Source organism: Miniopterus natalensis, chromosome X (assembly GCF_054644295.1).
Source record: "Miniopterus natalensis isolate mMinNat1 chromosome X, mMinNat1.hap1, whole genome shotgun sequence".
Taxonomy (NCBI): domain Eukaryota; kingdom Metazoa; phylum Chordata; class Mammalia; order Chiroptera; family Miniopteridae; genus Miniopterus; species Miniopterus natalensis.
Window position 1 is genome coordinate 55,090,911 of NC_142103.1, and position 72,089 is coordinate 55,162,999.

At 39.3% G+C, this 72,089-nt stretch overlaps 1 protein-coding gene and 1 pseudogene across 1 annotated transcript; one reads left to right on the plus strand and one right to left on the minus strand.

Moving 5' to 3' along the window:
• Positions 1-21,493: 21,493 nt before the first annotated feature.
• LOC107541862 (CCHC-type zinc finger nucleic acid binding protein-like) lies at positions 21,494-22,009 on the minus strand. Its single transcript, XM_087813649.1, has one exon. It carries the CDS (start codon positions 22,007-22,009, stop codon positions 21,494-21,496), a length of 516 nt encoding a protein of 171 aa, XP_087669775.1.
• Positions 22,010-22,518: 509 nt separating this feature from the next.
• Positions 22,519-23,129, plus strand: LOC107541864 (eukaryotic translation initiation factor 4E pseudogene; annotated as a pseudogene).
• The last annotated feature ends 48,960 nt before the right edge of the window (positions 23,130-72,089 follow it).

Genomic DNA, 72,089 nt, shown 5'->3' on the forward strand with positions numbered 1-72,089 from the left:
AAGGTGTTGGGAGCAAGGTGGAGGGGGTCAATTGGGGGAAAAAATGGGACACCTGTAATACTCTCAACAATAAAGATAAATTTAAAAAGTAAAAAAAAAAAAAAAAAAAAAGCAAATCGAGTTCATGGCTAGGAGCATGAGCGCTCTGCTGCTTCGCACAGTGCCACCATCTTCCCACTCTGTCTCCTTGTTGATTTTTCTCTGCAAGATCTATCCAATAAAGGCAGTGGGATGTTAAAGTCCCCTACTATGACTGTACTGCTGATGATCTCTCCTTTAAAGTTCTCAAGAAGTTTGTGGGAGTTTTTTCATATAACCATGGTTATATATACTTTTTTATATTTTTAAATTTTATTGTTGTTTAAAATATTACAGATGTCCCTTTTTCTCCCCAATGACCCGTTCCACCCCGTCACATCCGCCTCCACAGTTCCTTTTCCAACCATTGTCAGTGTACTTGAGTTGTGCATATATGCATATCAATTCTTTGCTTACTCTCTCCCCCTCCACCCACCCGCCCTCCTCCATCCCTCTGACATTTGTCAGTCTGATCTGTGCTTCCATGTCATTGAATCTATTCTGTTCATCAGTTTATTAAGTTATTTAGATTCCACTTATAAGCGAGATTCTGTGATGTTTGTCTTTCGCTGCCTGGCTTATTTCACTTAGCATAATATTCTCCATGTCCACCCATACTGTGCCAAAGGCTACAAAATTCTTCTTCTTTAAAGCTGCATAGTATTCCATGGTGTAAATGTACTACAGCTTTTTGATCCACTCATCTACTGATGGGCACTTGGGCTGTTTGCAGATATTAGCTATTGTAAACTGTATTGCTGTGAACATCGGGGTACATATGTTCTTTCTGATCAGTGTTTCAGGATTCTTAGGATACGTTCCTATGGAGTGGAATCACTGGGTGAAAAGGTAGCTCCATTTTTCATTTTTTGAGGAACCTCCATACTGTTTTCCATAGTGGTTGCACCAGTCTGCATTCCCGCCAGCAGTATACTAGGGTCCCCTTTCTTCACATACTCACCAGCACATGTCATTTGTTGATTTGTTGATGGTTGTTATTCTGACAGGTGTGAATTGATACCTCATTGTGGTTTTAATTTGCATCTCTCTGATGATTAGTGACATTGAGCATTTTCTCATTTGTCTCTTAGCCATCTGTATGTCCTCCTTGGAGAAGTATCTATTCAGGTCCTTTGCCCAATTCTTAATTGGGTTGTTTGTCTTCCTCTTGCTGAGTAATATGAGTTCCTTGTACACTTTGAAAATTAGCCCCTGATCAAATACATCCTTGGCAAATATGTTTTCCCAGACTATGGGGTTCCTTTGTATTTTGAGGCTGTTTTCTTTTGGTGTGCAGAAGCTTTTTTGATATAGTCCCATATGTTTATTTTTTCTTTTGTTTCTCTTGCCCTAGGAGATGTATCAGTGAAAATTCCACTACATGGGATGTCTGTGACTTTACTGCCTATGTTTTCTTCCAGGATTTTTATGGTTTCATGACTTACATTTAAGTCTTGTATCAACTTTGAGTTTATTTTTGCGTGTGGTGAAAGTTGGTGGTCTAGTTTCATTTTTTTGCATCTATCTGTCCAATTTTCCCAGCACCAATTTTGAAGAGACTCTTTACTCCATTGCATGCTCTTGCCTCCTTTGTCAAATATTAACTAACCATAACTGTGTGGATCTATTGTTGTAGTATCTGGTTCTGTTCCATTGATCTATATGCCTATTGTTGTGCCAATACCAGACTGTTTTGATTACAGTGGCTTTGTATTACAGTATGAAATCTGGTACTGTGATCCCTCCCACTCTGTTTTTTTCCTCAAGATGGCTGAAGCTATTCGGGGTCTTTTTTCATTCCATAGAAATTTTTGAAATGTTTGTTCAAGGTCTGTGAAATATGCTGTTGGTATTTTCATAGGAATTGCATGGAATTTATAAATTGTCTTGGGTAGTATGGGCATTTTAATGATATTAATTCTTCCAATCCGTGAGCACGGTATATTCTTCCATTTGTTTAAATCTTCCTCTATTTCTTTTTCAGTGTCACGTAGTTTTCCAAGTACAGGTCTTTTACATCCTTGGTTGAGTTTATTCCTAGGTATCTTATTTTTTTAGTTGCAAAAGTAAATGGTACTTTTTTTTTTCTTTAGTTTCTCTCTCTGGAAGTTCATTGTTGGTGTATAAAAATTACCATTGATTTCCGGATATTGATTTTGTATCCATCTACCTTGCCAAATTCGTTTATCAAATCTAGTAGTACTTTGATGGAGTCTTTAGGGTTTTCTATGTACAATATCATGTCATCTGCAAATAATGAGACTTTTATTTCCTCCTTTCCAATTTGGATACCTTTTATGTTTTCTTCCTGTTTGATGGCTATGGCGAGGACTTCTAGTACTATGTTGAATAACAGTGGTGAAAGTGGACATCCCTGTCTTGTTCCTGTTTTTAATGGAAATGTTTTTAGTTTTTTCCCATTGAGTATGATGGTGGCTGTAGGTTTGTCATATATGGCCATTTTTATGTTGAGGTGTGATTCCCTCTATTCACACTCTGCTGAGAGTTTTTATCAGAAATGGGTGCTGGATTTTGTCAAATGCTTTTTCTGCACCTATTGATATAATCATATGATTTTTGTCCTTCATTTTTTTTATGTGATGTATCACATTTGACTTAGGGATGATGTACCAACCTTGCATCTCCGAAATAAATCCCACTTGGTCATGTTGAATGATCTTTTTAATGTATTGCTGGATCTAGTTTGCTAGTATTCTAGTGAGGATGTTAGCATCTGTGTTCATCAGGGATATTGGCCTGTAATTTTCTTTCTTTGTAGTATCTTTACCTGGTTTGGGGATTAGGATGATACTGGCCTCATAAAAAGAGTTTGGGAGTTTTTCCTCCTGTTGAATTTTCTGGAGTAGTTTGAATAGAATAGGTGTTAATTCTCCTTTGAATGTTCGGTAAAACTCTCCTGTAAATCCATCTGGTCCAGGACTTTTGTTTGCTGGGAGTTTTTGATTACTGCTTCAATTTCATTAGTTGTTATCAGCCCATTCAAGTTTTCTGCCTTTTCTTGATTCAGCTTTGGAAGGTTGTATGCTTCTAAAAATTTGTCCTTTTTCTCCATGTTTTCCAATTTGTTGGCATATAGTTGCTCATAATATTTTCTTACAATCCTTTGTATTTCTGTTGGGTCAGTTGTTATATCGCCTCTTTCATTTCTGATTTCATTAATTTTGGTCCTCTCTCTTTGTTTCTTAGTGAGTCTGGCTAAAGATGCATCAGTCTTATTTACCTTTTTAAAGAACCAGCTCTTGGTTTCATTGATTTTTGTATTGTTTTTTAAGTCTTTATGTCATTAATTTCTGCTCATCTTTATTATTTCCTTCCTTCTACTTCCTAGGGGTTTTCTTGCTGTTCTCATTCTAGTTCTTTTAGCTCTTTTGTTAGATGGTTCATTAGAGCTTTTTCTTTTTTCTTTAGATAGGCCTGTAATGCTATGAATTTTTCTCTCAGGACTGCTTTCGCCATGTGCCACAGCTTTGGAGTTTTTGTCTCTTCTTTTTTATTACTTTCCATGAAGTGTTTGATTTCTTCCTTGATCTTATTGGTAACCCATTCATTGTTTAATAATACACTATTTAGCCTCCATTGTTTGAATATCTTTGAGTATTTTTATAGTGGTTGATTTCTAGTTTCATGCCATTGTGATCTGAGAAGATGCTTGATAAGATTTCAATCTTCTTATATTTGTAGACACTTGCCATGTACCCTAACATGTGGTCTATTTTTGAGAATATTCCATGTGCATTTGAGAAGAATGTGTATTCTGCTGCTTTGGGGTGAAATGTTCTGTAAATGTCAATTAAATCCATTACGTTAGTGAGTCGTTTAAGGTCTGTGTTTCCCTGTTGATTTTTTGTCTTGATGATCTATCCAATGCTGACAGTGGGGTGTTAAAGTCCCCCACTATGATTGTGTTGCTGTCAATCTTCCCCTTAAAGTCCAAGAAATTTTTTATATATTTAGGTGCTCCGATATTGGGTGCACAAATGTTTATAAGGGTTATTTCCTCCTGTTGGATAGATCCCTTTAGTATTATGTAGTGAGCATCTTTGTCTCTTGTTATGGTCTTTATTTTGAAGTCTGTTTTGTCAGAAATAAGAATTGTTACACCAGCTTTCTTTTCCTTTTCATTTGCATGGAATATTACTCCATCCCTTCACTTTTAGCCTCTGTGAGTCTTTTGCTCTCAGGTGAGTCTCTTTAATACCGCATGTTTTTGGCTACTTTTTTCTTATCCATTCAGCTACCCTAGGTGTTTTAATTGGACCATTTATTTCATTTACATTTAAGGTTACTATTGATATAAACTTATTTAATGCCATTTTTTCACGCTGATGTACCTTTCTCTCACTATTCTTTTTTATTTTTGAAGCAGTCCTTTTAGTATTTCTTGCAATGCTGGTTTGGTGGTACTGAACTCCTTTAGCTTTTTTTTTGCCTGGGAATCTCTTTATTCCATTTTCAATTTTAAATGATAGCCTTGCTGAATAAAGCAATCTTGGCTGCATGTTCTTGCTTTTCATTTCTTGCAGAACTTCATACCACTCCCTTCTGGCCTGAAGAGTTCCTCTTGAGAAATCAGCTGTCAGCCTTATAGGAGTTCCCTTGTAGGTCACTGCTTGTCTCTCTTGCAGCCCTTAATATTTTCTCTTTGTCCTTGACATTTGCCATTTTCATTATGATGTATCTTGGAGTGGGTCTCTTTGGGCCCCCCATGTGTGGAACCCTCTGTGCTTCCTGAACTTGTGTGGCTTTCTCTTTCACGAGCCTAGGGAAGTTTTCTAACATTATTTCCTCCACCAAGTTTTCTATCCCTTGCTCTTTTTCCTCCCACTCTGGCACTCCTATAATGCAAATGTTGTTTCGCTTCATGTTGTCCCAAACCTCCCTTTGACTGTCCTCATGCTTTTTAAGTGTTTTTTCTTTTTGCTGCTCTGATTGAGTGATCTTTTCTACCTTGTCTTCTAAGTCACTTATTCTATGTTCTGCTTCATTGAGCCAGCTATTAATTCCTTCCAGTGCATTCTTGATATCAGATACATTATTCTTTATCTCTGTCTGAGTTTTGTTTATGGTATGTATCTCTTTTTTTATGTTTTCCCTAAGATCCTCAATCTTATCATCTAGTGTCTTCTTAGGTTCCTTGAACATCTTCATAATCAATACTTTGAACTCTGTTTCTGATAACTTGCTTAACAACTTCACATCAAAGTCTTTTTCTAGTGATTTTTCCCTTTCTTTAATTTGGGGTTTGTTTCTTTGTCTCCCCATTTTGGTGGGTCTTAGTGTCTGTATCTGTATATTAGATATATTTGCTGTCTCCAGTCTTGTGGGATGGGATTTTGTCTTGTGGGTCCAGTGTAGCCCAGAGGTGTGTTTTCCTTATACTTCTGAGCTCTTTGCTCCAGGTGTGTCCCCCTTGTGGGTGTCCCTTTTGTGGTTTCTTTATGTTCTCCTGTTGTGGTTGGGTCTAGATTGTCATTGATCAGTCCTTGGGAGGACCCTCCTCTCAGGTTGGCTAACAGTGTTTCAGCCCCAACTTTATCGTGTAAGCTGTTGTACAGGTGTTGGCAAAGCAGGGCAATACACAACTAAACTTCCAGGAAACAAGAGGTATCTGACAAAATATCTTGACAGTCACAATGAAAATAACCCACGTGAAAATAGAACTGGGAGACTGAAGGGAGAACACACACACACACACACAAAAAAAAAAAAAAAGCTTAAAAAAAAGAAAGAGAAAGAAAAGTAACGCTTGGAGAGAGAGATGTATATTGTTGTTAATACTGGTGAAAATTTAGAAAATAATAATAAACTAAAATGTAAAAACTAGAGAAGCTGCTGGGAGATAAAAGAAGCAGAGAAAAGATTCTGAAAGAAGGGCCAGCAAAAAATTAAGGGACAGAAGAGGAATAGTATAATAGTTGAATATGAGAAAACAAAAATACAATAAAGAGAATAAGAGAAACTAACACTCGAACAAATGTATAGGAAGACAGTAGGGAGGATAATGAAAGAATGAAAGAAAAGTAGAGAAAGAAAGAAAAAAAGGATAAAAAAGTTATGCCAATGGATTGAGAGGAGAGAGAGAGATATAGCCCAGGCAGGGAAGTAGTCCGGTAAGAGATTTGGGGGAAACTATAAAGGAAAGCAGTAAAGTTGGTTATAATGATAAAGTCCCAGTCATTAAGCAGGGATATCAAGAAAGTCTTGATGTTAGAAGCAAGGATAAAACAAAACAAAGCAAATAAGCAAAACAAAACTAAAAACAAGTGAAGCAAAAGAAAATTCTTTTATAAAAAAATAGGAAAAAAAATTTAGTTAAAAAAATGTTTTAAAAACATTTTTTTTTAATTATTATAAAATTTAAAAAGAAAAAACAAATTTTCTCTCCTTTCTCTTCATCCTAAGGGAAAAATAGAAAAAATAAACAAACCCTCAAAAAAAACCAAACCAATAAAACCAAAACAAAAACAAAAACAAACAAACAAAACAAAAAAAACAGAAGAAAAAAAGGTGGTCAATCAGGTTAGTTTCTTCTGGGCAGCTTATGTTGTCTGAGGGTCACTGTTTTGTGTGCTGATTTCAGTTTTCCTGGGAGGTACTTGTGTATCACCCAATGTGAGGAGCTGTCTAGGTTTGGCTCTGGTGTCTTTAGGTAGATGGTTGATCTGAGACTCTCCGTCGACCACCTCCTCTTGTCAACTATTTTTCAACCTCGTAGTTGCCTGGCCCTACCCCAGAGTCTTCTCTAGAGTCTTTAGGGTGCGGAGTGGCTAGTTTAGCCCAGGCTGTCACTCCCCTTAGAGGTGTCATTGTCAGGCGCTCACTCTGCAGGAGTTAGTTTTTGTTCCACAGCCAGTTCCTCAGTCCCTACGCTGTCCTCTGATTCTAGTTCCCCGTGCTCTGTCCTGCTGCAGTTTCAGATAGATTTCAGCCTGTTGCCTTTTCTGTATGGGCCATTTCAGCAACCTGGGCTCACTGGGTTTGATTAAAAACACATTCTGGCCTGGCCGGGTGTGGCTCAGCAGTTGAGCGTCAACCTAGGATCCAGGCGATAGGGGGTTCAATTCCCAGTCAGGACGCATGTCCAGGTTGCAGGTTCGATCCCCAGTCGGGGGTGTGCAGGAGGCAGCCGATCAATGACTCTCATCATTGATGTTTCTATCTCTCTCTCCCTCTCCTTTCCTCTCTCTGAAATCAATAAAGATATTTTTTTTTTTAAAAAGATTAAAAACATTCCAGTGAGCCCTTTGCCTGCCCTGCCCCCAGCAGGGGTTTTAGCTTTTCCTCCAGTTCCCAAACAACAGTCCCTGAGAGTCTTATTCTTGTAAAGTCCTCCTGTGAGCTGCTCTCCCTTGCCCCTCGGGACTGTGCCCTGTGGGGGTGTCTGGGGCTTCAGTGAGTTGGGCCCTCCCCTTTCTTATTAGGGTCGGTGCTCCTGGCTGCAAGAGAGGCCGGTGGGCTCCGCTCCTCCCTGCTCAGCTTTTGTTGGCTGGTTGCACCAGGCCCTGCCCTTCAGACTGTCTTCTGTGCAGACCCCAATCCCAGCCTCTGCTGGTCTGTCTGCACAGTGCATGCTGGGAAGTTGGGAGCCAGTTCTGCAATCAAACTTGCAAAGGCACAAATTGACACACAAGCAGAGAGCCTCCCTGCACGTTCCAGCTGCCCGGGCACCAAGGCACCCAGCGGGAGGGGACCCAAAGTCAGCTCCATGCAACTCCCCACACCACAGGTCTTAGCAAAGCTGGGGCGGCTTCCTGCACCACCAAGGTGCCCCTCCAGAGTGTTGGCTGATCCTAGCCTCTCTGCACCATTGCTCAGGGCAGGAGGACACTCTCAGGGCTGGTCACAGATCCCAGCCTCTCGGCACCAGAGCTCAGAGCCGGAGGGCTCCTCCCCTCCCCCACGCCATGCAGATTCAGTGCTTTCTGGGGCTCAACACAATGCCCCACAGGGAAGCACAGGGTCCCCTTGTGCGGCTGCTCAGCGCAGTCCTCTGGTCCCCTACCACTTGGGTGCCACAGACCTTAGGACAGCCTTTCCTATGGTCAGCACCCGAGCATTAGACGCCAGTCGCAGCTGCCACTAGAAGCTTTGTTTTGCTAGGAAGGCGCCGTCTGCCATTAGAGGCTTGTTTTCCTAGGAAGGCGCCGTTCCCTCTGGGACTCACCACTTCCCAGGGTCCCTCTGCCCTGTGCGCGGGGCGCTCCTTCCCTTTTCATCACTCTGGGTGTGGGATCCCCGCTTTTGGATGCTGTCTGTACTCCCGAGGGAAGAGAGCTTTCCAGCCTCTTAGCCTTCATGCTTGAAGCCCAGCACAGGCTGCAGGGGGGACTCCCCCTTTCTATGCCCCCCCCTTACCGGACTCCATGATGTTTCTTCAGTGTTCCCCACTCACACTCTGTCCACTCAGGTATGTTTCAATGTTTTTTTCAAGCTGGTTATGTAGTATTTTAGGAGTAAATCGAGTCGGTGGCTGAGAGCAGAGGAGCTCTGCTGCTTCTCACAGGGCCTCCATCTTCCCTCCCCATTTTTTAATTGGATTGTTTGTCTTCATTCTGGTGAGATGTTTCTGTACTTTATATATTTTTGAAATTAAACCCTGATCGTTGGCAAATATGTTCTCCCATACAGTGGGTTCCCTTTTAATTTTGATGTTGGTTTCTCTTGCTGTGCAGACATTTTAGTTTGATGAAGTCCCATTTGTTTATTTTTTTCTTTGTTTTCCTCTCCCAAGGACATATATCTGCAAAAATATTGCTATGAGAGATGTCTGAGATTTTACTGCCTATGTTTTCTTTTAGGATTTTTATGGTTTTGCGACTTACACTTAAATCTTTTATTCATTTTTATTTTATTCTTATGCATGGTGCAAGTTGGTGGTCTAGTTTCATTTTTTGCATGTGCCTGTCCAATTTTCCCAGCACCATTTTTTGAAGACACTGTCTTTATTTCATCATATGCTCTTGCCCCCTTGGTGATATATTTATTGGGCATAATGGCTTGGGTCGATTTCTGGGTTTTCTGTTTTGTTCCTTTGAACTATGTATCTGTTCTTGTGCAATACCAGGCTCTTTTGATTACACTGACTTTGTAGTATAACTTTCTATTCAGTATTGTGGTCCCTCTGACTTTGTTCTTCTTTCTTAAGATTGCTGTGGCTAATTCAGACGTCTCTTTTGGTTCCATATAAGTTTTTGGAGTATTTTTTCTATATCTGTGAAATATGTCATTGGTATTTTAATAATGATTGCATTGAATACGTAGATTGCATTCAGTAGTATGGATATTTAAATGATGTTAACTTTTCCAATCCATGAACATGGTATATACTTACACTTGTTTATATCTTCCTCTATCTCTTTGTTCAATGTCATGTTATTTCCAAGCACAGGTCTTTTACTGCCTTGGTTAAGATTATTCTTAAGTATTTCAAAGATAGAGCACATGTTAAGGTAGAAACCAAGTCTCTGCAAGTTCAAGAAGACTAAAATCATATCAAGCTTCTTCTCAGATCACAATGGCATAAAACTAGAGATCAACTATAATGAAAACATTCAAGGAGAAAGGAAGATGGCAACACTCTGAAAAGAAGCATTGTGTCCTTGCTTTGAACCACAGACTTGACTTACAGCTAAAATACTGTGTAGCCAGCTTGAAAAAACAAGGGAAATATACATGATTGGACATATGTTGAGTAAGGATCACTGAAGAAACATCATAGAATCTGGTAAGAGAAGGGGAGCATAGAAAGAAGGAGTCCCCTCTGAAGACAGTGCTCAGCTGCAAGGCCCTTGGGTTAGAGGCTGCAAAGCTCCCTCCCCTTGGGGGTGTGGACTGACTTCCAAAAGCTGGGATCTCAAACCCAGTGTGAAGGAGAAGGGAAGGAGAGCCCATGCATGGTGGACAGAGGGAGCCAGGGGTACAGTGTGCCTGCAAGGAGGAGACCATGCCTTCCCAGTGAAACAACATGCCTAACAGCAGCAGCCGGGGCTAGAGACTTTCACCCTGGGTACAAACCTCAAGAAAGGCTGTCCCGCATATTGTAGATTCCAAATAGAAAGGAGCCAGAGGGCTGCATTCAGCAGTGACCTAAATGTAACCTCTGCTTTCCTGTAAGGCATTGTGTAGAAGCCCAGAAAGCATTTGAACTGTATGACATAGGGATGGGGAAGAAAGCCTTCTCACAGCCAAAGAGGGACTCAAGCCACCAACAGGGCAGATTGGGATTCCAGCCACCAGAGCTGCCAGTGGGACTCCCACAGCCAGAGAGAGGGAGTAGAGTGGCCAGCACAGTGTATCGAGGATTTTTGACCTGCTCTGAAGAGAGGCCAAATAGCATGCATGGAGGTACCCTGGCTTTACTGAGATCAGTTATGTAAGAGACCTATGTGGCAATGACTTTGTGACCCCCTCCTGCTTGGATCGGAGGCATGGGGGCAAAGGGACCTCGCAAGGTGGGTTCTCTGCCTATTGTTGCTTTGTACATTTTTAATTGCTGAATGGGTGACCAATTTCCTGGCTTACACTGGGGAGACAGACCAGAAAAGCTGGGATTTGTGCCTGCATTGTGGGGAGTTTGAATTGAGCTCCTTATGAGATTAGCCAAACAGATCTGGGAAAGGAGGGGCAGAACATGCCTACCTCTCCCGCAGGCTAGGAGCACTACCTCCAACAGGAAAGGGGCTAATTCAGCTCACTGAAGCCCCAGTATCCCCCAGAAAGCACATTCCTGAGGAGGAAGGGAGAACAGGACAACAAAAGAAGAGTAAGACTCCCAGAGAGTATTGTTTTGGAACTGTAGGAAAAGCTTAAAACCTTTTCTGGGTGCTGGGCAGGCAACATGCTCACCAGAGTCTCTTTTGAACAAACCCATTGAGCCCAAACTGCTGAAGCTGCACATAGAGAGAAGGTAACAGACTGAATAGAGAAAGGTAACAATCTGAACGTGCAGCAGGCCATTTTGGGGGAAATAGAATCAGAGGATTTGGTAGAAAAAGAGAAGTTGGCTAACTTTCCCACAGTGAGTGCCTGATAATGAAATCTCTAAGTAAGAGGAGCAACAACAGAAACTACACTAACTGGCCTGCACCCTAGACTCTCTTCAGAAGACTCTGGAGAAAAACCACACAACCACAAGGGGAGGTAAAATAGCTCACAGGAGGAGGTTGTCCACAGAGAGCTTCAGACCTACCAGCTACATAAGGACACCAGAGCCAAACCTAGGTAGCTCCTGACATTGGTTGACATACAAATACCTCTAAGGAGACCTTAAATCAGCATTCAAAACAGTGAGCCTCAGACAACATAAGCTGCCCAGAAAAAACTCACCTGGTTGTCTTTAAATTTTTTTATTTTTAATTTTAATTTTAATTTTTACAAAAAGAGGAAAAAGAATTTTTAATTGATTTTAATTTTGTAATTAATTTTTTTAGGATTTATTTTTGTCTTATTTTGTTTGTTTTTTGTTTTGTTTTGGTTTTTGTTCTATTAGCAAGATTTTCTTGATATTTACTGCTTTATTATTGGGATATTATCATTATAATAAATAAGTTTTTAAATTTTCTCTATTGTTCCACCATATCTCTTATTGGCCTCATTCCCTGCCCTTGCTTTACCTCTCTCCTCCTTCCATTGGCATAACTTTTTTTTTCTTTTTCTCCCCTTTTTAAATTCTGTCTCCCTGTCTTTTTCTTCATTTTTGTTTGTCTTTTTATTTTTAATTTTTCAACTATTTTTCTATTCCTACTCTCTACTCTTATTTTTTTGCTCACCTTAATTTCCTTTCAGAATCTCTTCTCTGCCCCTTTATTTCCTAGTAGCTTCTCTATTTTAGAAATTTATATTTTATTTTATTTTTACTAATAGCAATAGTATCCTTTTCTCTCTTTCTTTTTTACTTTATTATTTGTGTTCTTGCTTTGCTTTCCCAAATCTACTTTCTATTGGGGGTTTTCATTGTGACTGTCAAGATATTTTGTAAGTTTCTGTTTGTTTCCTGACAGTTTGGTTGTGTGTTGATTTGACCGGTCAGCACCTGTACAACAGCTCACAGGAAGTGGTTGTGGTTGAGCCTCACAGTTAGCCAGCCTGAGAGGAGGGTTTTACCATGAACCAATCAACAACAATCTAGACTCAATCACAACCAGAGAGCCCCAAAAACTCACAAAAGGGACACCAACAAAAGGGAAAAAACTAGAGCATATAGCTCAGAAGTATAAGGAAAAAACACCTCTGTGCTCCACTGACATGCAGTGCAAAATCCCATCCCACAAGACTGGGAGACAGCAAATATATTTAATATACAGGTACAAGCACTAAGTCACTAAAATGGAGAGACAAAAAACAACCCCCAAACTAAAGAAAAGGAAAAATCACCAGAAAAAGACCTTGATGTCATGTAGTTAAGCAAATTATCAGAAATAGAGTTCAGAGTAATCGTTATAAAGATGCTCAAGGAAATTAATGAGAACCAAAAGACACTTAATGGGAGGGTCAAGGAGCTTAGTTAAAGCTTTATCAGCATAAAAAAAGATATAGATATGATAAATAAGAACCAGACAGATATGAAGAATACCATACATGATACCAAGAATACATTGGAAGGAATTAAAAACAGACTCTAAGAAGCAGAGGATATAATAAGTGAATTAGAAGATAAGGCAGAAAAAAAATCACTCAATCAGAGCAGCAAAAAGAAAAAAAACAAAACACTTAAGAAGCATAAGGACAGTTTAAGGGAACTTTGGGACTACATGAAGCAAAACAACTATTGCATCATAGGGGTACCAGAGGGGGAGGAAAGAGAGCAAGGAATAGAGAACCTGAGAGAAGAAAAATTGACAGAAAAATTTCCTAAGCATGTGAGGGAGAAACTCACACAAATTCAGGAAGCACAGAGGGTTCAAAACAAGAGGAACCCAAAGAGACCCACTCCAAAACACATCATAATTAAAATGGAAAATGTTAAGGACAAAGAGAGAATATTAAGGGCTGCGAGAGACAAGCAGTGACATACAAGGGAGTCCTCATAAAGCTGACAGCTGATTTCTCAACAGAAACACTTCAGGCCAGAAGGGATTGCATGAAGTTCTCAAAGTAATGCAAAGCAAGAATCTGCAACCAAGACTGCTTTATCTAGCAAGGCTATCATTTAAAACTGAAGGTGAAATAAAAAGCTTCCCAGGCAAAAGAAGGCTAAAAGAGTTCAGTACCACCAAACCAGCATTGCAAGAAATGCTAAAAGGACTGTTTAAAAAAAAAAAAACTTGAAAGAAAGGTACATCAACATAAAGTGAAAAAATGGCATTAAATAAATATACATTAATAATAACCATAAATGTGAATGGACTAAATACTCCAATCAAAAGACATAAGGTAGCTAAAAGATTAAGAAAAGAAGACCCATAAATATGCTGTCTACAAGAGACCCACCTGAGAGCAAAAGATTCACACAGGCTAAAAGTGAAGGGATGGAAAAAAATATGCCATGTAAATGGAAATGAAAAAAACATGGGGTAGCAATACTTATTTCTGTCAAATTAGACTTCAAAATAAAGACCATAACAAGAGACAGAAAGGGTCACTACATAATACTATAGGTATCAATTGAACCGGAGGAAATAACCCTTATAAATATATATGTACCCAATATATAAAAATTTTCTTGGTGGAATTTAAGGGGGAGATCAACAGCAACACAATCATACTGAGGGACTTTAAAACCACACTGTAGTCATTGGACTGATCATCAAAAACAAAAAAAAAATCAATAGGGAAACAGAGACCTTAAATGACACACAAGTTGTAATAGATTTCATTGACATTTTCAGAACGTTTCATCCCAAAGCACCAGGATATACATTCTTCTCAAGTGCACATGCAATATTGTCAAAGTAGACCACATGTTATGACACAAAACAAGTCTCTAAAGTTGAAGAAGATTGAGATCATATTAAGCATCTTCTCAGATCACAATGACATGAAACTAGAAATCAACCGCTATAAGAAAACCTCAAAAATATTCAAACACATGGAGGCTAAATAGCATGTTATTAAATAATGAATGGATTACCAATGAGATCAAGGAAGAAATCAAAAACTTCCTGTAAAAAAAAATGAAAATGAACAGACAACTACCAAATATCTGTGGGACACAGTGAAAGCAGTCCTGAGAGGAAATTTCATAGCATTACAAGCATGCCTCAAGAAACAAGCAAAAGCTCTAATAAACCATCTGACACTACAACTAAAAGAATTAGAAAGGAAACAGCAAGAAAAGCCCCAAGGAAAAAGAAGGAAAGAAATAATAAAGATCAGAGCAGAAATTAATGACATAGAGAGTAGAAAATCAATACAAAAAATCAATGAAACCCAGAGCTGGTTCTTTGAAAAGGTAAATAAGATTGATGAATCTTTAGCCAGACTCACCAAGAAACAAATAGAGAGCAGCCAAATAAATAAATTCAGAAAAGAAAGAGGCAATATAAAAACCAACCCAACAGAATTACAAAGCATTTTAATTCTGCCAACAAACTGGACAACCTGGGTGAAATGGACAAATTCCTAGAAATATACAATCTTCCAAAGCTGAATCAGGAAGAATCAGAAAACATGAATAAGCCAATAACAACCAGAGAAACTGAAGCAGTAATCAAAAATACTTCCAGCAAACAAAAGTCCTGAAACAGTTGGATTTACAGGTGAGTTTTACTAAACATTCAAAGAATTAACACCTATCCTTCTCAAACTATTCCAGAAAATTCAACAGCAGGGAAAATTCCCAAACTCTTTTTATGTGCCCAGCATCATCCTAATCCCAAAACCAGATAAAGACACTGCAAAGAAAGAAACTTAAAGACCAATATCCCTGATGAACATAGATGCTAAAATCTTCAACAAAATACTAGCAAACCGGATCTAGCTATACATTAAAAAGATTATACACCAAGATGAAATGGGATTCATTCCCAGGATGCTATGCTGGTATATTTCCAGTCATTAAATGTGATAATCATATAAACAAAGTGAAGGACAAAAATCATATGATCATATCAATAGGTGCAGAAAAAGCATTTGACAAAATCCAGCTCCCATTTTTGATATAAACTCTCAGCAAAGTAGAAATAGAGGGAACTTCCATACTTCAACATAATAAAGGCCATATATGACAAACCTACAGCCAATATCATACTCAACAGTCAAAAACTAAAACAATTGCCCTTAAAAACAGGAACAAGACAGGGTTGGCTGCTTTCATCACTCTTATTCAACATAGCACTGGAAGCTCTTGCCACAGCCATCACATGGGAATAAAACATAAAATGTATCCAAATTTAAAAAGAGGAAGTAAAACTGTCATTATTCACAGATGGCATGACATTGTGCATAGAAAACTCTAAAGACCCCACCAAAGTACTACTAGATTTGATAAATGAATTCAGTAAGGTGCTCGATACAAAATTAACATCCAAAAATTGACCACATTTTTTACACCAACAATGAACTCTCAGAAAAAGAAACTAATAAAGTAATACCATTGCAACTAAAAAAATAAGATACCTAGGAATAAACTTAACCATGGATGTAAAAGACCTGTGCTCAGAAAACTCCATGACACTGCAGAAAGAAATAGAGGAAGATATAAACAAGTAGAAGAATATACCACGTACATGGATTTGAAGAATTAATATCATTAAATTGTCCATACTACCCAAAGCAATGTATAGATTCTATGCAATTCCTATTAAAATACCAACAGCATATATCACAAAGCTGGAAGAATATTCCAAAAATTTATATGGAACCGAAAAAGATCCCAAAGAGCAGCAGCAATCTTGAGAAAGAAGAACAGAGTGGGAAGGATCACTTTACCAGATATCAAACTGTACTAATAAACCACTGTAACCAAAACAGCCTGGTATTTGTACAATAGACATAGATCAATGGCACAGAACAGGGACCCCAGAAATAGACCCATGCCATTATGTTCAGTTAATATTTTACAAAGGAGGAAAGAGCATACAATGGAGTAAAGACAGCCTCTTCAGTAAATGGTGCTGGAAAAACTGGACAGGTACATGCAAAAAAATGAAACAAGGTCACCAACTTACTCCACACAGAAGAATAAATTCAAAATGGAAAAAAGACTTAAATATAAATCACAAAACCATAAAAGTCCTGGAAGAAAACATAGGCAGTAAAGTCACAGACATCTCACATAGTGGAATTTTCACCAGTACATCTCCTAGGGCAAAAAATAAATAATAAATAAATAAATAAATAAATAAATAAATAAATAAATAAATAAATAAATGGGATTACATCAAACTAAAAAGCTTCTGCACAGCAAAAAGAAAACAGCCTCAAAATGCAAAGGAACCTCATGGTCTGTGAGGACATATTTGCCAAGGATGCATCTGATAAGGGGCTAATTTCCAAAGTATACAAAGAACTCATACAACTCAATAAGAGGAAGACAAGCAATCCAATTAAAAAATGGGCAAAGGACCTGGATAGACACTTCCCCAAAAAAGACAGATGGCCAAGAGACAGATGAAAAAATGCTCAAAGTCGTTAATCATCAGAGAGATGCAAATTAAAACCACAAAGAGGTATCACTTCACACCTGTCAGAATGGCTAGCATCAACAAATCAACAAAGGACACATGCTGGCGAGGATGTGGAGAAAGGGTAACCCTGGTACACTGCTGGTGGGAATGCCGACTGGTGCTGCCACTTTGGAAAACAGTATGGTTTCCTTAAAAAATTAAAAATGGAACTGCCTTTTGATTCAATGATCTCACTTCTAGGAATACATCCTAAGAATCCTGAAACACCAATCAGAAGGAATATATACACCCCTATGTTCATAGCAGCACAATTTACAATAGCTAAGATCTGGAAACAGCCCAAGTGCCCATCAGTGGATGAGTGGATAAAAAAAGCTATGGGACATTTACACCATGGAATGCTATGCAGCTGTAAAGAAGAAGGATCTCTTACCCTTTGGGAGAGCATGGATACACCTGGAGAATATTATGCTAAGGGAAATAAGCCAGGCAGAGAAAGACAAATATCACATGATCTTGCTTATATGTGGAATCTAAAGAACTTAATAAACTGATAAGCAAAATAGATTCAGTGACATAGAAGCATGGAACAGACTGACAAATCTCTGAGGAAAAGCAGAGGTGGGTGGGTGGAGAAAACTTAACGTAAGAATTTATATGCAGCCTGGCTGGGAGTGGCTCAGCAGTTGAGCATTGACCTAGGATCCAGGAGATTGTGGTTCGATTCCCAGTCGGGGCACATGCCCGGGTTGCCAGCTCTATCCCCGGTGGGGGGCATGCAGGAGGCAGCGGATCAATGATTACCCTCATCATTGATGTTTCTCTCTCTCTCTCCCTTCCTCTCTGAAATCAATAAAGATATTTAAAAGAATTATATGCATAACCCATGGACACAGACAATAGTGTGGTGGAGGCATGGGATGGGGAGTGGGTGCAGAGTAGAAGAGGTCAATGGGGAGACAAAGGGTACATCTATAATATTTTCAACAATAAAGATAAATTTTTTAAAAAAAGATTATTGTTGCCTGGCTGGAAGTGGCTCAGCGGACGAGCATAGACCTAGGATCCAGGAGATTGCTGTTCAATTCCTGGGCAGGGCACATGCCCAGTCAGGGGCATGCAGGAGGCAGCAGATCAATGATGACTCTCATCATTGATGTTTTTCTGTCTCTCCCTCTCCCTTCCTCTTCCCCTTCTGAAATCAATAAAGATATATTTTTTAAAAATTTAAAAATAAATAAATAAAAAGATTATTGGTATACAATTAAATTTTACAGACCTTAAAAATAAAATAATAAAATAAAACACAATTGATATCTTGTTTTCAGCAAGGTGCAAGCCAAATAGAAGGCATTTTTTCGAAAGAGAAAAGATAATTCTGTCCTCTCCGGGACCTCAGAAAAAAAAGTCTGTGAGTTAATATTGTTCATCTGGAATGGAGCAGGGAGGAATGAAGCAGTGTATAGAATGGAGAAATTACATACTTCTGGTTGAAGTCTTCCGTGTGATCTCATTATTCTGGTTGAAGTAGATTATCAGAATGTGGGGCATTCACTTTCTTTTTTTTCCTTTTTTTTTTAATTTTATTTTTGTTTAAAATATTGCAGATGTCCCTTTTTCTCCCCAATGACCCATTCCACCCTGTCCCATCCTCACTTTCAAATATAAACTTGTACGTGAAACACTAACTCAACTGTGTTTGGGGGGTTATCTTGTGTGTGGTTTTTTGTTGTTGTTGTTGTTGTTGTTGTTTTCTTTTTCTTTTTCTTTAATGACCCATGCTAACATTTTTTACATTGAGGGCAACAAAATGGAATTTTCTCCATGTTCCTCTATGATCATTGGTGAATTTACCACATAGATAAAAATGCCCATATTACTCTGTTTACACAATAAAAAAAACATATTATGAAAAAAAATAATAATAATGTTGACTTAGTTTGGTTTAAAGATGAATCTTTAAAGGATAATCAGGAATGTTACTGAGCTGAATATACAGTAACTTCCATGGTGGGCATAACTAAAGGTCCTTAGTTACCTGAACAAAATCTGCCCAACAAGCCTAATTGTTCTAACTCAGGCATGTCAATTGGCCAAAGATCAAACAACCAATAGTTACACTGACAGTAACTATGCCTTTGGTGTAGCTCACAACTTTAGAATGTTGTGGAAGCAGCAAGACTTAATTTTCTAAGGCAGCTCAAAAAGAATGGAAAATAAATTGCAGAATTATTAGATGTCATAAGAAAATTAAAACAATTGGCAATTATCAAAATTCCAGGACATTCTAAAGCTGTCACCATGGAAGCAAAAAGAACTTATTTAGTTAATGCTGCAGTTCGACCTGTTTTACCATTCCCAAGGAAAATGAACAGAGGTTCCTTATATCCAAGACTTTATGGCATCCCGAGGTGACTCTAAGCTATGTGCTGTATATAAACTAGAAAAATATGCCCCAAACGGAAAGAAACATCCCAAAAATGGGCAAATGGATTTGTTAGTCCATCATCAACAATTGAGCAGCAACCGATATGTTGAAGAAACTCTTACCCACTTATAAGCAAGTCAATTGAACTTATTTCAGCTATTCCTTCCTAAATTAGTAAAATTGATAAGAATTATTGAATATCTAGATATTCTGAAACAACATGAAATACTGAAGCATTGATTGCTAGACAAGTTTTGGGTTTGCCTGCTTTTGTTTTTGTTGCAGAGAGGCTGTGGAGTGGATCTGAAGCTGTTAATAAATGTCTAGTGCTTTGTTAGAGGTGTGTTTCTTGAAAGTAAGTGTGTTTGCCAATAGAGGAACTTAGGTTCTAAAGGTTATAAATGTGTTCATAAAAATCAATTTAGGTGGCCCTGGTTGGTGTTGCTCATTTGGTTGGAGTGTCATCCCATATACTAGAAGGTGGCAGTTTCGATTCCAGGTCAGGGCATATACCCAAGTTGCAAGCCAACTTGCATCCCTGTTGGGGACACATGCACGATGAAACCCATCAATGCCTCTCTCTCCCTTTCTTTCTCTCACTCACTCTCTCTTCCTCTCTCTAAAAATCAATTTTTTTAAAAAAGTGGAAAAAATCATATTAAAAAAATCAATCTAAGGAATTCTGGTTGCTTACCTTTTTTGTTATCATTGAAAATTGAGGTTTCTAAAAGTTAGAAATTCTAATTAAGTTGGAAAGAAATTATATAATTTTTATAATAGAAAATATAAAGTACAGAGATGCATTTTTAAGGGACCACTCTGCAGAGACCACAAATCCCCATATTGTGATTGAGTTCATTGTTGGCCGTTAACTATCCTATACCCACCTATGTAAAAGAAATGTGTCTATCATTTTACTTTTTATCCAATTCCAGAGGTTTCCCCACTTTGCTTTGTCCTACTTCCCTAATCTATCCCCAATGGATTTCATCTACTCTTTTGATTGCAATGTATTAAACAAAGTGCAAAACTGCCATTCTCTGAAGCATAATGTCAACCTGTTGAGATTTTGCTTCTCGGCAATTGTTGACAGTTTGGCTCAAATAAACTCACAAAAATTCTCTATAGGTTTAAATGTTTCTTACTTTGACAACTGTTATGGAGGTTCATAAAATAATGTGACTTCAGTTATATTTCTTGTACCATTTAAGTTTATGGGCACAAGATTTTACCCTCTACAATATTCTTTCTACTATAAATTCTATTTCATTCTGGTTTGATGTGTAGTATTGTTATCATTGTTATTTTCTAAATTATTTTTCATTACAATTTCAATTCTCTCTTGACACAATAGTTATCTCCTCCTATCCCAGGTTTTATTTACAGTTTAAAAGTGCCCTTTATATTTTATAGAAATTCAGTTGTTTTTCAGATATGATTTTAAAAAATAGATTTCAGCATATGAAACTGAACATTTTTGTATCTGTGAAAATACATTTTTTCAGAAACTAAATATAAATATAAATTTTTATCTATGAAAATGTGTATTTTTGAAATTATTGAAGGCCCAATTCATGTTCAATCTTAATGTTTATACTTATGTTCTTAGATTTTTAAAGTATGTAAGTCCAAATTTTGCCATCAATGTATGTCCACAATTTGCTGCTTAGGTTTTTTATTAGGTTGGTTTTTTTCTCATTGCTCTCTCTCTTTAAGCTCTTTAAACACTCTAGGTAGAATCAGATAAAAGTTCCTTTTAATGTTATTTAAAAGGTAACGAAGGGAAAAAAAAGGTAACGAAGTCAGATAATTCAAAGCAATTAATACATAATAAATTAAAGTTACTTTGTCAAGGTCATAGTCATTTCTAGAATCAGCTTTATTTATGTGATGAATCTCTGAGGAAATGTTGTCTCCTCAGGGTGCCTTGTGTATCTAAAACAATCATGTGTGCTCCCCCCCAACACACATAAGCTCTATCCTTTTACCTGATGTTCTTTTTCTCTGAAGCAATTTCTCTTCATCTGAGACACTACATATTTTGCTTCATAGATTCTAGGCCTGTGTTCTCAAACTTGCTCTAATTTATTTACTGATGTATCCCAAACTCCTCCAATAGTAGCTAGCACACAGTAGGTCTTAATTAAGCTTAAATAAAAATACATCAAAAGGACCTAGAAATTGCCTTAAGCTGAGAATGTTTCAATAAGTGGATTCACTAGTGGTGCAGAAACACATTAATTATAAGATGTGTACAAACCCTTTCCTCCTTTAACTTGGTGATTAAAATTAACTGGCCTGGGAGTAGCCTCCATTCATCAACCTTTGGTCAGTGAAGAGGTTTTCAGAGAAAATAATATAATTATCAATCAGCAAAAGGGGGGGGCATGAAGGAAAAAATTTAAGCTGTAGCTTCAGTGGGGCAGTCCCGGGCTAAATGCCCGGACTTTCCACAGCGGTAGCAGTTGACTTCCATTGTCTTGCTGCAGTTGATGGCCACATGGCCGGTCTCCCCACACCGGTAGCACTTGACTTGGGTGCAGTCTTTCTGAATATGACCATATTCACCACAAGAGTAGCACTTCTGCTCATCCTGACGGTCACAATCCCGAGCCAGATGGCCTGGTCTGCCACAAGCATAACAGCACTGCTCTCTTGCGCGCTTAGGCTCCACACAATCCTTGGCGATGTGGCCACTTCTCCCACAATTGTAACAGATGGCTTCGAGAAGGTCACAGTTCTTAGCGTGATGACCAGATTCACCACAGCGGTAACAGATGTCAGGTAGGGTGGCAGAACTACACTGACAACCTCTGCCAGGGCCTCTAGATCTTCGCCCTGGAGCTTGTCCTCCTCTAGGGCATCCCCGGGCCCAGTGGCCAGAGCATCCACACTTGAAACATTCCTTACTGCTCATGGCTGCAGTGAGATCTTCCAGTGAGCCGGTGCACCACTGCCCCAGAGGTTCCGAGGCAGCTCTCCTTAGTGTGACTTAGAAAGCAGTGGCTGTTTTTGTCAGGAGCCTCAACGACATCACACATGGCTTGAGCACAGCCCCATTATTGTGTCACAGGCGTTCCAACTGCCATCCCTCCTTTCTTCCTGTCCTTGAAGCCGAAAGCACGGGGGGGGGGGGGGGGGGGGGGGGCCTGTTTTCCGTTTGTTTGTTTTTTAATAAAAGCTTGGATCATTAAGTTTGAGTTTGATTCCTTCACTGTTCAGAAAATGTGCTCTGTAGGACTTCTTATAATTAAGACTTAGACCTTCTTTGTGGACTAGTAGATGATCAGTTTTTATGTATGTGCTATGGACACAGGAAAAATGTGTGCGATGTATCTAAATCCAGTAAATGAAAGAAACAAATTATAACAAATTAGAGTAAACCATGTTTTGTTTTAAAAAGTAAAATACAGACATGGATCTAAAATGGCGACTGTGGAACTGGAAACCACCCTTACTCCTAATCTCCAGCCTACAGTAGAAGAGAAAACAGAATCTAACCAGGAGGTTGCTAGCCCAGAACACTGTATTAAACATCCTTTAAAGAACATATGGGCACTCTCGTTTTTTAAAAATGATAAAATTTGGCAAGCAAACCTTCGGCTAATCTCTGAGTTTGATACTATTGAAGACTTTGGGGCTCTGTGCAACCACATCTAGTTGTCTAGTAAATTAACGCGGGGCTGTGACTACTCACTCTTTAAGGATGGTATTAACCCTATGTGGGAAGATGAGAAAAAGAAGGAGGGCGATGGCTAATTACATTGAACAAACAGCGGAGACGAAGTGACCTCAATCGCTTTTGGCTAGATACAGTAAGCTGCTGTGCCTTGTTGTAGGATCTTTTGGTAACTACAGAAATAATGTACCTGGAGCTGTTGTTAAGGTTAGAGCTAAGAGTGGCTTTACATATACATATAGGAAGGCTATACAAGGAAAGGTTAGGATTTCCTCCAAAGATGGTGATTGGTTATCAGTCCCATGCACATACAGGTACTAAGAGCAGCTCCACCACTAAAAATAGGTTTGTTGTTTAAGAAGACACCTTTGCAATATTCTCATAGGATACTCCGTCAAGCAATGGAGATTGGGGAACTGAACCAAAGCTTCTTCAAAAGCAGAGTGGACTGCATTTAAATTTGATTTCCATCTAAATGTTGCAAAGATATAAGAGAAGTCTCATTCGCCTTTGTCTTGTACTTCTGTGTTCATTTTTTTATTTCTTTCTTTTTTTTCTGCTAGAGTGTCCACTTACCCAATCAAAGAATTACACTACTCATCATCCCCAGAATCCATAAATGTTTCTGGCACACTCTGTAATAGCTAGAGGAATTACTATTGCATACATATTTTAGCAATCCACAATGTTAAAAAAGAACTTGCATTTCTGTACCTTACAGGAAAAGAATTCTGTTTATGTCCCATTGTATGCAGAAGCATATTTTGCTTGTTTAAAAGAGTATGATGCATAGTTTTCTAGCAATTTTCTTTTTCTGTTTGTTTGTTTGCTTTTTATATTTATTGTTCAAAATATTACAGATGTCCCCTTTTTACCACCATTGATCCCCTCCAACCCGCATCCACCCCACCTCAAGGCCTTCCCCATACCAATGTCTGTGTCCATGGCTTATGCTTATGAACATATAAATTCTTTGATTAATCTCTCCCTGCCCACTCCTCCATCTCCGCCTTCCCTGTGAGATCCCTCAGTCTGTTCCATGCTTCTGTCTCGGGATCCATTTTCTTCATCAGTTTATTTTGTTTATTACATTCCACATATAAGTGAGATCCTGTGGTACTTGTCTTTCTCTGACTGGCTTATTTCACTTAGCATAATACTCTCTAGTTCCATCCATGCTGTCCCAAAGGGTGAGAGATACTTCTTTTTTACAACTACATAATCCATGATGTAAATGTACCACAGCTTTTTTATGCACTCATCTCCTGATGGGCACTTGGGCTGTATCCAGATCTTAGCTATTGTAAATTGCACTGCTATGAACATACGGGTGCATAAGCTCTTTCTGATTGATGTTTTGGATTTCTTAGGATATATTCATAGAAGTGGGATCACTGGGTCAAATGGAAATTCAATTATTAATTTTTTGAGGAAAATTTGTACTGCTTTCCATAGTGGCTGCACCAGTCTGCATTCCCACCAGCAGAGTAGTAGGGTTCCCTTTTCTTCACATCCTCCCCAGCACTTGTTTGTTGATTTGTTGAGGGTAGCCACACTGGCAGGTGTGAGGTGATATCTCACTGTTGTTTAATTTACATCTCTCTGATGATTAGTGACATTGAGAATTTTTTATATCTGTATGTCCTCTTTGGAGAAGTGTCTATTCAGGTCCTTTGCTCATTTTTTAATTGGATTGTTTGTCTTCCTTTTGTTAAGTTGTATGAGTTCCTTATACATTTTGGATATTAACCCTTTATCAGATGTGTTCATGGCAAATATGTTCTCCCATACAGTGGGCTCCCTTTTTCCATTGTTGATGGTTTCTTTTGCTGTGCAGAAGCTTCTTATTTTGATGTAGTCCCATTTGTTTATTCTTTCCTTTGTTTCTCTTGCCTTACGAGATGTATCAGCAAACATATTGCCACAAGAGATGTCTGAGATTTTGCTGCCTACATTTCATTCTAGGATTTTTATGGTTTCATGTGTTACATTTAAAGCTTTTATCCATCTTGAGTTTATTTTTGTATATGGTGTAAGTTGGTGGTCCAGTTTCATTTTTTCGCATGTACCTGTCCAATTTTCCCAGCACCATTTACTGAAGAGACTGTCTTTATTCCATTGTATGCTCTTGACTCTTTGTCAAATATTAATTGACGATAATGGTGTGGGTCTATTTCTGGGGTCTCTGTTCTGTTCCATTGGTATGTATGCCTGTTGTTGTATCAATACTAGGCTGTCTTGATTACAATGGCTTTGTAGTATAGTTTTATATCCAGTAAAGTAATCCCTACAACTCTGTTCTTCTTTCTCAAGATTGCTGCAACTATTTGGGGTCATTTTGGCTTCATATAAATTTTTGGAATATTTGTTCTAGTTCTGAAATATGCTGTTGATATTTCAATAAGAATTTCATTGAATTTATAGATTGCTTTGGGTAGTGTGGGCATTTTAATGATGTTAATTCTTCCAATATATGAACATGGTATATTCATCCATTCGTTCATATCTTCCTCTATTTCTTTTTTCAGTGTTCTGCAGTTTTCTGAGTACTGGTCTTTTACATCTTTGGTTAAGTTTATTCCTACCTATCTTATTTTTTTTAGTTCCAGTGGTAAATGGGATTGTTCTTTTAGTTTCTCTTTCTCAGAGTTCATTATTGGTGTATAAAACTGCCATTGATTTCTGGATGTTAATTTTGTATCCTGCTATCGTACTGAATTCATTAAATCTAGTAGTTTTTTTATGAAGTCTTTAGAATTCTTTATGTACAATATCATGTCATTTGCGAATAATGACAGTTTTGTTTCTTCCTTTCCAATTTGGAAGCCTTTTATGTTTTCTTCTTGTCTGATAGCTATGGCTAGAACTTCCAGTACTATGTTGAATAAAAGTGGTGAAACTGGATATCCCTGTCTTGTTCCTGTTCTTAGGTGAAATTGTTTTAGTTTTTGCCCATTAAGTATGATATTGGCTGAAGGCTTGTCACATATGGCCTTTATTCTGTTGTGGTATGATCCCTCTATTTCCACTTTACTGAGACTTTTTATCAAAAATGGGTGTCGGATTTTGTTGAATGTTTTTTCTGCATCTATTGATATGATCATGTGATTTTTGTCTTTCAATTTGTTTATGTGATATATCACATATATTGATTTGCAAAAATTGTACCAGCCTTGCATCCCTGCAATAAATCCCACTTTGTCATCCTGTATGATCATTTTAATATATTGTTGGATCCAATTTGCTAATATTTTGTTGAGGATTTTAACATCTATGTTCATCAGTTATATTGGTCTGTAAGTCTCTCTTTGTAGTGTCTTTGTCTGGTTTTGGAATTAGGCTAATGTTAGCCTTGTAAAAAGAGCTTGGAAGTGCTCCTTCCTCTTGTATTTTTTAAAATAGTTTGAGGAGGGTAGCTGTTAATTCATCTTTGAATGTTTGGTAAAACTCCCGTGTGAAGCCATCTGGGCCAGGGCTTCTGTGTGCTGGGAGCCATTTGATTACTTCTTCAGCTTCATCAGCAGTTGTCAGTCTATTCAGATTTTCTGACTTCCTGACGGAGTTTTGGAAGGTTGTACTCTTCTAGGAATTTGTCTATTTCATCCAGGTTGTCCAGCTTGGTGGTGTATAGTTAGTTGTGCATAGTATTTTCTTACAATCTTTTGTATTTATGTTGGGTCAGTTATTATTCACCACTTTTGTTTCTGATTTTGTTTATTTGGGTCCTCTCTCTCTGTTTCTTGATGAGTCTAAAGGTTCATCAATATTGTTTATCTTTTCAAAGAACCAGCTCTTGGTTTCATTGATCTTTTGTATTAATTTTTAGTCTCTATGTCACTCATTTCTGCTCTGATCTTTATTATTTCCTTCCTTCTACTTACTCTGGGCTTTTCTTGTTGTTTTCTTTCTAAGTCTTTAAGCCGTAGAGTTAGAGTCTATTACAAGTTTTTCTTTTTTTGAGGTAGGCTTGTAGTGCTATGAACCTCCCTCTCAGGACTGCTTTCATTGTGTCCCATGTATTTGGAGTTGTTGTGTGTTCATTTTCATTTGTTTCTGGGAAGATTTTTATTTACTTCTTGATGTCTTTGGTAACCCATTCATTGTCTAAAAACATGCTATTTGGGAGAAAAACAAAATGGCGGAGGAGGTAACAGCTGCACCAGCTGCCTCCCGCAACCACATCAAAATTACAACTAAAATACAGAACCACCATCACTCAGAGCCTCTTGAAATCTGGCTGAATAGAAGCCCTACAACCAGGGAACTGAAGAAGCACCGAAACCAGTAGGAGGGGTGCAGACATGGGCAGATTGGGGGTGCATTCCAGAGACACGGCCAACGGCCTACACCCGGTGTCGCAGTTTAAACCTGGGAGGACATCTCTGCAGGGCAGGTTTCCCAGAAGAGTGAGGGGTCCCAGCACCACATCAGGCTCCCGACACAGGTTCCAGGGCCAGGAAAAGTCCCCACAACTTCGGGCTGTGAAAACAAGTGGGGACTGTCTCTGAGGGTCACAGAGGCTGCAGGAGCCCCAGCAGCTCCTCTTAAGGGTCTGCACACGGACTCACTCAGACTCGCTCCCTCTGAGCCCAAGCACCGGGAAGCAGCTTGAAAGGAACCTGGGACACTTGGGGAGGAACTAACCTGCCTGAAATCGGGGCAAGAGGTGGAGGGGCAGCTTTCTCCCAGACAGAAGAGCTGGCAGAGGCCATTGCTCCTTCGGTGAGCCCTCTCTGCACACAGCCAACAGGCAGGCACCATATTTGAATCTCCAGCACCTGACTCACACCTTTGGCCCTCCCCAGTGATTCCAGAGGCCCTGACCCTCCCTACCTGCAAGCTTATCCAGGCCATTTCCAGTGGCTTTTCTGTGCAAGTGGCCTCTCTAGCCTTACATTTAGGACTTTCCAAAATCTCTCAAATAAGCAGCAGCATGCCCCGTACAGCTTGATAAGTGGCCCCAGGCCTGGGACTAGCGGCAGCCTGCATTGGTTCATAGCTTTGCCTCTCCTGGACACCTCCAAGCCCAACACAAGTACCAGCCAACTGCAGTTTGCTGTGTAGCTCATGCTGGGTGGCCCTGGGCAAGGCACTGGCACAGGCTGACTTTGCACCTCCCGGGAGGGTACCTGGTGATCAGACTCGACCATGCTGGATTACAACCCTACCACATCCATGAGTGACACTCAAGGGGCACACTTGGTGAACACCAAAGCTCCACTGAAGTAAATCCTGCTCCATAGGGGTATGTCCAGCACAGCAGCTGTTTGGCTGTAGTTACAGCTGGTCCTCACAGCTGATTGGCCTGGGGGTCAATTCCTCCAAGTGACCCCAACAGCAACCAAGGCTAAGCTACAACAGGACAGTGCACACAGCCCACACAGGGGAGCACCTAGAAGGCCCAGCTCAGGTGACTGGGGAGGCTGAGCCACTAGACCCTACAGGACACCTACCACACAAAGCTACTCTACAAATTCCAGGAGATATAGCAGCTCTAGCTAATACATAGAAACAAACACCTGGAAGCAGCCAAAATGTGGAGGCAAAGAAATATGTCACAAAGGAAAGAACAGAAGAAACCTCTAGAAGAGGAACTAAATGAAATAGATCCAAGCAAGTTAACAGATACAGAGTTCAGAATTTTGTTTATAAGGATGATTAAGCATATTATTAGGGAAATAACTGAGAAAATTGATAACATAATAAAGTACCAATTTGAAATGAAGGCTACACGAACTGATATGAAGAATAATTTGCAGGGAATCAACAGTAGAGGACACTGAGAATCAAGTCAGCAATTTGGGACATGAGGAAACAAAAGACACCCAACCAGAAGAGCAAAAAGAAAAAAGAATCCAGAAATAAGAAGATAGTATAAGGAGCCTCTGGGACAGCTTCAAGAGGCCCAACATTCATATTATTGCGATGCCAGAAGGGAAAGAAAGACCAAGAAATTAAAAACCTATTTGAAAAATAATTTCAGAAAACTTCCCTTACCTGGGGAAAGAAATAGACTTATGAGTCCAGGAAGCACAGAGAGTCCCAAACAAGAGGAACCCAAAGAGGCCCACAGCAAGACACATCATAATTAAAATGCCAGAAGTTCAAGACAAAGAGAGAATCTTAAAAGCAGCAAGAGAAAAGCAGTTAGTTACCTACAAGGGGGCCCCCATATGACTCTCAGCTGATTTCTCAACAGAAACTTTGCAGGCCAGAAGGGAGTGGCAAGAAATATTCAAAGTGATGAAAAACATGGAACTACAACCAAGATTGCTCTACCCAGCAAAGCTATTATTTAGAATTGAAGGTCAGGTAAAGAGCTTCACAGATAAGAAAAAGTTAAAGGAGTTCATCACCACCAGACCAGCACTGCAGGAAAAGTTGAGGGGTTTTCTTTAAGAAGAAGCTAATGAATAAAAGAATCTGATGAACTAAATAGATCCAGAGACATTGATGCATGCAACAGACTATCATATTTCAGAAGGAAGAGGGAAGGGGGGTGGAGGGTGGGAAGAGATTAACCAAAGAAGTTATATGCATATATGCATAAGCCATGAACACAGTTAATAACGGGGTGAAGGCCTGGGGAGGGGGTAGGAGTGAAGTGGAGGGGGTCAGTTGGGGGGGGGGGGAATGGGACACCTGTAGTACTCTCAACAATCAAGAAAAATAAAAAATTTAAAAATAAATTAAAAAAATAAAATAAAAACATGCTGTTTTGCCTCTGTGTGTTTGAATTTTTTTAGTGTTTTTATTGTAGTAGATTTCTAATTTCATCCCCCTCTGATCTGAGAAGATGCTTGATATGATTTCAATCTTCTTGAACTTGTAGAGACTTGTTTTGTGTCCTAACATGTAGCCTATCTTTGAGAATGTACTGTGTGCCCTTTATAGTAACGTATATTCTGCAGCTTTGCAATGGAATGTTCTGTAAATGTTAGTTCAGTCCATCTGATCTAGTGTGTTATTTAGGGTCACTATTTCCTTGTTGATTTTCTGTCTGGAAGACCTATCCAGTGAAGTCAGTGGGGTGTTAAAGTTCCCTACTATGGCTGCATTGCTGTCTATCTCCCCCTTAATTTCCTCCAGAAATTATTTTAAAATTTAGGTGCTCCTTTATTGGATGCATATATGTATATCAGTTAAATCCTCTTGTTGGATCAACCTCTTTAGTACTATGTAGTGACCATTCTTGTCTTTTGTTATGGTCTTCATTTTGAAGTCTTTTTGTCAGATGTGAGTATTGCTACTCCAGCTTATTTTTCATCCCCATTTTCATGGAAAAATTTTTTCCATTCCTTCACTCTCATCCTGTGGGAGTCTTTTGTTCTGAGGTGGGTCTCTTGTAGACAGCTTATATTTGGGTCATGTTTTCTTATCCACTCAGTCACCCTATGTCTTTTTATTGGAGCATTTATTCCATTTACATTTAAGGTTATTATTGATAGATACTTATCCATTGACATTTTAACTTTTTATGCCTATGTTTCTTTCTCTCTCTATTTCTACTTCTAATTACAGCAGTCCCTTCATTATTTCCTCCAGTGCTGGTTTGGTGGTGATAAACTCTTTTAGCCATTATTATTATTATTATTATTTTGGTCTGGGAAGCCCTTTATTTCATCATCTATTTTGAACGATAGCTGTGCTGGATAGAATAGTATTGGTTTCAGATCTTTGTTTTGCATTACCTTGAATACATTATACCATTCCCATCTGGCCTGTAGAGTTTCTGATGAGAAGTAAGCTGACAGCTGGACATGGGCCTCTTTGAGTTCTTGCTTGGGACTCTCTGTGCCTCCTGAACTTGTATGACTTTTTCCTTGACCAGGTTAGGGAAGTTTTCTGCCATTATTTAGTGAAATAAATTCTTCATCCCTTACTTATTCTCTTCCTCTTCTGGCACTCCTATGATGTGAATATTGTTATATTTCATGTTGTCCCACAGCTCCCTTAGACTCTCCTCCTGTTTTTTGTTTTTTCATTTTGGGTCTCTGATTCAGTGATTTTTTTCTACCCTGTCTTATATTTCACTGATCTGATCCTCAAGTGGTGCTTCCCTGATACAGTGCCCACAGCCAGCCTACCTGCCTTCTTGATGGATTCACACTTCCCTGACCTGGCCTTGACCTAGTCGCTGACTTAACTGCCACCTTGAGCGGGTTGTGCTACTGGCCAGCCTGCCTGCCTCTGTCACAGGGTCACACAGCTTGCATGTGGCTTCCCTGCCAGTGGCGCCCATGGCTGACTTGACTGCTAACTTGAGGGAGGTCGCACTGCTGGCCTGCTTGCATGCTTGCCTCCTTGATAGGGTTGCATGGCTGGCATACTTGCTTCCCTGCCAGCAGTGCTTCTCTGACGGGGTGCCTACAGCCAGCCAGCCTGCCTCCCTCTTTAACAGGGACACACAGCTATCTACCTGCCTCCTTGATAGGGGTTCACAACTTATCTGGCTGCCTGCCTGCTTGCCTACCTACATCAAGGCCAGCAGCGCCTTCCTGATGCCCTATGCAGGACATATTTTCCTGCCTGGCCTGCTCCCTTAACGGGGTGCACCTGGACTGCCTGCTTGCCCTCCTCCTTGAGAAGACCCACCAGGCCAGCCAGCCTGCCTACCTTCCTGACTCCTTGTAGCAGAACAATTGCCTGCTTGTCTGCCTGGCGTACAGCCTTGATATAGTGCACCTGACTCTACCATCATAACCCAACACCTCCCAAACACATAGGCTTGCCATCAGGATCTGGCTGGTGGACCTGGTGCCCTGGGACTACCAGAAATCAGGCCTTGTTCATGCCTTGTAGCCTTGGCCTGGTATCCCCCAACAACTGGCACAATAAAATGGAGAGACAAAGAAACAATGCCCAAATGAAGGAAAAGGAGAAATTGCCAGAAAAAAAAAAAAAAAGATGAAGTGGAGGCAAGCAATTTATCAGATATACAGTTCAAAATAATGGTTATAAAGATGCTCAAGCAACTTAATGCCCAGGCACATTAGGGCAGTACACATTTTGAGGGCCCTCTGTCCGACTTGCAGATCTTGGGCTGCTGTACTTGGCTCTGGACACTCTTATCCTATCAGAGTAGCAGAACACAGTAGTTGGAATATACTGAGAATCTACTGTTATGTTGTCAGAAGCCCTTGATTTTCTACTCTTGAGAATATTAGGGTAAAGATTTGGCTGTGCTTTCAAATGCATGTTACACTTTGCTTTAAACCTAAGATTTAGGCAAATGGTAATTGGTGGTATGAAGGTGATCTAGGTTCACACCCTTTCCTATAAATTATTTTCTCTATAGAACTTTGAGCTTTAGGCTAGGGGATGATTTTTTTTAAAAAAATATATATGTTTTTATTGATTTCAGAAAGGAAGGGAAAGGGCAAGAGAGATAGAAACATCAGTGATGAGCCATAGCCAGTTTTGACCAGTGGTTAGAGTACTAGTCTGTGGACTGAAAGTTCTCAGGTTTGATTCTGATCAAGGGTGCATACTCATTTGCAGGCTTGACCCTCTGCGTGTTTGGGGTATGTGCCAGAAACAACCAATCGATGTGTCTCTCTCACATGGATGTTTCTCTCTCTTTCTTTCCCTCCTCCACTCTCTCTGAAAAGCAATGGAAAAATATCCTCTGGTAAGGATTAAAAAAAAATCAGTGATGAGAGAGAGTCATTGATCATCTGCTTCTAGCAGGATCCTGGGGACATTGTCTCCTGCAGGATCCCCTGAATGTTCCTTGACCAGGAACTACGACCTCCTGGTTCATAGGTTTGCTCTCAACCACTGAGCCATGTGGGCAAGGTGGATGACTTTTTTTTTAAGGCAGCTGTATAATGTCATATCTCTCAGAAGGCTGTCAATGAGGATCCATTTTTAATCCTTAAAAGCTTAACTTAGATATGTAATAAAAAGGGCACAGAATTCAAAATTGAGGAGGCTGGTCTTTTCCAATGATCTAAAATGTGATCTCATGCTAGTCCTCTTCCTTTTCTAGGTTTCCCTATCTATAATAATAATTATACTTAAATGTCTATAGCACTTATACTATGCCCGGTACTGGTCTATGTGCTTTTACATATTCTTTAAATCATGTAGTACTCTTGACAGCCTTATGAAATTGCAGCACCATTATTCATCTTTTACAAAGGACAAATTTAAGGGACACAGGTTAAGTAAAGGCTTTACATAAAGGAAAGAATTGTTGATTTGGAGCCTAGTGGGGTAGCCACACTTACCCCACTAGGGTCTTTTGTTCTACAGAAAGTTTAAAATGGCCAACTGTGATAGGCTGGGCACACCCTTCTTGTTTTGTGTGATTTGAGAGCTGGTTTAATGTTTTAAGACAACCAGTCACTTGCTGCAGTAGAGATTTTTGTTTCCCATTATTAGTATTTTGGTATGTTAATACAAATGCCTAATAATAAAGAAAGGGTTATTGCTTTTTTCTTATACAAAAAGACTGAAAATACCTGCATTTTTTAAAATTATTTGGTTAGCATAGATACTGAAGTGAAATTACTACATCAAAAGGTATGAATATTTTTAACACTCAGCATGTATTGCAACATTTCTTCCATAAAAGATTGTACCAATTTTTACTCACACAAGCACTGAGTAGTGTTTGTTTTTAAAAATTATTTTGTGGCCCAGCCAGAAGTGGCTCAGCGGTTGAGCGTTGACCTAGGATCCAGGCGATTGGAGTTCGATTCCTGGTCAGGGCACATGCCCAGTTGCAGGCTCAATCAATGACTCTCTCATCATTGATGTTTCTGTCTCTCTCTCCTGCTCCTTTCCTCTCTTTGAAATCAATAAAGATATATTTTAAAAAATAAATAAATAAAATAAAAATTACTTTGTGTATAGAAATGGTGTTATTTTAATTTTGCATTCCTTTACTTATTAGGGAGTTTGGATTCTGTCTTCCTCCATAGATTTCTTGGCAGTTTTATTTTCTTTCATGTGATGATTGCTCATGTCTTAGTTTGATTTGTCTCTAGAAGTTTTAGTTTAGCATTTATTATTATTACCTATTTGAATGTGTTCTGTAAATAAAAGCTATTATTCAGATTTATGTAATGTTATAAATATATACTACAGGTTGTTTACCTTTTACTTTTTGTTTTCAAAATTTTGGTTAGTAGATATTCAAAATCGTGTGGTCAAATCTCTCTGTCTTTTGTGATTTTTCTCCCAATGTTTATGTTTGAATAGTTCTCTCAGTTTAGAAATATGGTAAATATTCTTTACAGCTCTGTCTGAGGATAACTATCAAATATGGGGGGAAATCCATAATTTCACTACCTACAGATAACCAGTGTTAACAAATGTATTCACTTCTTTTTATTCCCTCTTCATTTTCTACAGTTGCTCATATATTTGTACTATTTATATTATGTTTTGTGTTTAACATTATAACATGCATTTCTCCATATTAAACATTCTTTGTAATTGTCATTTAATGGTTTTATGATATTTTGTTATGTGGAAGTATTTTAAAGGTTTCAGTATTTTAAATTATATAATGAATGTCTTTTCATTTAGTTTTTATTGTTTATCTATTTTGAGTTATTTCTTTATAGAATATAGTTTGAGAAATACAATTATTCATCATAAAGTTTGAACAGTATAAAGACTTGCCATAATGGTGTTCTTAAAAATTATGCCAATTTTTATACCAAGTTATTTAGGTACTTAAATTTTTTTTGCTAACTTTATATCTTGAAGAACAGTATCTCCGTTTTATAATATATTTTTCTTAATGTTGGTGAGGTTAGACTCTCAAATGTTAATTATTAGCTCATTTCTTTTTGTGAACTATTCAGTTTGAGTCTGAATGTTATCTGTTTGTAAGAGCTCTATATTATGTGCTCTGTATAAGGATCCATTATCCCTTCTTCTCATTTGTTCCAAATGACAATATTTGTTGCACATACACTCCTCGTATATGTTTGTTGCCATTGAGTCTGAAGAAAGGTTTGGGATTCCAAAGATAACTGCTGAGTGAGATACATGTCAGATTCTTCATAGCCAATTTGAGATAACATTTTTTTGGAGGGACTAAATTTTAAATTTTATTTAACTTTTTTATTATTAATTTATTTTTAAATTTTTGACAGTATTACAGATGTCCCCCATTTTCCCTCCCTTTGCCACCCTTCACCCAGACCGCACCTCACCCCAGGCCTTCACCACACTATTGTCTGTGACCATGGGCTATGCATATATGCATATATGTTCTTTGGTTAATTTAAGATAACATTTGTTTGTTCTTTAAATAGATAACCATTTCTTTTTATCTAAAAGGAAAGTATTCTTTCTTTCTTTTCTAATCTTCACCAAAGATTTTTTTCCGTTGTTTTTTCAGAAAGAGTGGGAGAGAGAGAAACATCAATGTGAGAGAGACGTATTGATTGGTTGCCTCCTTCACAAGTCCCAGCTGGGTCCAGGGACAGAGCCTGAAACCAAGGTACATGCCCTTGGCTGGAATTGAACCCAGGACCTTTCAGTCTGTGGACCGAAGCTCTAACCACTGAGCAAAACTGGCTAGGGCAGAAAGTATTTTTGAATTCTGTACAGCAGTGGTGCTCCCTGACTATGGGTGTGGGGAAAAAACATGGCAACATTTTGTCCCTAATAAGAAACCAAATTAGAAAAGACTCAAAACAGTAGTACCTTCTCCCCCATCCATTCAGGAACTGATCTTATTTTGAATATTTATGGGTGATCTGAGGAAGGATATGGATATAGTGTATTGTCCACATTTGCAGATAACACTAAAGTCTTTGTTGATATAAAATGCTAATAGTAACAAACTGCAACACCCGAGAAATCATCTTGAGTGTGGGCTGACAAAAGGCAGAATGGAACAGTGTAGGCAAGAGCAGCGTAATGACTTTAGGGGGAAATAGTGTGTTAAGCATATAAAATAGTGGCCTCAGAGACATTGAGTCCCAAGACAGGGATCTTGGAGTAAATGGTAATAATTTATTGATGTCATCAGTTTGCTAGTGCAGAGATGAAAGAGCCATTAAAAACCTAAGCCTTATTGAAAACAATATGGGTCACAGAAAAACTCCTTTCTATCTGTATAAAACCATCTGAATCAAATGGCTAATTGACACTAGATCTCTACTCAAGGAGCCTCTTACTATCAGTCATCAAATTTTGAAACAGAGTGTGTTACTTCTGTCTCATTTTTCTTATTTATAATATGTAGGTGATTTAGATTAGATATTCTGAAGGCTTTTTAGGGGTGTGGTATGGTAGGTTATCTTATTCTGGTTTCCTGAAACTAGGTCTGTTATTCGTGGTTCAGAAGATCTGTTTAATTATATTTATTAATTAAAACTTTCTAAATTATTATTCCCTCATGCACTATATACTATCTCTTTTATACTTAATAACATTTAATTTTTTAATTTTTTCAGTGAAAATATTAGATTTAGATTATTAGATTTAGAAGCGAGCTTTTTGCTATCCAGTTACATTGGGTTAATCTAGTTAGTTAACAGTAAGCTCCCATTTTTCAACATTTTGCTAGTTACAGATGTTAAATCAAACTTATGTGTGTGGTGGGGAGGTTGGAAAATGTATATTAAGCAAAACAAAATGAAGCAACAACAAAACTTGTGTTGTAGAGGAGGCACTGAAGCTCTGTGCCTATCTTATGCATAAGAGTTCCATTTACATCATGCCAGTGTTTAGTTTCTGAGTCATCTATGATCAGCAATTAGGAAGAGCCTGGATTTTTGAAATAGACTAAAAGCATATAATCTTTGATTTCTACCATTTGTTCCTCCCTTCTGTCTTGATATTACAACCAGCAGTAACCTGGAGCAACACCCTCTGGAAAGAAATTTTACACCAGCCATTATAATACAACCAGTTATAGCACTTACCAGATTGTATTGTAATAGTTTGTATTTCCCTCTCCCCCTTCCTATGTCATCAGTTAGACTGTGAGCTTCTTTAGGGCATTCATCTCTGGAATGCAGCCTAGCACATTAGTAAGTCTCAGTGAATGTTTATTGGATGAATAAATGAATGACTCATCAGCAAACATTTATTTAGTGTCTGCTAAGGTGATCTCCACAGACTCTGGACTGTCAACTCTTTCTTCAAAATACATGTGGTCAGAGGAGAGAAACAAGGTGGTGGCATAGGTAACAGCTGTACCCGCCACCTCCCACAACCACATCAAAATCACAACTAAAATACAGAACCACCATCACTCAGAACCTCCTGAAATCTAGCTGAACAGAAGCCCTACAACCAGGGAACTGAAAAAACACATCAAGATCTGTAGGAGGGGCAGAGATGAGGTGGGATCAGGGATGAATAGCGGTTTAAACCCTGGAGGGATATCTTGGTGGTGGAGTTTTCCTAAAGGAGCGAGGTTCCCAGTCCCACATCAGGCCCCCAGCCCAGGGCTCCAGGGCCCAGAAGAGAAGTTCCCACTGTCAGGAACTAGCCTGAGAAATGAAGAAACCTGAGTTTGAGCAGTAGGAATAAAAGAGACAAACAAAATTATGGGATCAGGAGGACTGCCTTCTAATGAGGAGAAGCCCCAAATGGCTTCAATGCCTTTATTATATAGTAAGTGACAAACAATTGGTAATGAGGTGAGAGTGATAGTAGATCCTTCAAGGCTGCATAAACACTCTTTCAGAGTAAATATCCTGCCTCCTGCATGAGCCCAGTCCTTGGGCTCATGAGATAATTTCTTTATCTCAGCTCCTCATGGGAACTTGTGGGAAGGGTCGAGTCCTTACTTCAGACCCTCAGGCAACGTGGACCATGTCCAGACACACCGCCGACTCCCAACACCCTATAACTTCAGGCTGTGAAAACCAGCGGGGACTGTGGCTGAGGGTATCCCAGGTAGCTCCTCTCAAAAGGCCGGCACACCGACTCACTCAGATGCATTCCCTCTGAGCTCCACCTCTGGGCAGCAGCTTGAAAGGAACCTGGGATGTTTGGGGAGGAACTAACTTGCCTGAAATCAGGGTGAGAGCTGGATGAGGGCAGTTTTCTCCCAGGCAGAAGAGCTGGCAGAGGCATTGCTCCTTTGGTGAGCCCTCCCCCCAACCCAGAGCCCTCAGGCAACCGCCGTATTTGAATCTCCAGCTTCTGACTCACACCTTTGGCCGTGTCCTAGTGATTCCCAAAGACCTCACCCCTCGCTACTTGCAAGCTCATCCAAGCCATTTCCGGTGCTTTTTTTGTGCAAGTGGCCTCTCAAGCCTTATGCTTAGGACTTTCCTAAAATCTCTCAAACAAGCAGCATCATGCCCAATAAGGCTTGATAAGTAGCCCCAGGCCTGGCACTAGTGGAAACCTGCATTGGTTCATAGCTTGGCTCTCCCAGACAAAGACAAGCCCAGCACAAGTAGCAGCCAACTACAGTTTGCTGTGTAGCTCATGCTGGATGGCCCTGGGCAAAGCACTGGCACAGGCTGACTTTACAAGTCCCAAAAGGTCCCAGAGACAGTGAATCTGGTGGTCAGACTCGACCACACTGGATTACAATCCTATCACATCCAATCACATCCACGAGTAATACACTCAAGGGGTGCACTTGGTGAACACCAAAGCTCCACTGAAGTAAATTCTGATTCATAAGGGTGTCTCCAGCACAGCAGCTGTTTGGCTGTAGTTGAAGCTGGTCCTCACAGCTGATTGGCCTGGGGGTGAATTCCTCCAAGAGACGCCAACAGCAACAAAGGCTCAACTACAACATGACAATGCACACGGCCCACACAGGGGAGCACCTAGAAGGCCAAGCTCAGGTGACTGGGGAGGCTGAGCCACTGGACCCTACAAGACAGTTACTACACAAAGCCACTCTACAAATTCCAGGAGACATAGCAGCTCTACCTAATACATAGAAACAAACACCTGGAAGCAGCTAAAATGTGGAGGCAAAGAAACATGTCACGAAGGAAAGAACAGAAGAAATCTTCAGAAGAGAAACTAAATGAAATAGATCCAAGCAAGCTAACAGATAGAGAGTTCAGAATTTTGTTTATAAGGATGTTTAAGCAGACTATTAGGGAAATAACTGAGAAAATCAATAACATAATAAAGTACCAATTTGAAATGAAGGCTACACAAACTGAAATGAAGAATGTTTTACAGGGAATTAACAGTAGAGTAGAGGACACTGAGAATCAAATCAGCAATTTGGAACATGAGAAAACAAAAGACACTAAACCAGAAGAGCAAAAAGAAGAAAGAATCCAGAAATAGGAAGATAGTATAAGGAGCCTCGGGCACAACTTCAAGAGGCTCAACATTTGTATCATTGGGGTGCCAGGAGGGGAAGAAAAAGAGCAAGAAATTGAAAACTTATTTGAAAAATAATTACAGAAAACTTCCCCTGCCTGGGGAAAGAAATAGACTTACAAGTCCAGGAGGCACAGAGGGTCCCAAACAAGAGAAACCCAAAGAGGCCCACAGCAAGACACATCATAATTAAAATGCCAAAGGTTAAAGACAAAGAGAGACTCTTAAAAGCAGCAAGAGAAAAGCAATTAGTTACCTACAAGGGAACACTCATACGACTCTCAGCTGATTTCTCAACAGAAACTTTGCAGGCCAGAAGGGAGTGGCAAGAAATATTCAAAGTGATGAAAAACATGGAACTACAACCAAGATTGCTCTACCCAGCAAAGCTATTATTTAGAATTGAAGGTCACATAAAGAGCTTCACAGATAAGCAAAAGCTAAAGGAGTTCATCACCACCAGACCAGCACTGCAGGAAAAGCTGAAGGGTCTTTTTTAAGAAGAAGCTAATGAAGAAAAAAATCTGATGAAGTAAATAGATCCAGAGACATTGACGCATATAACAGATGATCATATTTCAGAGGAGAGAGGGAAGGGGGGTGGAGGGTGGGAAGACATTAAGCGAAGAAGTTATATGCATATATGCATAACCCATAGACACAGTCAGTAATGGGGTGAAGGCCTGGGGAAGGGGTAGGAGCGAAGTGAAGGGGGTCAATTAGGGGGGGAAATGGGATACCTGTAATAGTCTCAACAATAAAGATAAATTTTTAAAAATGCATGTGGTCAGTAACTTGCTATTTCTTTGTAGTTTTATATACATATACACACACACTCTCAAGAGTTTCTCCTGAGATAAAGCTATTTTTGTGTTTGGATTTCAGCCCTTGGTATTTATAGGTGTTGCTACTGTCGTTACTGCTGACAGCCTCCTCCTTGGTGGGACATGGGTGGTAGCTGCCAGATTGGGAGCCTCATCCTCACTGCACAGTGTTTACTAAACGGTTCCTATTTCTAGGCTCATCCAGTTTTCACTCCTCCTTACATCATTCTGCAAATGGTGTTCCAAGGTAGGGCTTTCCATTCTAGATCAGGGGTGGGCAAATACAGCCCATGGACCACCTGGTTTTGCAAATAAAGTTCTATTAGAACACACCGTGCCAATTTGTTGATCTTTTGTCTGTGACCTCTTTGGTTTACAATAGCAAAGTTGAGTAGCTACATCAGACAGGGTGGCTCACAAAGCCTGGCCCTGTCCAGGAAAAGATTGCCTACTCTGTTTTGGATCATCACTCAACAGTGATGATTTCATTCCCCTCTCCATTTACCAGAGATACTTTTAGCACCTTAGAAACTCATATATTTACCTCATTCATTATTGCTTATGAGAAGTTTTTTTTCCTATTTTACAGAGAGGCCAGCTAGTATACACTTCAAACTAGGAGATTATAAGGCCTCACCCAAGGTCCTACAGTCAGTCAGTTGTACTGTGTGCTTCAACTACAATTTTTGAGCTTCAACTCTAGAAATTCCTTTTGTTATATCCTAACTTGAAGCACATGAACATATCATGCCTTGGTGCTTTATCCCTTGCTCTCCTTCTTACACAGCTTTTTGCAATGAGAATATAGAAAACAAGGAATTAATGTGATAAGGCAGAAAGGTAGGCTGAGGCAAATGTTTAAAGAGTCTGAATGCTAATTTTTAAATGAAAAAATGGGTTTCTGAAATATTCACTTATTCAGACTTATACAGGAAGTGAGCCTGGACTTTCAAGAGCTTGGAGGTCTCCCCTCTAACCCTCCCTAACCTACCACATATTGTCTTGGTAACCTGCCTGTGAGTATATTGTGGTTCATTTCACTTCATTAAAAAGTTAGAGAGCTCCAAGTCCAATGCAAGAATGTTAGATCTAAAAACACAAAATAGAGAAAATATCAGATAGTCTTATTCTAAAAGTAAAATGGAGGGAAAGACCTTACAGCATTATTTTTGAAGCTGCTTACTAGATTTATTCCAGAATTTTATTATACAAAATTTCAAACATGCATACAAAAAATTGAAAGAATTGTAGTTAAAACCCACATATTCACCACCTTCATGGTATAGTTAACATTTTGCTATATTTACTTCATTGCATATTCATCTTTGTTAGATATGTTTTTTAAATACTTGTTTTGTCATCTATTTTGATCTTATCTGTATCTGACCCATCATGGTACCAAAAAAAATAGTTTCTTTTGATTCTTATCTGTATTTTCCAAGTTGCCATGGATACCACTGTAGCATAACTATGTATAAGCCAATCTGCTTGGAAATGAAAGTCCCAGGGGTAGAATCCATTTTGTTTCTGAAAGAAATCATCCGCAGTTCATTGTTGTTTACTGGAAATAGTAGGAGGAGAAAAGATGGAAGTCCAGGTACAGTGTTAATGAATCCTTCCAACATTGTACTGTCCTGTACTTCATTCACTTCACTGGCTTGAGGGCTTGCAGGGCAGGTGGTTTTCTGAGCATCTTCCACTTGGTTCTTTACAGAGAAGTCACACCAAATGCCACTGACGTAATAGTCAGCATTAGCACAGCTCCTTGGAATTTTAGCAAAGAGATTTTTAATTTAAGTTACTGCCTAGTAACGTTCTTTTAGACCTTTTCTGTTAACATTAACTGTAGAGTCAGTTAGGAAGTACCACGAACTAAAATCTTATTTATCTTTATAATATAATGATGGTAAATGTTACCTTTTTGTTTCTATATCCATTAATTTAAGCTCAAGAGCAGAGGCCATATCTTATTCATCTTTTTAATGCTCTTAATAATAAATAATTATTTTCATAAAAAATATGTTATTTCTTTTAACACATCACATGGGCAAAGATTTTTTAAATGTTATACTAGTGTTGGTGGGATATATCCAATTTTTGTTTGTTAGCGGCAGTTTCACAGTATAACTAAGCAGAATAAACACTGCATGTCCTTTGGCCAAGCAATTTCATTTTTAGGAATATACCCCCATATATTTTAAATACATTTAAATATTCTAGATAAATTCTAAAGAAATATTCTAAGGGCATTGTAAAAGGTTTGGGTATGGGAATTTTGACAATGTTGATAGCAGTGCAAAATGGAAAACCTTAACCTATTCATGAATAGGAACTTGGATAAATAAATTTTGGTGTATTCATGTAATAATACAACATATGCATTAAAAACAAAAATAGTTTGGTAGATGAATATATGACTTGGAAAGATGTACCCAGTATGTTAATTGGAGGGAAAAGACTACAGAGAAGTAGAATGGTTTCATCTAATTTTTGCAAAATAAAAATTAATGTTTTTATGTGCACATGAAAGTTGTTGGAAAAAGATACCCCAAGTTTTAAACTTTCAAGGATTCTGGGATTTTTACTTTCTATGCTGTAATGTACTTCTGGAATTTTAAAAAATGTGCCTTTATGACTGAAAATTAGACAAACATTGAAACTATTTCCACTTTTAAATCTGTTCACCAGAACTGAAGTGGAATAAAAGGGGTGGTGAGGGGCCTGGGAACAGGAGCAATTTACTTTGGAAAAGAGCTGGGTGGGGTGGGAGAAGGGAGTGGTGGAAATAAGATCTCTGTCTTTAGAGGAAGGCACTCAGTACCAACTACTTTATGCTTGGTTCCTTAGTGCAGACATTTTCACATATCAGGGTTTATTTCCCAATTAGATCCTCTACACATTCCTTTTCCACCCTTATCCCTTTGGGCTATAATAAACTAAATAATTGCTAATGGAAGCAGCTGTTTGTGGGTGTGAAGATCTTGTTCTAGTAATGACTGCTTCACTTTATCCAATAAATAGATGGCTAAAATCCATCAACTCTCCTACCTCACGCCATCACCCCTTCCCCCCCCCACACACACACACATTTGACAGTACAAATCTATGAAGAGAGAGCTTTTTGCTGGGGCCTCCTGATCACTAGTAGACCAAAAAGACATACTTTTTTGCTGATGGTGAATGAAAAAGTTAAAATGAGCCATGAGAAACTGTTTCTTGGGTCTACCTGGGATTTGAGGGTTGCCTGCCTCTCACTGAGTGAAAGGAAATCTAGTTGCACTAGCTGGTGCTGCCAGTGTCTAATGATAATAATTAATAGCCTGGAGTTTGGGCCATAGCTGAGTTGCCAGAGTTCTGGGTTATATTTCATGCTAAGCATCCAGGAACTGGGGAACTTAGAAGCAATAATATGTGCTTCTTTAAAAAGAAGCACCCTTTGAGGTTGTTTTTGGCTTATCCTGTGTAACTCTCATGTCTCAGAGTCCCATTCCACCTAGAGATTGAGTCTTGGAGGTAGAGGACTAGCCACAGGCTTACTTAGCTCTTTGTGATCATTTTGATAATGTAGGTAGCTGATAAGGGAACAGATATGTTCAATTCCCTGATGGGAGTAGAGATTATAAGACAAACCTTGGTCTAGAGCCTAGGGTTTTATTACCTTTATTCATTACTGGGAACCAAATGCTATCTGATAATTAGATGGAGGGTGCATTCAATTTTATGGGGTTCTTTTATTCAGGAGTAAGGAATGGACAATTAAACCTCCTCAGCATATGGATTCCAAGATGGAGGCAGATTGAGTGGAAACTACATTGATACTCTCCCAGGACCAAACTGTAAATACAACTAAAATATAGAAAAAAGACATCTTCAATAATCAACTGCAACTCTTCATAACCAAGAAAAAAAGGTGGAGGTCACAAAGAGACTGGTAGAAAGTGCAGAGGTGTGAGAGTGCTGGCTGGGCTCCCACAGGCAACAGCTGAATAACTGGAGGGATATTTCAGTTGGGGGGGCGTTCCCACTGAGAACTCTGAGGTCTAAACCACAAGATGGGATCACCAGCCCAGAGCAGCAGAACTGAAAAAAATGCCCACATAACATCTGGCTGTGAAAAGCATTCGGGTGTCTGTCTGCTGGGGAGAGATGGCTGGAAATGCAGGCACCCTTTTAAAGGGCCAACACACAAGGTTTTTTATGCAGCCACTCACCTTGGGCTCTGGCAGAGGAAGGGCAGAGTGAACTAGAGTGGTGTAAGGAAAATCTAGGAGTGCTGGCTTAGGGAATAGAGCTTGGAAGGCAGCCATCTGGATTCTTGTGCTGTCATTCCCCCATACTGCAGAGAACATCTTTCTCACAAAGTCATTTGCCATCCACGCAGCTTTTGCCTGGAGGGAGCGGGGGGAGTAATTGCCCCACCTTGTTGGAAAACCTCTCATCTTACCCTGTGGAGTTTCTGCAGCCTGAGGCTCATTAAGAAACTGAATAACAATCAACCCCAGGGTGCTTTGAGTCTTTGCCTTCTGGACACATGGCTTGGAAAATCAGACCTTGGTGCATATCTTGGTCCTGTCCAAATACACCCAGCCACAACAGAGGGAGCCACAAACTGTGGAGTGCAGAAAATTTCAAACAGGATACTCAAGGACAGTCACAAACAGTGCCTGACAGTAGCCTATGCCATCCAAAAGACTGAGAGTCCTAACAGATTTACCTAATACATAGAAACAAATCTAAACAGGAAGCCAAAATGGGGAGGCAAATAAACAAACCCAAAATGAAAGAACAAAAGAATTCTCCAGAAAAGAACTAAATGAAAAGGAGACAAAAAATATATCATATATAGAGTTCAGAATACTGATAATAAGGATGCTCAACAGCATAAGAAAAGAAATGGAAACCATGAAGGAAATTAACAATGACATAGTAGAAATAAATAAACAAAAACATTGGAAATGATAAACAGCAGATTAGGGAAGCTAAGGATCAGATAAGTAAATTAGAAGACAAGGTAGAAAAAAAATCAATCAGAGAACCAAAAAAAAAAATTAAAAAATGGGAGGACAGTTTAAGAGAGCTGTGGGACTGTGGGACAACGTGAAATGTAAAAATATTGCATAATAGGAGTCCCAGATGATATAGAGAGTAAGCAAGAAATATAGATCCCGTTTGAAGAAGCAATGGAAGAAAACTTCCCTGACCTGGTCAAGGGAAAAGTCACACAAGTTCAGAAGGCACAGAGAGTCCCAAGCAAGAAGAACCCAAAGAGGTTGACACCCAGACACATAATTTAAATGCCAAAAATTGAAGACAAAGAATCTTAAAGGCAGCAAGAGAAAAGCAAGCTGTTACCTACAAAGAAACTCCCATAAGGCTGTCATCTGATTTCTCATCAGAAACTCTACAGGCCAGAGGGAATGGCATGAAGTATTCAAGGTAATGCAAAATAAGAATCTGAAACCAAGAATACTGTATCCAGCAAGGCTATCATTCAAAATAGATGGTAAAATAAAGAGCTTCCCAGACAAAAAGAGGCTAAAAGAGTTTATCACCACTAAACCAGCATTGCAAGAAATGTTAAAGGAATTGCTGTAATAAGAAGTTGAAATAGAGAGAATGACAAACATAGACATAAAGAAATAAAATGGCAATAGATAAGTACCTATCAATAATAAGCTTAAATATAAATGGATTAAATGCTCCAATGAAAGGACATAGGGTAGCTCAATGGATAAAAACACAAGACCCACCTCAGAACAAAAGATTCACAGAGGCTGGGGGGGGGGGGACTTCTGGAGGACTTTAAAGGAGAGATCAACAGCAATATAGTCATAGTAGGGGACTTTAACACCCCACTAACTTTACTGGAGAGATCTTCCAGACAAAAAACTCAGCAGGGAAACAATGATTCTAATGACACACTAGATCAGATGGATTTAATTGACATTTACAGAACATTTCGCCCCAAAGCTAAAGAATATGCAGTCTTATCAAGTGCACATAGGACATTTTAAAGATAGACCACATGTTAGAACACAAAACAAGTCTCTACAATTTCAAGAAGATTGAAATCATATCAAGCATCTTCTCAGGCACTTACACCATGGAATACTATGCAGATGTTAAAACAAAGGATCCCTTACTCTATGAAATAACATGGTGGGGCCTGGGAAGTATTATGCTAAGCAAAATAAGCCTCTCAAAAAACAGCAAGTATCACATCATATTACTCATGTGTGGAATCTAATGAACAAAATAAACTGAAGAACATAATAGATCCATAGACATAGAAGCATGGAACACATTGAAGAATCTCAGAGGGAAGGTAAAGGTGGGAGGGTGGGTGGGGAGAGATTAACCTAAGAACTTATATGCACATATTCATAATCCATGAACACAGACAAGAGTGTGGTGAAAGCCTGGGGGCGGTGCTGCAGGATGCAGGGAATCAATTGGGGGAATAATGGGACATTTATAATACTTTCAACAATGAAAATAAATTTAAATAAATAAAGCAAACAAATTCTAATTTTCCCCCCTAAAAAAGCTTCTGACATAGAAGGCCCCCCTAAAAGATGAAGTTTACCCACATTCAAACACAGGGATATTTAGTTCTAAAGGGTGGAAGGACTTGCAGGCAGCTAAAAGGTCAGCATTGGAGTTCACATCTGAGTTCTAACACTTTGGTAAAGTTACTTGGTGACACTGTACACAAGTTATCTAATTTTTTTTAATCTTATTTAAACTGGAGACAGGAGAGATTAACAAGTCTGCAGACAAGTGCTTTGAGTGTTTGCCTGATATGTTTTGGGACTCAGGCCTTAGAAAAGCAGACTTTGGTGTGCATCTAAGTCCTGTCAAAACACATCCAGCCCCGGCAGTGGAGACCTCAAGCCTGGGGTTGTTGATAGCCCCAAACAGGGTTCTCAGGGCGAGTCACAAACTGCGTCTAACATTGCCCTGTACCAGAGACCCTCCAAAAAGACTGAGATTTCTAGCAGATTTACCTAACATTTAGCCGAAATGGGGACACCAAAAAACAAGCCCAAAATGAAAGAAAAAGAGAAGTGTCCTGAAAAAGAACCAAATGAAACAGAAATAAGCAACCTCTCAGATATAGAGTTCAGAATACTGATTGTAAGGATCCTCAACAACATGAAAAAAGATTTGGAAACTACGGAAAATGACCAGTCAGAAAGGAAGAATGACATAGCAGAAATAAAGAATACATTAGAAGGAATAAACAGCAGATTAGAAGAAGCTGAGGATAGGATCAATGAATTAGAAGACAAGATAGAAAAAAACCTCTCAGTTAGAGACCCAAAAACAAAAACAAAAAAATTTAAAAACAGGAGGACAATCTAAGGGAGCTGTGGGACAGCATAAAATATAACAATATTCTTATTATAGGAGTGCCAGAGGAGGTTGAAAGTAAGCAGGAGTTAGAGAACTTATTTGATGAAATAATGGCAGAAAGCTTTCCTATCCCGGTCAAAGAAAAAGGCACACAGGTTCTGGAGGCACAGAGAGTCCCAAGTAAAAAGAATCCAAAGAAGACCACGCCCAGGCATATCATCATTAAAATGTCAAAAATCCAAGACAAAAGGAGAATCTTAAAGGAAGCTAGAGAAAAGCAATTCGTTACCTACAAAGGAGCTCCCATAAGTCTGTCATCTGACTTCTCATTGGAAACTCTACAGGCCAGAAGGTAATGACATGCAGTATTCAAGGTAATGCAAAAGAAGGATCTGAAACTAAGACTACTCTATCCAGCAAGATTATCAATCAAGCTGGGTGGTGAAATAAAGAGCTTCTAAGATAAAAAAAGGTTAAAAGACTTTATCACTACAAACCCAGCATTACAGGAAATGTTAAAGGGACTGCTATAATTAGAAGTAGAAATAAAGAAAATGAGATACAGCTATAAAGAAACAAATGTCAGTAGATAAGTATTTTTCAACAATAACCTTAAATGTAAACACATTAAATGCCCCAATAAAAAGATATAAGGTGGCTGAATGGATAAGAAAACATGACCCAACTATATGCTGTCTACAAGAGACCCATCTCAGGACAAAAGACTCATACAGGATGAGAGTGAAGGGATGGAAAAAAATTTTCCGTGCAAATGGAAATGAAAGAAAAAAAAACTGGGGTAGCAATACTCATATCAGACAAAATAAACTTCAAAATGAAGACCACAAAGAGAGACAAGAAAAGACATTACATAATCCTAAAGGGATCAGTCCAGCAAGAGGATATAACCCTGATAAACATATATGCACCCTATATAGAAGCACCTAAATTTATAAAAACTTCTAGAGGACCTTAAGGGAGAGATCCACAGCAATACAGTCATACTCAGGGACTTTGGCACCCTGGATAGGACTTCACTGGATAGGTCTTCCAGACAAAAATCAAGGAAACGATGACCCCAAATGACACACTAAAGCAGGTGGATTGAATTGACATTTACAGAACATTCTACCCCAAAGCTGCAGAATATACATTTTTCTCAAGTGCACATGGGACATTCTTAAAGATACACCACATGTTAGGACACAAAACAAGTTTCTGTAAGTTCAAGAAGATTGAAATCATACCACAAATCTTCTTGGATCACGATGACATGAAACTAGAAATGAACTACAATAAAAACACTAAAAGACATTTAAACACATGAAAACTGAAAAGCATGTTTTTAAACAATGAATGGGTTACCAAAGAGATTAAGAAAGAAATAAAAAACTTCCTGGAATCAAATGAAAATGAACACAAAACAACTCCAAATCTATGGGACACAATGGAAGCAGCCCTGAGAGGGAAGTTCATAGCACTACAAGCCTACTTCAAAAAACAAGAAAAAGTTCTAATAGACTCTTTAACCCTACAATTAAAAACTTAGAAAGGGAACAACAAGAAAAGCTGAGAGTAAGTAGAAGGAAAGAAATAATAAAAATTAGAGCAGAAATGAATGACATAGAGACTAAAAAAAAACAATACAAAAGATCAATTAAACCAAGAGCCAGTTCTTTGAAAAGATAAAAATGATTGATGAACCTTTAGCCAGACTCATCAAGAAAGAAAGAGAGAGGACCCAAATAAAAAAAAAAATCAGAAATAAAAGAGGTGAAATAACAACTGACCCAACAGAAATACAAAGGATTGTAAGAAAATACTATGAACAACTATATGCCACCAAGCTGGACAACCTGGATGAAATGGATGAATTTCTAGAAAAATACAACCTTTCCAAATTCAATCAGGATGAGTCAGAAAGTCTAAATAGGCAGATAACTGCTGATGAAGTTGAAGCAGTAATCAAAGAGCTCCAAGTACACATAACCCCTGGCCGGGATGGCTTCACAGGGGTTGTACCAAGCATTCAAAGAATTAACACCTATCCTCCTTAAACTATTTCCAAAAATCCAAGAGGAAGGAACATTTCCAAACTCTTTTTATGAGGCCAGCATTAGCTTAATTCCAAAACCAGATAAAGACACTACAAATAAAGAGAATTACAGGCCAATATCCCTGAAGAACATAGATGCTGAAATCCTCAACAAAATATTAGCAAATTAGATCCAGCAATATATTAAAAGATCACACACCATGAACAAGTGGTATTTATTCCAGGGATGCAAAGCTGGTACAATATTCACAAATCAATAAACGTGATTCATCACATAAACAAATTAAAAGATAAAAATCGCATGATCATATCAATAGATACAGAAAAAGCATTCGATAAAATCCAACACCCATTTTTTAAAAAACTCTCCGGAAAGTGGGAATAGATGGAACATACCTCAACATGTTAAAGGCCATATATGACAAACCTACAGCCAACATCATACTCAATGGGCAAAAACTAAAATAATTTCCCCTAAGAACAGGAACAAGAAAGAGGTGTTCACTTTCACCACTCTTAGTCAACATAGTACTGGAAATCCTAACCACAGTGATTAGACAAGAAAAAAACATAAAAGGCAACCAAATTGGAAAGGAGAAAACAAAACCATCATTAATTGAAGATGACATGATATTGTACATAGAGAATCCTAAAGACTCCACCAGAAAACTACTAGATTTAATAAATATATTCAGAAAGGTAGCAGGATATAAAATTAACACCCAGAAATCAAGGGCATTTTTATACACCAATAATGAACTCTCAGACACAGAAACTTAAAAAAGAATCCCATTTACCATTGCAAGTAAAAAAATAAGATAGGTAGGAATAACTTAACCAAAGATATAAAAGACCTTTACTCAGAAAACTACAGAACACTGAAAAAAGAAATAGAGGAAGATATAAAAAATGGGAAAATATACCATGTTCATGGATTGGAATAATTAGCATCATTAAAATGTCCATATTACCCAAAGCAATCTATAAATTCAATGCAATCCCTATTAAAATACCAACAGCATATTTAACAGATCTAGGAAAAACACTTCAAAAATGTAACTGGAACCAAAAAACACCCCAAATAGCCACAGCAATCTTGAGAAAGAAGAACAAAGTTGGAGGGATCACAATACCAGATATCAAGTTATACTACAAAGCCACTGTAATGAAAACAGCCTGGTACTGGCACAAGAACAGACATATTTATCAGTGGAACAAAACAGAGAACCCAGAAATTGACCCATGCCATCATGGTCAATTAATATTTGACAAAGGAGGTAAGAACATAGAGTGGAGTAAAGACAGCCTCTTCAATAAATGATGTTGAAAAAATTGGACAGATACAGGCAAAAAAAAGAAACTGGACCACCAACTTATACCATACACAACAGTAAATTCAATATGGATAAAGGACTTAAATGCAAGGCATGAAACCATAAAAATCCCAGAGGAAAACATGGGCAATAAAATCTCAGACATCTCTCATAGCAATATGTTTTCTGATACATCTCCTAGGGTAAGAGAAACTAAGGAGAAATTAAACAAATGGGACTGCATCAAAATAAAAAGCTTCTGCACAGCAAAGGAAATCATCAACAAAATGAAAAGGGAACCCACTGTATGGGAGAACATATTTGTCAATGACACATCGGATAAAAGGTTAATATCCAAAATAAATAAAGAATTTATACAACTTACAAAAGGAAGGCAAACAATCCAATTAAAAATTGGGCAATGGACCTAAATAAACACTTCTCCAAACAGGACATACAAATGGCTAAGAGACATATGAAAAAATGCTCAAGGTCGCTAATCGTCAGAGAGATACAAATTAAAATCACAATGAGGTTATTACTTCACACCTGTCAGAATGGCTACCATCAACAAGTCAATAAACTACAAGTGCTGGTGAGGGTGTGGAGAAAAGGGCACCCTAGTGCATTGCTGGTGGGAATGCAGACTGGTTCAGCCACTATGGAAAGCAGTATGGAGTTTCCTCAAAAGATTACAAATTGACCTGCCATTTGACCCAGTGATCCCACTTCTAGGAATATATCTTAAGTAACCCCAAACACCAATCGCAAAGAACTTATGCAGCCCTATGTTTATCGCAGCGCAATTCATAATAGCTAAGATGGGGAAACAGCCCAAGTGCCCATGAGTAGATGAGTGGATAAAAAAGCTGTGGCACACTTACACCATGGAGTACTATGTGGCTGTGAAGAAGAAGGACCTTTTGGCCTTTGGCACAGCATGGAGAGAACTAGAGAGTATTATGCTAAGTGAAATGACCCAGTCGGAGGACAAGTACCAAATGATTTCACTTATATGTGGAATATAATAAACAAAATAAACTGATGAACAAAGTGGATCCAGTAACATAGAAGTTTGGGTCAAACTGAGGGACCTCAGAGGGAAGGTGGGGAGGGGGTGTAGGTGGGGAGAGATTAATCAGGGAACTTGTATGTTCATGGGCATGGCCCATGGAGGTGGACATTGGTGTGGGGCAGGCCTGGGGTGGGATGTATGTGGGGTGGAGGGAATCAGTAGGGTTAAAAGGGGGACATCTGTAATGGTCTCAACAATAAAGACAAAGAAACATTAAAAAAATTTTTTAAATATATTTTTATTGATCTCAGAGAGAGGAAAGGGGAGGGAGAGAGAGAGAGAAACATCAATGATGAGAGAGTCATTGATCGGCTGCCTCCTGCACACCTCCAACTGGGGATTGAGCCCACAACCCAGTCATGTGCCCTGACCAGGAATTCAACCCCGATTGCCTGGATCCTAGGTCAACGCTCAACAGCTGAGCCATGCCCAGCCAGGCTAAAAAAAATTTTTTTAAATAAAAACTCAGAGGAAAAAAATAAAATTAAATTAAAATAAAATAAAATATAAAATAAAATAAAATAAAATAAAATAAAATAAAATAAAATAATAAAATAATAAAATAAAATAAAATAATAAAATAAAATATAAAATAAAATAATAAAATAAAATATAAAATAAAATATAAAATAAAATAAAATAATAAAATAAAATAAAATATAAAATAAATAAAATAAAATAGAGACTGGAATCTTAGTTAAATAATTGTAGGCAGTGAAGAAACCTTTGCTAGATAAAGACTATACCTGTGATGCTAATAATAGTGATTAACAAGAGTGAAATCTGAGTTTCATGGTGTGGGCTGGATGACTTAACTAATGTGGTAAAAGTAAAATTGAAACTAGTTCTCACACCTTGACTGTCTGTCTTACTTTTTTCTTCTTCTTCCTTCTCCTAATCTTACAGATGACAGCAAATGTGATCAGAAGCCAGCCCGCTCCATTGAGGTTACTAGAGAATTAAGAAAGGCTCAAATCAGTATCTTGCATGTGGTTGTCAAAATATTATGAAGTCTTGGAAAATGGTCAGTGGCTTTTGTGGGCTTACCCAGTTAGTGAAAAGGGGCAGGGAAGGGAGTCTTAACAAGCACTAGGTAATTACCTTATGTTTTCCCATTATGATATGAAAAAAAAGTCTTAAAATATTCAAACTACACTTCAAAGTAATGCGCCCAACCTCTCCTTTTCTCATTCTCCCATTTTTTTGTAGATAGGAGAATTGGATATCTTTCCCAGGATTATACCTAGTTGGTGCAGAAAATTAATTGGAATCTAAATTATTACTGTGCATCTTCTAGACTCCATCTAAGTCCAAGGAGACCATGTGAGACAGAAAGGTTTTTATTCCACATTGAAAAATTATTATAATAGCCTCTGAAATTGTGCTCCCCTGATGAAGGAAATTTTCATGGTGTAAAATTTTACAATGCTTAAAATCACCTGGGATGCTTGTTAAAAATGCAAATTCCTACACAGCCAAAAACTTTGTCATTGGTCAAGAGCAACCCTAAAACCTACCTGTCACTTACACTGAGGCTTACTGCTCAGTGGTTTCACCAGTAAGCCAGAATAAATTACCATTGCATGGATATCCTTGGAAGGCAATTAGGAAGCCTAGGTAAGTTGTTGTTGGTTTGGGTAAGGTTCTCCAGGTGCTGGTAGAGAAGAGATGATTATAATGCAACACTTACTAAGTACCAGAGACTGTTCTAGATATTAACAAAGTTCTGCCATTTACTTGAGAGTAGACAAATGAATTAATAATGAGTAAATGCACAATGTATTATAACTCTTATGAGAAATTTTTCCAATCTGGTGTGAAAGTTGCATTAAAAATGATGGGTTAGATCTGGGAAGATGGCAGCACCGTGACAAGAAGCAGAGCACCCTTGTTCCCAGCCATGGACTTAATTTGCCATTAAAATACTGCATAACCAGCCTGGAAAAAAAACAGAGAAATATAACTGAGTGTACATATTTCAAGTAGAGAGCACTGAAGAAACATTATAAAGCCTGGTAAAAGGAGGAGGAGTAAATAAGGAGAGTCTCCCCTGAAGCCTGGGCGGGGCTCTGAGACCTGAAGGCTAGAGGCTGCAAAGCTCCCTCCCCTTGGGAATGTGGACTGGCATCCAAAATCTTGGACCTCAAACCCAGAGTGGAGGAGACAGGAAGGAGATCCCATGCATGGCAGGCAGAGGGAGCCAGGGGAACAGTGTGCCTGTGAGGAGGGGACCCTGCCTTCCCTGTGAAAAAAAAGCTTCTACTGATGGCAGATGGGATAGGACTCTTTCAACCTGGGCGCTGACTGTGGGAAGCGCTGTCCCAGTGTGTGGCTCCTGAATACAAAGGGGCCAGAAGGCTGCACTGAGCAGCCACCAAAAGGCACCCTCTGCCTTGTGGCATGGGGAAGGGGAGAGAGCCCTCCCACCAACTAAGGGGGTCTGGAATCACCAGTGGCACAGATGAGGTCTCTGGCTGCTGGAGCTGTGGGTGCAGTGAATCTGGAAATTTTGGGCTGCTGGGATAACACGCAGGGAGCTACCCCAGCTTTAATGAGATCAGTTGTACAGGGGACTTGTGTGGGGCTGACTCTGGCCCCTCCTGCTTGATACCGAGGCATGGGGGCTCTGGGACCTCACAAGGCTAGTTCTCTGCCTGTGTGTTGCTTTGTGCACTTTTGTGTTTTTGATTGCTGAATGGGCATTCACCTTGCTGGCTTGCATTGGGGAGACAGACCAGCAAAAGCAGGGACTTGTGTTTGCATAGTGGAGAGTTTGAAATAAGCGCCCAGTGCCATCAGCCAAACAGATCTCGGAAAGGTGGGGTGGAGCATACCTACCTTTCCTACAGGCTAAGAGCACCACCCCCAACAGGAAAGGGGCTGGTTCAGCTCACTGAAGCCCCATATATGTCTACAGGGCACAGTCCTGAGGGAGAAGGGAGAACAGCTCATAGGATGACAATACAAATATAAGACTTTCAGGGACAATTCTTTGGGAATTGGAGGAAAAGCTTAAAACACCTGCTGGGGGCTGGGAAGGCAGAGTACACACCAGAAATTTTGTTTTAATCAAACCCACTGAGCCCAGGCCACTGAAACTGCCCACACAGAAAAGGCAACAGACTGGAGTCAATGTGAAACTGCATCAGGCCATTGTATGTGGAACTAGAATTGGAGGATAGGGTAGAAACTGAGGAGTCAGCTTTGAAGCAGAGATTAACTTCCCCACACTGAGTGCCTGACAGCAAAACCCCTAAGTAAAGGAAGCAATACCCTGAGCTATACTAGCCAGCCTACACCCTAAAGACTCTTCAGAAGACTCTGGAGTAAGACCAGGAAACCACAACGGGGGGGGGGGGGGGCGGGAAATAGCTGGCAAGTGGAGGTGCTCCACAGAGAACCTCAGATCAGCCAAACAGCTGAGGACACCAAAGACAAACCTAGACAGCTCCTGGCATTGGCTGAAGCACAAGTACCTCCCAGGAGACTCGAAATCACCATACAAAACAGTGAGCCCCAGACAACATAAGCTGCCCAAATGAAACTCACCTGATTGATTTTTTTTTTATTTTAGAAAAAAAAAGAGGAAAGAAAACTATTTCTTTTAAAATTTTTAAATTTTTTAAATTTTTAAATTTTTTAATTGTTTTATAAAATTTGTTTTGTTTTGTTTGTTTTTATTGGCTTTGTTTTGTTTGTTTTTTGTTCAATTATCAAGATTTTTTTTATATTCTCTGCTTTATTGCTGGGATATTACCATTATAACTAATAAGTTTACTGCTTCTCACTATTGTTTCCACCAAATCTCTTATTGGACTCCCTACCTGTTCTTGCTTTCTGTCTCTCTCTCTCTCTCTCTCTCTTCTTGTTACACTGGCATAACTTTATTCTTTCTTTCTTTTCTTTTTCCCCCTGCTATCTTCCTGTCTTTTTGTTTGTTTGTTTCTGTTTGTCTCTTTATGGTATTTTTATTTTTCAACTATTTTCCAATTCTTATGCTTTATCCTTAATTTTTTCCCTCTTTTCTTTCAGAAGCTTTTCTCTGTCCCTTCTATTTCTCAGTAGCTACTCTTTTTATTTTTTATTTCAGTTTTTTTTTTTAATATATCTGTATTGATTTCAGAGAGAGGAAGGGAGAGGGAGAAAGAGAGATAGAAACATCAATCATGAGAGAGTCATTGATCGGCTGCAGCCCACAACCTGGGCATGTGCCCTGACTGGGAATCGAACCCTGATCACCTGGATCCTAGGTCGACACCCAGCTGCTGAGCCACACCCGGCTGGGCCAGTTTATTTTTTTTCATTACTATTAGCAATAGTATCTATTTCTCTCTCTCTCTCTCTCTCTCTCTCTCTCTCTCTCTCTCTCTCTCTCTTTTTGCCTTAGCATTTGTGTTCTCACTTCACTCTCCCAATTCTACTTCCTCTTGAGATGTTTTCATTGTGATTGTCAGGATATTTTGTAAGATACTGCTTATTTCCTGGCACTTTGATTGTGTATTGTCTTGCCTTTCCAGGACTTATACAACAGCTCACGTGACGTGGTTGGGGCTGAGATACAGAGTTAGCCAACCTGAGAGGGGAGTCTTCCCAAGAACTGGTCAACAACAATCTAAACCCAATCACAACATGAGAGCCCAAAGAACACACGAAAGGGACACCCACAAAAACGACATGCTTAGAGCAAATAGCTCAAAAGAATTAGGAAAACATGCACCTGGGCTCCACTAAACATACACAACAAAATCTCACCCCACAAGACTGGAAGACAGCAAATATATCTAATACATAGATACAAACACTAAGAGCCACCAAAATGGGGAGACAAAGAAACAACACCCAAACTAAGTAAAAGGAAAAATTGTGATAAAGAGATCTTGATGATATGGAATTAAGCAAGTAATCAGAAATATAGTTTAGATTAATGGTGAAATGGACAAGTTTCTAGAAGCATACAATCTTCCAAAGCTAAATCAGAACGGGGGAGAAAACCTGAATAGGCTGATAACAACTAATGAAATTGAAGCAGTAATCAAAAAATTCCCAGCAAACAAAAGTCCAGGACCAGATGGTTTTACAGACGAGTTCTACCAAACATTCAAAGAAGAATTAACACTTATTCTCCTCAAACTATTTCAGAAAGTTCAAGAGAAAAAAAAGCTTCCAAACTCTTTTTATGAAGCCATCATTATTCTAATGTTAAAACAAGATAAATACACTCCAAAGAAAGAAAATTACAGGCCAATATCGCTGATGAATATATATAGATGCTAAAATCCTCAATAAAATACTAGCAAACCGGATTCAGCAATACATTAAAAAGATCATACACCACGACCAAGTGGGATTTATTCTGGGGATGCAAGGCTGGTACAACATCCACAAATCAATAAATGTGATACATGACATAAACAAAATGAAGGACAAAAATCATATGATCATATCAGTAGATGCAGAAAAAGCATTTCATAAAATTCAGCAATGATTTTTGATAAAAACTCTCAGCAAAGTGGGAATAGAGGGAGCATACCTCAACATAATAAACACCATATATCACAAACCTATAGCCAACACCATACTCAATGGGCAAAAACTAAAACCATGTCTTTAAAAATAGGAACAACATAAGGTTGTCTGCTTTCACCACTCTTATTCAACATAGTACTGGAAGTGCTTGCCACAGGCATCAGACAGGAAGAAAACATAAAAGGCAAATTGGAATAGAGGAAGTAAAACCGTCACTATTTGTAGATGACATGATATTGTACATAGAAAACCCAAAAGGCTCCATCAAAGTACTACTAAATTTGATAAATGAATTCGGTAAAGTAGCTGGGTAAAAATTAACAACTGGAAATTGACAGCATTTTTATACACCAATAATGAACTCTCAGAAAGAGAAACTAAAAAAACAATACCTTTTACCATTGCAACTCAAAAAATAAGATAACTAGGAATAAATTTAAGCAAGGATGTAAAGGTCTGTACTCGGAAAACTACAGGAAATTGTAAAAGAAATAGAGGAAGATAAAAACAACTAGAAGAATATACCATGTACATGGATTGGAAGAATTAATATCATTAAAATGTCCATACTACCCAAAGCAATTTATAGATTCAATGCAATTCCTACTAAAATACCAACAGCATATTTCACAAAGTAGAACAAATATTCCAAAAATTTATATGGAACCGAAAAAGACACCAAATTGACACAACAATCTTGAGAAAGAAGAACAGAGTTGGAGGGATCACTTAAAACCTGATATCAAATAATACTACAAAGCCAATGTAATCAAAATAGCCTGGTATTGGTACAACCGTCATGTAGTTCAATGGAACAGAACAGAGACCCCAGAAATAGACCCACACCATTATGGTCAGTTAATATTTGACAATGGAGGAAAGAGCATACAATGGAGGAAAGAGTCTCTTTATTAAATGGTGCTGGGAAAGTTGGACAGGTATATGGAAAAATGAAACTAGGTCACCAACTAACTCCATACACAAGAATAAATTCAAAATGAATAAAAAAGACTTAAATGTAAATCACAAAACCATAAAAACTCTGGAAGCAAACATAGACAATAAAGTCACAGACATCTCACATTGTGGAATTTTTATTGATTCCTCTCTTAGGGCAAGAGAAACAAAAGAAAAAATAAACAAATGGGACTACATCAAAATAAAAAGCTTCTGCACAGCAAAAAAAATAAGCCTCAAAATAAAAAAGAACCCCACTGTATGGGAGAACATATTTGCCAAGGTTACATCTGATAAGGGGCTAATTTCCAAAGTGTACAAAGAACCCACACAACTCAAGCGGAAGACAAACAATCCAATTAAAAAATGGGCAAAGGACCTGGATAGACACTTCTCCAAAGAGGACAGATGGCCAAGAGACATATGAAAAAATGCTCAATATCAGTAATCATCAGAAAGATGCAAATTGAAACCACAATGAGGTATCACTTCACACCTGTCAGAATGGCTGCCATCAACAATTCAACAAATGTAATGTGCTGGAGAGGATGTGGAGAAAGGGGGCACCCTGGTACACTGCTGGTGAGAATGCAGACTGGTGCAGCCACTATGAAAAACTATGGAGGTTCCTCAAAAAATTAAAAATGGAACTGCCTTTTGACTCAGTGATCCCACTTCTAGGAATATATCCTAAGAATCCTGAAACACTAATCTGAAAGAATATGTGCACTTCTATGTCTATAGAAGCACAATTTACAATAGCTAAGATTTGGAAATAGCCCAAGTGCCCATCAGTAGATGAGTGGATAAAAAAGCTGTGGGACATTTCCACTATGGAATACTATGTAGCTGTGATGAAGAAAGATCTTGTACCCTTTTGAACTGTAAGGATGGACCTGGAGAATATTATGCTAAGCAAAATAAGCCAGGCAGAGAAGGGCATACATCACATGATCTCACTTATATGTGGACTCTAATGAACATAATAAAGTGATAAAAGAATAGATTCAGTGACATAGAAGCATGGACCAAACTGACAATTCTCAGAGGGAAGGTGGGGGTGGGTGGGTGGGTGGGGAGAGATTAACCAAAGAATTTATATGAATATATGCATAACCCATGGACAGAGAAAAGAGTGTGGTGAAGGCCTGGGGTGGAGAGTTGGTGTGGGATGGAAGGAATCAGTGGGAGAAAAGGGGAGGAAAATATTATATTCAATATAATATTTTGAATAATAATTAAAAAAAAAAAAACTTACCTTCATTGGATTTGTGGTTCTGTGATAATAATTTTGCCACAGTTTCTTTAGGCTCCTAACATGCCAGACTGAGTTGTGATGAGATGTATCTGCTTTCAACCTCACCACCAAATAATAACCAAGTATAAATATTTCACAATACTATTAAAGATTTGTTTATGTAGCCAAACTCTATACGATTTTCTAAATTACATAGGATTTCTGGTTTCAAAAGGTAAGACACAGGCTTAGCTCAAGAAATAAACATTTATCATATAGATACACATAGTGGGTGAGGAATAAACTTTCCTCTACCTTCAAGGTTGCTCTAGCTAGTCTAATAATCAAATAGACATGAGACAGATCAACAAGAGAACATAATCAAATTTAATACATACACATGTATGGCAACCCCACATGCATGAGAGAGTCATAGACCCCACATGCACGAGACATTCAGAGATGGAAAGAGTAATTGAAGTATATAAGATCCTGAGCTCGAGGTGAGGTCCTGCACCTTTGTGGGGCTTCAAAGTGTCATTTCAGGATGATAGGAAGAGCAGATGTTTAGTAAATAAAAGTTTGCCTTGCTATATAGGTGGGTCAATAAGAGATTGTGGCGAGAGACAGCAAGGTGGCGTTGTAGGTAACCCCGGTACCCACCGCCTCCCACAACCACATCAAAATTACAACTAAAATACAGAACAACCATCACTCAGAACCTCCTGAAGTCTAGCTGAACAGAAGTCCTAAAACCGGAGAACTGAAGAAGCAACAAGACTGGTAGGAGCGGCAGAGACACTGGTGGATCAAGGTTAAATCCTGGAGACATGACCGAGGTCCCACACACAGGTGCCGTGATTTAAAATCAGGAGGGTTACCGCGGCAGTTAGGCTTCCTGGAGGATCGAGGGGTCCCAGCCCCAAATCAGGCCCCCGGCCCAGTGGTCTGGGGCCAGGAAGAGAAGTTTCCACAACTTTGGGCTGTGAAAACCAGCCAGATTTGTGGCTGAGTGATACGGAGGTTGAAGGAGTTCCAGGCAGCTACCCTTAAAGGGCCCAAGTATGGACTCACTCAGACTCGCTCCCTCTGAGCTCCAGTGCTGGGCAGCAGCTTGAAAGGAACTTGGGACATCCAGGGAGGTACTAACTTGCCTAAAATAGGGGTGAGATGTGGAGGGGCAGCTTTCTCCCAGACAGAAGAGCTGGTAGAGGCCATTGCTCCTTTGGCAAGCCCTCCCCCCACAGAGCCTACAGGCATGCACCATATTTACATCTCCAGCACCTGACTCACACCTTTGGCCCCACCCTGGTGATTCCTGGAGGCCCCGCCCCTCCCTACTTGCAAGCTCATCCAAGCCATTTCCAGTGTTTTTTCTATGCAAGTGGTCTCCCAAGCCTCATGCCTAGGACTTTCTTAAAATCTCTCAAACAAGCAGCAGTGTGCCCCATAGGTCTCGATAAGTAGCCCTAGGCCTGGCACTAGTGGAACCCTGCATTGGTTCATAGCTTGGCCTTTCCTGGACAACAACAAGCCCAGGACAAGTAGCAGTCAACTATGGTTTGCTGTGTAGCTCATGCTGGGTGGCCCTGGGCAAGTCAGTGGCACAGGCTGACTTTGCACCTCCCAGGAGGCCCCAGAGACAGTGCACCTGGTGCTCAGACTCGACCATGTTGGATTACAACCCTACCACATCCACGAGTGACACTCTCAAGGGGTGCACTTGGTGAACACCAAAGCTCCACTGAAGTAAATCCCGCTCCATAGGGGTGTCTCCAGCACAGCAGCTCTTTGGCTGTGGTTGAAGCTGGTTTTCATAGCCAATTTCCCTGAGGTTCAATTCCTTCCAGTAATGCTAATAGCAACCAAGGCTTAACTACAACAGGACAGTGCACACAGCCCACACAGGGGAGCATCTAGAAGGCCCAGCTGGGGTGATGGGAGGCTGAGCCACTGGGCCCTACAGGGCACCTACTACACAAAGCCACTCTACAAATTCCAGGAGACATAGCAGTTCTACCTAATACATAGAGACAAACACCTGGAAGCAGCCAAAATGTGGAGGCAAAGAAACATGTCACAAAGGAAAGAACAAAAGAAATCTCCAGAAAAGGGATTAAATGAAATAGAGCCAAGCAAACTATTAGATACAGAGATTAGAATAATGGTTAAAAAGATGCTCAAAGATCTTAGTAAGACTTTTAAGAAAACTAGTGAGATCATCAATGACATAATAAAGTACCAATAAAAAAGAAAGGCTACAGGAACTGAAAGGAAGAATAATTTACAAGGAATCAACAGTAGAGTAGAGGACGCTGAGAATAAAATCAGCAATTTGGAACATGAGGAAACAAAACAACACCGGACCAGAAGAGCAAAAAGAAAAAAGAATCCAGAAATATGAAGAAAATGTAAGGAGTCTCTGGGACAACATCAAGCCGCCCAACATTTGTATTATTGGGATGCCAGAAGGAGAAGAAAGAGAGCAAGAAATTGAAAATCTACTTGAAAAAATAGTGACAGAAAATTTCCCCTACCTGGTGAGGGAGGTAGACTTATAAGTCCAGAAAGCACAGAGTCCCAAACAAGAGGAACTCAAAGAGGCCCACAGAAAGACACATCATAATTAAAATGCCAAAGGTTAAAGACAAAGAAAGAATCTTAAAAGCAGCAAGAGAAAAGCAGTTAGTTACCTGGAAGGGAGCACCCATATGACTGTTAGCTCATTTCCCAACAGAAACTTTGCAAGCCAGAAGGGAGTGGCAAGGAATATTCAAAGAGATGGAAAGCAAAAATCTACAACCAAGATTGCTCAACCCAGCAAAGCTATCATTTAGAACTGAAGGTCAGATAAAGAACTTCACAGATAAGAAAAAGTTAAAGGAGTTCATCACCACCAGACCAGTACTACATGAAATGTCAAAGGATCTTCTTTGAGGAGAGCTAATGAACAAAAGAATCTAATAAACTATATAGATCCAGAGACATTAAAGCATGCAACAGATGATGATATTTCAGAGGAAAGAGGGAAGAGGGGTGGAGGGTGGGAAGAGATTAACCAACGAAGTTATATGCATAATATGCATAACCCATGGACACAGACAATAATGGGGTGAAGGCCTGGGGAGGTGTTGGGAGTGAAGTGGAAGGGGTCAATGGGGGAAATCATGGGACACCTGTAATACTTTCAACAATAAAGATAAATTTTGAAAAAAGAGAGAGAGATTGTGGCTGATGGTGTCTTATTATGAGCCAGGCCCCTTATTCAAGCTCTATGTATTTAAAGGGAAGGATCAAAGTTCTTCTGGAGCCTATGGCCAAAGTTGCCTTTAGCTCAAAACAATCCACATACCACAGAGATACATCTTGGGGTGACGTCACAAGTCCCCAATGTCCCATCCTCTGAAACTTCCCTGGAAGTTTCACACTCCAGAAGCTGGACTGACAGACTGTTCTATCATTAAATCAGTCTCAGTCCTGAGAAAAGTTCTTTAGTTCAGTTAAAGTTGTGCCTCATCTTGAGATGCAGTGATGCTCCCAAAGTTAAGCCTCTGATGCAAGAAATCAGGTATATAATAAGAGCCATCTCTATGTAAACAAGAGAAAAACAAAGGTTAATGATTGGAGCACACTCTAATACCAGTTTCTCAGTTCCAAAAGCAGGCACTTGAAGATTTCCAGATGTCAGTCTCAAATCACCTTCAGATGGAGTGAAGGCAGACAGTGAATATCTGATAGATTCTCCTGGCCTGCCCCTTGAATGTCTCTGGCAATCTTTCTGCAACACACATGACAATTGTCCATAGATGAGCCCTTGTGGTGATTTCTCTAAGGTCTACATCAACTCATCCCACTTTAGCTTGCATGACCTTGGGAAAAAAGGGCAGCTTTAGTTCTCAATGACTCCAAGTCAAAGGATGGGAAACTAAAAATGTTAGTTTGAAGGTTTTCAGCCAAATATCTTAAAAAACTGGAAAAGTTCAGGATCCAGTCCTGTTTATTGGTAGAAAATTTTAAATCAACAAACAAACTCAAGAGTCAATGAAGAACATTAGAATCAAATATCCACTAAGGTATGCTATAGTTTGTATTGAAAAAATTTTTCTCTAAAATAGCCCTCATTTTTTTTATCAAAGATAGCCAAATTATGACTAGTTTATTAGCAAAATAAGTCTAGTTTCAATAAACTTGGCATGCTTATTTTTATAAGGCCAACAATAATAACAATTAACCACATAGGCTCTTTTAAATGAGCTTTTCTGGAAAATTTTCATAAGGAGTCTTCTGACTGAACTTAAAAAGGCCTCTCGAGGCCTGAAAAGCCAAGGCAAAGACCTGCCATCAGACGTTGCCCACAATACCTACAGATTTGGGTGGATTCCTCCTTATCAAGGTCCCCAAAACATCCTGAGATTCCTGCACCTGCCAAGTAGTGACATTCTTTACTCATGTGGTAAGGCTGCTAGTAACCATGTGAGAAAGCTACCAGGCCAATATTTTTGAGTTTTTATTGGCTTCCATACATCAGTCTTAATGCCTTAAAGTCATCTGGTCATATCTGAGTCTATGCATGTGTCTCTCAAATATGATATTCCCATCAAAGCCTTGGTAATAAAACCAATTTCCAATCTTGTCTTGTTATAAAGAGACATTACATCACATTCATATTGAATTTATAAAAATAATCGTATTGCCATGAAGATAATAATGTCCAGTCATTGAGAGATTCTAAATTCTGGAGGGATCAGGTAGATAGAAGAAAATAAATGTTTCAGTCCTGCTTACATTGGCATAATTTACCAAATTGCCTAGTCATAGGTAACTTAAGAGAAATAAGTTTTTTTCATCTGAAAAACAAAAGGTTTTTTAAAAACCAGAAACCTCAAACAAACAAAATAGTCATAAAAATTGTAACCATTTTTACCAGTTCACTCAGTCTTGTGCAATTAGACTTGTTCTGCTTGAATCTAGGTTTTTTTCCCATTAGTTCTCTCGACCTTGCCTGATAATTGAGGGTGACTGAGTTGGTGATAATTCCAAGAAGTTTGCAAGGGTGTCTATCAAGGCTCATATAATTTGCTCAGTGAAGTGGGTGTCTTGATCACTAGAGATTGTGGAAGGTATACCCCAAGTGGGAAACAATTTCTTTGTCACTATGAGGGCATCGGCCTTGTGGCAGAGAAAAGCTTCAACTCACCCAGAAACATACATACAACAATGAGAACATATTGATAACCAAGGTACTTAGCAGTTGAATGAACATCCAGCTTAAATGTACTATGGCAGATGAAGGAATGCAAAAACAAAACAAACAAACAAAAACATATGAAAGAGAAAGGAAAAAAGAAAGGAAAGAAAGAAAGAGAGAGAGAGAGAGAGAGTGACGAAAGAAAGAAAGAAAGAAAGAAAGAAAGAAAGAAAGAAAGAAAGAAAGAAAGAAAGAAAGAAAGAAAGAAAGAAAGAAAGAAAGAAAGAAAGAAAGAAAGAAAGAAAGAAAGAAAGAAAGAAAGAAAGAAAGAAAGAAAGAAAGAAAGAAAGAAAGAAAGAAAGAAAGAAAGAAAGAAAGAAAGAAAGAAGAAAGAGAAAGAAAGAAAGAAAGAAGAAAGGGAGGGAGGGAGGGAGGGAGGGAGGGAGGGAGGGAGGGAGGGAGGAAGGAAGGAAGGAAGGAAGGAAGGAAGGAAGGAAGGAAGGAAGGAAGGAAGGAAGGAAGGAAGGAAGGAAGGAAGGAAGGAAGGAAGGAAGGAAGGACCAAACCAGGGGGCATCTTGGGTTCCCCATAGCCCCAAATATTCATGTAATTACAGCCATTGTTTACCCTATTTAATTTCTCTGATTCAGAATCAGAGTGTTGCCATGTTATAAGGCCACCAGCCCAAAAGTCTGGCAAAGAGGAGTCATTTTTACAAAACCAGAATGGATTTCATCCTCATGTGCCACAATCTGATATGCAGGTTCATTCGTTTCAATGTGTCTCTCAGTTTTGGTGACAGACACCTGATGTCAGGACATCTCAGATGCCAGCAATTTCACATAATTTCTGGAACACTTATAATATACACTTATACAAATACAACATAAAGAAGGCTCAATGTTATTTCTTATCTGTCAATGCTTCCCATATAATTTTGACACACCAAGATAAGCCTAACTAGTTTAATATTTCTTTTATGTAAAGAGAGAAAACAAAGCCTTTGAGGTGTTCCAGGAACCCCTCTGGAATACCCTAAAGATATTCCCAGGTCAAGACACTACAATTTAAATTTTGGAAGTATGTCAAAATATATCAAAAGGTGTGGACATTTGGCTAATCAGGAACATGGGTCATTATGAAGCAATACTTAATTATCCACTTAACCAGAGCAACAATAAAAGACTTCAAAGACAAATACAGAAGTTTACATAATTGTTAGTAACATTCAGTTCCTAGTATTGAGATTTGGGGCATATTTATTTATTTATTTTAAATATGTTTTTATTGGTTTTACAGAGAAGAAGGGAGAGGGAGAGAGAGAGGGAGAAACATCAATGATGAGGGAGTCATTGATTGGCTGTCCCCTGCATTCCTCCTACTAGGGATGGAGCATGCAACCTGGGCATGTGCCCTGACCCAGAATTGAACTGCAATCTTCTGGATCATAGGTTGATGCTCAACCACTGAACCACACCAGCAGGGCTTTTTTGTTTGCTTGTTTTTAAGGAATTGAGGATCTGATTAAGACAACATGAAACATAGAAACTCATTTTAGTAAGTTTTTTCCTTTCTAGGCAGAAAACCTTTTCACAGCATCAGTAGCAGACCAATCACCCTTTATAGCAGAGAAAGAGGACCTAGTCTAATTTTGCATCAGCTTACTTTTAATATTTAAATTCTCTCACTCTAATAAATTTATTTTATTCTTACTCAGCTTGATCACATATAAAATATCCTTTCTCGAGATCCCTTTTTCACAAATCTTCTACACTTTCCTTCCTACATTCAGATTTCTGTCTTGTTTTTTCTCCTTCCCATTCTGAAACAACCAGCATTACTTTAGGACAAAATTTCCTTTCCCTCAAAGATACATCTCCATATCTCAAACCACTTTTGTTGTTGTTGTTAGCCAAAACATATTCTATTTTTCTTGTATGCACACTTGCTTTGCCTATTACTTTTCATTTCTGTTGTTTTAATTACATATATTAAAATTCTTTATATGGTGATGGAAGAAGATATGACTTTGGGTGCTGGGCACACAGAGCAATATATAGATCTTGTAACATAAAAAATCATGCCTGAAACCTGTATGTTCATATTAACCATTGTCACCCCAATAAATTTAATAAAGTGTTATAAAAAATTCTTAATGTAAAAAAACTTTAATTTCTAGTGAAAACAAAGAAATAAGTGTTAGATGGGCCAGATACAGAAACCTAGGTACAGAAATCTGGGTACAGAGACTCACCAGGGCAGAAAGCCTCTGATGCCCACCAAGAGGCAAAACTTGGAAAACAAGAACCTTTTCCCCAGGGTAATCTATCCTCCCCTAGCATATCACTGGTCTTGCAGTTTAGACCCCCTGAGCATTTCGTTCTTAAAGATAACATCTAGACCTCAGTTGTATTTCACCTCCAGGCCCAGAAAAGCAGCAAAACCAGACAAGTGGTGCCTTGGCTGTCTCAGGAACAGCTACATTGACTAATGACCTCCTGTCCTGGCACTGACCAATCAGTGACCATGACCCTGAAAAACGCCACCTGGAAAGCTGATGAATATTCTATTGAGACACTCCCCTGAGACCTCCCCTAAGATTTCCAACTGCAAGAAGATAAAGAGGCTCAGGACAAAAGACCCAGTGAGCACTCTCCTTCTCCCTTCTTCCCCCTCACCCCCAGAGGACCCCATGACATAGGACTTGCAGCCAGGGTAACAATGGGCGGTGGTAGCTCCCCTGGGCTTACTCCCTGAACCTGTCTCCAGGGCCCACTTCTCTCTCTGACTTTTCAGTGAGCCAATGCAGCCCAGCCTAGCTTCTCCTGTTGCCTCTTCTATGCTCGTCCTTGTTTAACTGTCCCAAGTATATTTTTGCTGCCATCATGGACCCAGTCAATACCCTTTGGCTCAGTGCTCTTCCCTTTGGATATCCCCCATTACCTTTCCTTAAATAAATTCAATTTTTCTTTATTTACCATCTGAGATGGCTATTTAACCTGCCTGGGTACCACTGACCTTAACCTTTCAATAAGCAGTAGTGAACTGTCTGTTACATCAGTATTCATTCATTCTTCCTTTCTTTCTAATTTATTGGGGTGACATTGGTTAATAACGTTGCATAAGTTTCAAGAGTACTATTCTATAACACATCATATGTATACTGTGTTGTGCGCTTACCACCCAAAATCTAGTCTCCCTGTGTCAATGGGCAGCAGCAGCTCCCCTGTGCTTACCCCCTGAACCTGTCTCCAGGGCCCCCTTCTCTCTCTGACTATATACTTGAACGACTTCACCCTCTTCATTCCCCTCCTCCCTGCTTTCTCTCTGGTAACCACTCTTCTGTAGGCTGTGTCTCTGTCAGGAACCAGCTTGAAAGATGAACAAACCTGAGTTCGAGCAATGGGAATGAAAGAGACAAAGTTATGGGATCAGGAAGACTGCCCTCTAATGAGGAGCAGCCCCAAATGGCTTCAACCCCTTTATTATATAGTAAGTAACAAACAAGTGACAATGCGGTGAGAGTGATACAAACTAGTTCCTTCAAAGCTGCATAAACACTCTTTCAGAGTAAATATCCTGCCTCTTGCAAGAGCCCTGACCTTGGTAATTATCTTTTTTTTTTTTTTAATATATCTTTATTGATTTCAGAGAGAGGAAAGGAGAGGGAGAGAGAGAGATAGAAACATCAATGATGAGAGGGTCATTGATAGAGCTCTCAGCCTGGGCATGTGCCCTGACCCGGAATTGAACCCCAATCGCTTGGATCCTAGGTGAATGCTCAACCTCTGAGACACGCCTGGCAGGGTAGTAATTATCTTTATCTCAGCTCCTAATGGGAACTTGTGGGGAGGGTCGAGTCCTTAACTCCAGACCCTCAGGTGGCGTGGACCATGTCCAGACACGTCACCAGCTCCCAACATATCTCCACCATGGGGACTTATGAAACTGTCCACAGGATAAACTCTGACCCTGGGTACTAGGAGTGGGCCCAATTCCTATGACTCCAAGACAAATGGCCACACTTCCCATCAGCCAAGGGGATCCTGTCACCCTGAATGGCCTCCCTGGCATGGCGGGTACTTCCTGCTGCAGTTGCTGTGGCTTCCAGGGCCAGAAGGGGCTTTAGGAGTGGGCCCTGAGGAATCTCACCTGGAAATCCACTATTTTGGCACCACTGACCATGACCCCCGCCCCACTATCTGCTTTGTGGGCTCCCTGCTCTGCTACTGTCATGTTCCCCTTTCTATTATCTTGCTCAGGTCCCTCTGTGGACTATTCAGGGCTGCAAAGTTAATGCCTTCCCAGATGTTCTTCCAGGCTCAGAGAAATTCTGGCCGCTGGATGGCAGCATGACTGCGTAAATGCCCAGACTACATCGTTTAAAAAAAACGTGATCCTTAGAATCAAAACGCAAATTACAAGTCAGCTGAGGCAGGTTTGTTTGTGTTAGGAGTCCTAGTAGCTCCCACTTCTTTCCTTAAATGTCTTTTTTTTTTTTAATTTATCTTTATTGTTGAAAGTATTACAAATATCCTCTTTTTCTCCCCAATTGATCTCGTCCACCAGGCATCCTCCCCAGCCCCCCCTTCTCCACACTATTGTCTGTGTCCATGGGTTATGCATATATGCATATAAATTATTTAATTAATCTCTCCCCCCACTATCCCACTCCCACCTTCCCTCTGAGATTCATCAGTCTGTTCCATTCTTCTCTGTCTCTTGACTAGCAGCAGCAGGCTTGTAAACTTTCTCGAATATAACTTTTTTGATTTTCTAAGCCATGGTGCCAAGACTCTTGTCAGGCTTATTTGAACTTTCTTGTTTTATTCATCAAATGAGCATCAAGATGCTGAGTGTATAAATGTTGAGAACTCAGAACACATAGGTAAGAAGATAAATATCACTCCCACTTCACGACCCAGACAGAAATGACCACTAATATATTTATGTATGGCCTTGTATAACAAGTAGCATTTTTATGTAGTATTTTCTTTTTTTCAAATATTCACCTGAGGATATTTTTTCCATTGCTTTTCAGAAAGAGTGGAAGGGAAGAAGAGAGAGAGAAGGAGAAAGAAAGAAACATCTCACATTGACTGGTTGCCTTCCTCATGAACCTTAACCAGGGCCAATGATCAAGCCTGCAACCAAGGTATGTGCCCTTAGCTGGAGTTGAACCTGGGACTTCAGTCTACAGGCCAACAGTCTAACCACTGAGCAAAACTGTCTAGGGCTATGCAATATTTTCCCCATTCGTTAAAAGTTGTTCATAAACATTTGAAAGAATTTCATCTTATCCTGCATTATCAAAATCATCCTGCATAGACTATGTGGATGAAAGCAGGGGTTATGCGGAAAGTCACCTCACAGTGCGATCTTATCCTAAATTCCTAACCGGGCAGGTCATGGTGGGTAGTCACGTCCCAGGCATATAACTTTTCTAGAGTGATAAGTTTATCTTTGCCTGAAGCAAGCCCTGTCCATTGTTTCTGAGCATGTAGGTTAACAGGCCTTGGAAATAAGCCACAGCCACCACCCTCAAGAGAGCAAACTGTAATGCATTCCCCACCTTGCTTTCTTTCACCTCAAAGTAATCTCCTTAAATTTCCTTCTTAATCTCAAATGCATGAAACTGTAAAACTGTTATTCTCTAGAGCATTTGAGATCTTGCTCCTAGGCATATGTCAGCATTTTGGCTTGGATAAACTCTCATAAAAGTTCTCTCCAAGTTTGGACATTTCTTACATTGACAGGATTTATCATGCCCTTGACAAGAGTAATATTTGAATTTATTCTTGGAGTTATTCTAGCCAAGCTCTCTAGCTGATCTGTTTTTATTTTTTTAAAGATTTTTTATTCATTGTGGTATAATTGACATATATTATCTCATTAATTTCAGGTGTACAACATCATGATTTGATATTTGCATACATTGCAAAATGATCACCACAATAAGTCTAGCTAACAGTGTGAGAGACAATGAAAATTTCCTCTACACTCTGGGTTCTAATAACCAAATAGACATGAGACAGATCAGCAAGAGAAGTTAACAAAATTTAAGGCATACCTATGTTTGGGAACTTCGCATACATGAGAGTCACAGACACCCGCAAATGCAGGAGAGATTCAGAGATGGAAAGGGGAATTGAGACAGCCAGAGCTAGGGATGAGGTCATGCACCTTTGTGGGGCTTCAAAGGGTAATTGCAGGACAATAAGAAAAGCAGAGCCTGGCCAGTCATGGCTCAGCGGTTGAGCATCGACCTATATGATCCAGGAGATCGAGGTTTGATTTCGGGTCAGGGCACATACCCAGGTTGCGGGTTCGATCCCCAGTCTGGGGCATGCAGGAGGCAACCGATCAGTGACTCTCATCATTGATGTTTCTATCTCTCTCTCCCTCTCCCTTCCTCTCTCTGAAATCAATAAAGATATATTAAAAAAAAAAAAAAAAAGAGCAGATATTTAGTAAATAAAAGTTTACCCTGCCATATAGGTGAGTCAAAAAGAAATTGTGGCTGATGGTGGTGTCTTATCATGAGCCAGGCTCCTTATTCAAGTTCTTCTAGGTAGTTAAAGGGAGGAGCATAAGTTTTTCTTAAGCCTGAAGCTAACATTGTTTTTGGCACAAAACGATCTGTATACTTCAGAGATACAACTTGGGGTGGCTCATTCTAGACCTCCACATAAGGTAACGAAGATGGGAATTTCATGGGAATCTTTTTTTTTTAAATATATCTTTATTGATTTCAGAGAGAGGAAGGGAGGGGGAAAGAGAGATAGAAACATCAATGATGAAAGTCATTGATCGAGCCCACAACCCGGGCATGTGCCCTGACCGGGAGTCGAACCCCAATCGCCTGGATCCTAGGTTGATGCTCAACCACTGAGCCACGCTCGTCAGGGCATCATGGGAATCTTAAGAACAGTGTGATCAGTGGTTGAGCATCAACCTAGGATCCAGGAGATTGCGGTTCGATTCCCAGTCGGGGCACATGCCTGGGCTGTGGGCTCAATCCCCAGTAGGAGGCGTGCAGGAGGCAGCCCATCAATGACAACGCTCTCATCACTGATGTTTCTCTCTCTCCCTCTCTCCCTTCCTCTCTCTGTAATCAATAAAGATATATTAAAAAAAAAAAAAAAGAAAGAACAGTGTGGCATGGAACTGCATCTGTGGCGGCTCTAGGAACTTAAGCAAGTGGAGTTTGTGGACCTTTTCTGCTCTTCCATTGAATTTGATTTAGCTCTTCTTTCTATTCGCTTGCCTTATTTAGCGTTTTCTCACTCATCTTCTTTCTCATAATATTCACTTCCTTATGACTGGCTTTGCCATTTTCCTATCATTGGTGAGGACTTCAGCTTCAGCTTTTACTACTAATGACTTAGTTCTCATTGTTTCTATTAAAATTCAAAAGTCTGAGAATCTAATTATTCTAGTTTATCTTTATTTGTGAAGCACTTTTTCATGCTTAGAAATGTCATGAGCTGCTGGCAATGTATGGA

Bases quoted from the DNA above. Each gene is read 5' to 3' on its own strand.
- LOC107541862 (XM_087813649.1), bottom strand. From the start codon at position 22,009: ATGAGCAGTAAGGAATGTTTCAAGTGTGGATGCTCTGGCCACTGGGCC.